Source organism: Lissotriton helveticus, chromosome 4_1 (assembly GCF_964261635.1).
Source record: "Lissotriton helveticus chromosome 4_1, aLisHel1.1, whole genome shotgun sequence".
NCBI lineage: Eukaryota > Metazoa > Chordata > Amphibia > Caudata > Salamandridae > Lissotriton > Lissotriton helveticus.
The window spans coordinates 34,071,387-34,143,475 of NC_136063.1; the positions used below are offsets into that span (position 1 = coordinate 34,071,387).

The window sequence follows — 72,089 nt, forward strand, 5'->3', positions numbered from 1 at the left end:
GCAGCGCACGGTGTTCCAATCTATTCACGAGGATTACTTCGAAGAAAGGGAAAATAATTCCAAAAGTTAAAGTTGAAGTCACCTTTGCTTACTCAATCAAAGGCGGTGATGCGGAGTCAATCTCCTACCAGGAGCGCTTGTACATCGGACTACCTCTATCTCTCATCTAAATCTAATCCAACCAACTTCAGTATTCTGATGTCAAGGGGAGGTGATCAAAAAACCTGGATTCCACTTGAAATGTTTTTGATATTTTATATAGAACTGACAGAGCATTTAGAAAAAACACTTTTAAGGGAAGATTAGAATCTGGAACAAGCTCAGGGTTCAGGCTTCCAAGGTCACTACCTGAGACCCTAAAGCACACATCATTGGTTGGCATGATTCAGACTCCATTGAAGCATTTAATTAGCGTGTGCAGGAACGGTCAACTAGCTGGGCCACCTGTAGAGTATGCTTGATGGGAGTTGTTGCCAACAAACAAGAGTCAGGACAAGGTGAGGCCTGGGCAGGTTTTATTTCATACTACAGAACACCAAAACTTTAAGGGTATGAATGAGCACACAATTATCCTGTACCTTGAAGATTCCATTTTTCCTAGAGATGCACATTGACATGCAAATGATAAGTGAGTGGCTAAAAACTCTACATAGGTTGTAAAGAATACATGACTTTGTCTTGTGACTGTGCAGCTTACAAGTTTAGATTCCTGTTAAGCAGTTCAGATCTTTTATTTTCACTGTTCACAGGTGAACCTTGACTTTCTTATTGAGAGGCCTCAGACTGGAAGGGCACTCCTTCCTTTCAAACCTGTTAATTCCGTTCATTGAGGAAAAGAAAGTAGGGTCCAAGATATTCCACAGTGAAAATAAATTGGAGGAGTCGGCAGCCCGTGGGCAGGGAGCTGCAGATTTATTTTGTAGCTTTCTCACTGTTTTCGGGTTTTTGTAACATCTTGCTCAGTGACGCTGCTATGCTAGCTAGCGTTTGCAGCACCTCTAGTGATGCCTTTATTGCATTCAGTATGTGTTCCATGACACCTTTCTTGGCCTCTTCGCGGGGAGTCGGCAGCTCTTCATCACTTCGCCCAGTTCTCTGCCTCTCATCCTTGATATCTCTTTCCCGTCTCCGGATCTCCTCCTCCGCCTTCTGAAACATGTCATTCGTGTAGTAATTGCCCCCATTCTTGCTTACCATCTTTTGGACCATTGCGATCAGCGCCTCCACCTGCTTCTCCCGCTCCTCCCCCTGAGCCCGGTTGTTGAAGCCCAGGTAGCGGCCCCCGCAGCCCTGGAGCACCCCTTTCATCTTAGAATCTGATGTTCGGATAAACTCTTCCAGTGTAGTTCCGTCAGCTTCCAGGTCATCCCTCCGTGTGAACAGGACCAGCATGTACCTTGAGGCCTCTTGGCCGAACAGAGCCTGGATGTCCCGGACAGCGCTGGCCTCCTCCGGGGTGAAACGACTGGCTTGAACCACCAGGACCAGGGCGTGGGGGCCGGGGGCCGCCATCACTACACATCCAGCGATCTTTTCTGCAATTACTGAATTTGCAATCTTGGTGTCAAACAGTCCAGGGGTGTCGACAACCACAATCTTTTGCCCGTTTCTGTCACAGGACCCTTCCTTGCTTTCACTTGTTATTGAATTCGAAGACACTCCAAAGTTGAACTCTTTCCTCCCGAGGATGGTGTTTCCTGTCGAACTTTTCCCCACTCCTGTCTTCCCGACCAGGACCATCCTCAGCTCACGGAACCCTGTAAAGAGAAGAGAATGCAGGTTACACAAAGGCCCACACAGGTTACACAGGTCACACAGGTTGCTGTTGTGTCGGGTACTGGCCCAGTACTAGGGCAAGCACCGACACTCTTGGGAATGATCAGGGGCACACGTAGGCGGCCTTAAAATGATTACACGGAGCCAGTTTGCATGTTCAGTGGTCTAGCAGCTGTAGCCCAACTGGCGTACGTGCGTGCAGGACCCTTTTATTAACTTGAGGTCACATGACTTGCTGCTGGTGATGCGATTCTTAAGCAACACGGCATCCCCTCTTGTGAGTTGGGGAGTTTTGGTCACAGTTTCTCTCCCTCAAGTGGCGATAACCCTGGTTCCTTTAACACTGACCACAATCCATGGGTCCTTTTCATATGGCAGCTGAAACTTGCCACTGGTGATGCGATTCTTGAGCAACACAGCATCCCCTCTTGTGAGTTGGGGAGTTTTGGCGCTCCGTCAACGACTGACCCGAGCATGTGCCTTGTGGCGTCTGGCGCCAATTTGAAAGTCATCGGGAGCCTCTGGCCGCCACTGGGGGTGGTGAGGTATTGACACCATGACCACTCGGCCGATGAGGAGGTGCACTGGGTCTATGCCCGTCGTGGTGTGAGGCGTTTTACAGTAGATTCTCATAAAAGTAAAGATGGCTACTTCTATCGACTTTCCTTTGTCATGGGCGATTCGAATCACCTTATTCAATGTTTGCATGAATCTCTCCACTTCGCTGTTTGCTTGTGGCCATCTGGGTGTGACTCGGCGATGATGAATGCCAAGAGCGCTCAGGTATGTAGTGGGTTCTTGCCCTTGGAATGGAGGTCCGTCATCAGTCCTCAGCTCACGCATGAGACCATGAGCCACCATAATCTTTTCAAGTTTAGGGATCACCTCCGTGGCACTCGGTGATGATATGATTTCCACCTCGGGGTATTTGGAGTGATCATCAATGAGGGTTCAGGGTTGTTCCCTGCAGGGTCTACAGAATGTTTGTCCTTTGTGCGCCCTGTGTTTTGCTTTCCGGGGAATATCTTCATTGGTATTTATATTTTGCCTTGTCTGTACCAATTCTTGTTGACTTTCCTTTTGGTTGTGGCAATGCTTGTTGATTTTCCAGTCCCTTGGCCAGCTCGTGGCTGAGGCCTGTGCACCTCTTGAAGGGGCAGGGTGGATGCTTTTTCTGTGTTGGGCTCTTCCACTCACTCCCTGTACACCACTAGGCCTGTGATGTAGGCCCCCCGTCCACCCACGGTATGGGGAACTGTGACCCCAGCAGAGCACTCAGACACGCTCTCTGGGGCCTCTTGAAGGGGCCAGCAGCGGGAGTTTGCGCGCCTCCCAGGGCAGGGCAGCACGTGGTCTGCAGGCCGAAAGTGAGCAGACGGTGGGGCAGGATTCCAACGCGCATCTCACCTTGCGTGCCTGCACTGATGTTGCGGGGCCTCCACAGCACTCCCGCTGGTCACCGGGCGCTCCAGCTGATCCGCCACAGGTACAGGGCGCAGCGTGCCACACGCCGGGACACGAGCGCCGCAAGCCGTTGGCAGTGCTCACGGCCGCTGCAGTTCCACACACGGCGAGGGCACGCCCACCCTCGTCGCCAGCTGTTGTGTCGGGTACTGGCCCCGGACTAGGGTAATCACCAACACTCTTGGGGATGATCAGGGGCACACAAGGGGGGCCTTAAAATAATTACATGGAGCCAGTTTGCATGTTCACTGGTCTAGCAGCTGTAGCCCAACTGGTACATGCGTGCAGGACCCTTTTATTAACTTGAGGTCACATGACCTTCACGTACTACACCTGTGACGACACAGGCAAAACACTACAGTTCCATGCAGGTTACACACAAGTCACACTGGATGCATTTCAGAAGTGCTAACTGCCAGGGGTTTCGCCTATGACTGTCCTCTGAAGCAAATGAACATTTATAGCACTGAAACTCATTACAGCCACACAGCTAACACAGAGCATCAGAAGGCAGATCAGATGTCTCAGAAGCACACAGAACCTCCACCTTGAGCGTAGACTTTTAAAAGGCTGATCACTTGCCCCAACTCCTCATAAATAGAACTGCCTCTCGCCCAAATCAAAAATGCATCTTCCTTTCAAAGCCCCATCGAAACTCTAAATCCCCAAGTGAGATGGGCTCTTAATTAAACCCCCGAAACTCTCTAAATAAAACACCTGTCCCAACACACATTCCTGGACTGATCATCTGTCTACACTGATTCATTCCTCTTAACAGTCATCAATGGTTGTGCTAACTTCAGAGATCTGAAAGAAATATCTTAATATTTTTTAGTGTTACTTAATATTTTGTATCTTGTTATGAAATGGAGGGTCCCATACGAACTCCAGGGTTTGGTTTTCTAACCCTTTGATGCAGTGGACCAACATCAAATTAGAAAGCCAATTGGGCTGCAGCCATAACACTAGCCCACTGAGCAGCCTCGGGCTTGCAGTGTATTCTGGTTACTATTAATCCTATTAGATGAATTGAGGGATACAGTGGAAATCCAATCAGTCTTTCATGTATGAATAACACTCAAATATATTACTAGGAATTGGGGACATGTAATTTCAATATTTAGGTTAAAATCCTAGTCTAGAGCATAAAACAGGAACGGCCACACAGAATGGGGAAATAAATGCAGCAAGACATGATGTGGTGAGCGAAAAGGAGTGAAAAGTTTTTACCATCTTAACATTCTAGCAACTTAAACTGTTTCTAAGTACGGATTTCTAAGTACTTTGATACATTTTAGTTAAAGCATTGAACAGCAAAATATCCTCTTGAGTTTCTTAAAATAATTCACACAGCATAACTTAGAATATCAAGCTTGGCTATTCTGTTACCAGAGCTCTGCTTAGGATGCACAAATATGCTCGAGTGTGAAGGACAACTTCTGCATGGCTTCTGAAATCAACCTACCAACTGAAGGTGCTATGCTCAGCAATACAGTGTGACCTCTACTGATAATTCAAGTGTGGCGAACTCTTCCAAATAAAGGTCCAAAACCTGGGTTTATATTGGATTCACCACTGATTTTGTCTCTGTTTTATAAAACGAAAGAAATCTCGGAGTCACTAAAGGATCTGTAAGTCTAAACTAACATGGTGCAAAGTATGTGATCTCTATCCACATATAGATCCTAAGCAGCCATTATAATAAACAATAAAAAAGCATTGCAGCAGTAAGGGGCTATAATGCAATCACAGGGTTCATTAACAAAAACAATAAACCATGTTAGCCTAGATAGTGGGGAGTCAGTCATTATGACATCAGCATTTCATGTATATCCAGGCACTACAGACATTCTACGAATGATTACAACAAAGCTGAAAAGAGGAAAATAATGAAAACTGGTAAGAAATGTTTAATGCAAACAGGAAAAGGAAAAGTATCTTTTTGAGAGTCCCCTTTTCTATTTCTGGAGTTCCTGGAGGCTAATTCGCATCAGCTCTCCAGGGGCTCTCTTTCTGTATCTCATTGTGACCAGTGGACCTGTGGATTTTCGCTGTGCCCCGCTGTGTGTTCCTGCCCTGGTGGGACTCGTGGTCCCAGGGTGAACCAGCCGCCCGAGCCACCTGAGAGGCCAAATTACAATCAGCTGTGCTGCTGGGGGAGGCACTGACATCCCGCTTAAAGCGCCGCCTTCCCCCACGCAGCGTGGGTCCCTCTTGCTGTTTCTCATTGTGACCCGTGGACCTGTGGATTTTCGCTGTGCCCCGCTGTTGTGCCGAGGTGCTGAAGTGCGGGAGGAGACACCGCTGCAACCCCCTGTGTGTTCCTGCCCTGGTGGGACTTGTGGTCCCAGGGTGCACCAGCCGCCTGAGCCACCTGAGAGGCCAAATTTCAATCAGCTGTGCTGCTGGGAAAGGCGCTGACATCGCGCTTAAAGCGCCGCCTTCCCCCACGCAACATGGGACGCGCGCGGGCGACGCCGGGAGAAGCCCGGGACCGTCTAAGGCCATCATAGGCCGGAGGAGGTCGGGTTGGGTCACCCCTCTTTCACCCATAACTGTTTGAGGACACCAAGACTTTGGTTAGTGACTTTTAAATTCCTTTGTATTCTTGTGTGGTCCTCATGGCGGTGAGAAGGAAAATTGGGCAGAGAGTGGGAGGGGGAGTGGTCGGAACATTGGACGCCTTATTAAACAGAGCTGAATCTGTTTTACAGCACGAAATATTCCTTACGGAGAAAAGATTATCCCTAGGCATACCTACAGGGCATAAAAGGTCATCACTAGGGGCTATTAGCAAAGTAAAATCCCCAGTATCAGCTTTACACCCTCTAGTCCATGCTAGTATAGAGGGTTAGGAGTTAGGGACGGGTAGTGTTGATACACTTGGTCTAAACAAAATAATTGATATAGCGGATGATACAAACTTATCTGCTCATAGTGACCAGACCCCTGTCCTGATAGCAAATTCTTTAGACATGCCCCAAATAGTTTCAATGAGCCCAACAGTAACTACTCCGAATGCTTCACGCCTATCTACTACGCCCACTGCTCCTTTGATATCTCCCCCTGAGGAGGATAACCCTGTAGTTAGCCCTGCCTTGTCTTCAAGGCTACGTAAACATAGAACAGCTCCGGGGACCAAGGGCCAAGACTTTTGGTAAAAAAAATAATAATAATAATCCACCCGCTTGGAATAATAACGCTAGAAAAACTGGGGGGGCATCACAAAAGAATACATCAAACTGCGAGATGGGGGAAAATAGTGCTAAGTAAATCAATAAGTACACAAACTGAGCACAATAATACAGCTCACACTTCCTGGCTAGAAGAAACATTTGGAAAGCTAGAAAACAGGTTAAAACTTACTTTGGAAACTGCGATTAACAAAAGAATGGATAAAATAGAAGATCGCATGACAGTAAGCCTTGCAAAGTTTGGTTGTAAGATTGAGCATCTATGTAAAAAAATGGGGAATGTTGGAAGGAACAATGTCCCCAATCCCCCATTTTTGTGTGTGAGTGGGGTACTGCGCCACCCCAAATTAAGCCAAAAGGGGATGTTGGTAGCCTCTCAGCCAAAAACACAAGGGAAAGGATGGATGCTAGACAGCGTGTCGAAAGTCTGGTAAAATCTAGAAAGCCCACGCAGCAGAATGATGGATCGACAGAGGAAAGGAAATAGGGCATGCAGGATATTGAGGGGAATAGTCCTAGAAGTTCACAATTACAACCAGTCCTGGAAAGTTTGAATATAAATTCAGATAGGACAGTAGTATATAGCCCGAAAGGAACTGATTTAATCCCTAATACCGATCTCCTGCAGCTACCACTGGCATCTTCAACATATGTGGTAGTACTAAAGGGTGTTCAGACCCTATAAAGAGAACAAAAGGAAACTTGGCAAAATCTACGTAACAAAACAGTGGATTGGCTTGCAAAATTTAAACGGTTTCATCCCGCAAATACTGGCGATATATTGATGGTTCATAGAATTGGGTGGTTGGGCGAATCATCAAAGAATATCAGAGGAGATTGTGTGGTGAATATTTTAGGGACCGCAACAAGTTAGGAGGATATTAGAATTTAGGGAAGAAACCTACGCCCAAAGTACATGCATCAGTACCCTTCCCTTGTACTATTTTTATAAACCAGAACATGATGGTAATCTAAGTCAGCTGGCTTCCTATGTCCCACTAGAAAACAGATTTGATGGTCTATCGCTGCTGGATGAGTTAGATTGACTAAATTGTATAAGCACCCCTGCAAATCCCATTGTAAAATATTGTAAGGGAATTCAACAATGCGAAAATGTACAGATTTTATCTATTGAACAAGGTATAAAAGAATCAGACAAAGGGGTTGTTTAGGGGCCATATTGCTCACACAAACATATAGCCCAGAATCGCAAGTGGGACTTAGGGAAGCTATCAATACCATAGTAAGCTCGCACACTTATATAAACTCCCAACTAACTGGAATAATTAGAAATTTGGAAGTAAAGCTTACCTCTTGGAATATAGCAGGGCTTAATAAGAATCTCCAGGATATGATCTGGAGTGATTACATAGATCAAAGTTATATAATCCTCTTACAGGAGACTTGGTCATTGGAAACTCCCAACAGATTGGGTTCTAAAACATTTTGTGTGAATGCCACCCCTTCTGTAAGAGGGAGACCGTCTGGGGGCTTGGTGATGTGGATAAGGATTACCATAGAAATTGATACTATTCCCCTCTATATTCAGTCTCAGGACTTGCTGGGTGTAAAAATAATTACAAGAGACAATAAGGTTCTATATTTAATTAATGTGTATAATAGACCAAATGCACTCAACAAAGAATCGCAGACAATAGAACAACTTGATTCCCTTCTTGATACTATAGGGCCCAGGACACAAATAATTGTTGCTGGAGATTTTAATTGCAAGTTCGAACCAATACTGGGCTTTGATAACATATTCGCAGAGCAGGATATGGCAAACAACATTCTGGCATTAGATAGCAGTGGGCAGGTAAGGTGCACTGTCGCGGCAGCACAAGTTCTACAACTTACTGTTGGACATGATTTAAGGGCATGCAATGGGCGTCTACAGTCAGATCGGCCCACGGCATCTACCTTTTGTAGAGGAAGCTCCCAGAGACAGATAGATTTTATATTGGTTTCAATTAGCTTGTGGCACATTGCCGCTGATTTTAAAGTTGACCCCAGGACGGAGAGTGATCATTTCCCCTTACAACTAACTTTAGAGCCTCAGCTTTTTAAACCTATTACAGTTGGGGAAGTAGGGAATGATCAAAGTGCCTGTGATCTCCAAATAAATAAAAATAGGCGAGCATTAAAATGGCCTTACATCCTAGCTAAAGATGCGACAATGACAAGCATTTATAATACCTTCGCTGATATTGTTACATCCTTTCAGGATCTCCCTACATGGGATCGCTGTGTGCTAGATATGCATTATAACTTGGTGGACGCACTGACCCCACTTCTATGTAACATCTACAAGGAAAAACAACGGAGGGAGAGATAATCAACTTGAGTCAGGAAACCCTTGGTACAATAAAGAGTGCAGATTAACTAAAACCACAGTAATACAGGCAATCAAAAATAAGAATATAGAAGAAATAAGAGACAGAAGGCGTACATATAATAGAATTCTTGTGGAAACTAAAAGAGCCTGGGATGACGAGATATGGTCTGACCTAATGATCGCAGTAAAGTCCAAAGGCCAGGCTACCTTTTGGAGTCTAATATCCAAGGGAAATAAGTCAGGAAGGACTGCCAAAGACGTTTTCCTAGATGAAAATACTTGGGTGGATCTCTTCTCCAAGATTTATTCGGACAATACTGGGGAATCACCTCTAATGGAAAGGGAAATAGAAATTGTACCAAAGGTAGCTGATTTGCATTTTAGCCTAGAAGAGACTATCACAGTGATACAGGCCATTAAAACTGGGAAAGCTCCAGGACCCGATAAAATCCCAGGAGACCTACTGAGGCACAATATCGAAGTCTGGGGACCATATATACATTTTTTATGTAATTCAATAGTAGCAGGTACACCAATCCCTGACACATGGAAAGGGGCAGAGATTGTGACAATTTTTAAAAAAGCTAATCGCTATGATCCGGCAAAGTATTGGCCAATTAGCTTAATCGATATTTTCCAAAAAGTTTTTGCTCGACATATTTTAAACAGACTTTTAGAATGGATGGAAGAGGTTCACATATTATCAAAGTATCAAGCAGGGTTCAGAATTAAAACAAGCACTACCGATCAAGTGTTTAGATTCACATGTATTTGTTGGAAATATATCACCCTAAGGAAGGGCAGCCTGTATATTGCCTTCATAAATTTGAGGGCGGCCTTCGATCTAGCTCCCCGAACCCTACTTTGAGATTTGTTGAAAGATATCGGGGTTCCAGGAGAATTGCTTGTGCAATTGATTAAGCTCCATGTAGGGAACTATGCAAAAGTGAGATGGGGGCAAAGGGGGGAATTATCTAAGGCAATACCAGTGAGAAGAGGTGTACGACTAGGATGCATGTTGGCACCCACACTCTTCCCGCTGTATGTAAACGATATCCCCATCACAGCATTACTATTTGCTGATGATACTATTTTAATTTCGCAGACCCCCAATGGATTACGATGCCTAGTGAACTCTTTTTATAATTATTGAACGATGAAGGGGCTTGAAATTAATTCAACCAAGACCAAATACATGTCTATAAACCCGCATAAATCATTTAAGAAGAACCTAGTTTTAAATAACCAAAAAATGGAATATGTGGAAAGTTTCAACTACTTAGGAATCACTTTTGACAGCAAATTGTCTTGGAAGGGACATTTAGAAAAGAATAGGATAACGTTCCTACAAAATTTGCTGCCAATAACGGAAAAACATGGAGACAGCCACTCTAAGGCTATTTCTCCTGCCCTGGAGGTTTTCAAATCCAAAGCCCAATCAGCGGTGCTTTACGAGGCTGAGATTTGGGGGCCATACTGTAAAAAGAACTTTGAACGGGAAGAAAATAATTTTATTCGGAAATTGTTAAAAATCCCGACCAGAACGCCCCTAATCCCAGTACTCCTAGATCTTAATATTAAACGCACTGATTATCATGCTATGTTAAGACCTTTATTATTTTGGGTCAGGATATTGACTACCACAGAGCTGATTATAGAGAAGGCCTGGTAGAGAAAATGAAGGTTGACGGATCCAAGAATATTCCCTGGCTAAAGCATGTTATATCCTGGACGAATAAGTTAGGCCTCTCTCACTATTGGGAAGAGCCTCTGAAGTTGACACCCTCTGTAAGAAGCTTATAAAGTCTACCTTTTGGTCCTATATGAATAACAATATGCTATATAGTTCGTCTGTGGGGTCATTAACTTTGAAGTTTTTATCTTTTAAAGATGTCGTTTCATTTGGACCTTTTTTGAATGAGCTAGGCCCCCCGTTAGCGAAATCCCTATTTTTACAATTCAGATATGGTGTTTTACAAACAAATGTAAATACGTCTAGATGGGGGGAGCTAAGGTAAATGACTTGTGTCTTCTCTGCACACAGGAGGTTAAAGAAAACGACACACATATACTCTTCTTTTGCCCAGCATACAAATTAGCCAGGGAACGATGGATCAGATCTCTGTGCAGGAACTTGGGTGTTAGGGTCAGTAGTGAAGCAGAACGTATATTGAAGACTGATACCTCACAAATTGTGGTCTTCTCTGTAAGCAGATTCCTATTCAATGTATACTTAATAAGGAAGAAGGCTGGATTAAAATTCTAGAGTTACAAATTATATTACCATGCCAAACCCTAAGCATAGGAGCTATTGCATTTGCACTTTATAAATTTGGTTGGCTTATTGTGATTAAACTTCCATCATACTCTTAACTCATTTATTTAGATTTAGTACATGCTATAGAATGTCTAGATTTTAAAGGTATTTTTAGAATGTATTTATGATATTATTAGATAGGTTTTATGGCATATTTGAACCCGATCATAAAAATTGTGTAACAATTATTGTCCTTTTCCCTTTTGTACCTGATCTCTTGGATTAATTGAAAATGTATAAATTGTATTTTAAATGTATCTTTTATGGTTATAATTAGCCGAAAATAAAGATTAATGAATGAATGCAAACTGGCAAGAATAGGAACTGTTATGGTGTTCCCAACAATAAGACATACATCTGGCCTTACCCAACTCCTAAAAGTGCATAAGCTTGGCATGGAGTATCAAATTCCACTTCATCTTCATTTATTAAACAAAAAAGTAAGCCAGAATTCAGAAACCTTATATGCCCTGAAACCCACGATTATTTATTTCACTGTTATAACGTGGTCTGCCTGTTTGCATTAAACATTACTTACCTAGCGCCCTATGTTCCTTTCCTGGGAGGTCCAGGCACATTTTTCAATAATTAAAACCCACATCAGTTAGGACAAAAAGATAGCTGTATGTCCTAGCTGATCTTAGTAGCTACGATACACAACAAGCAAGCTTAGCTTTGCAAAATTGGTTAGAGCATTTAAAAGTATCAAAGCAGTTAAAAAGTTTAAACCCCCACTTTAGGAAATGCACTTTTTCTGAGTGGCCTGTCATTGTAGCCCGACTTCTTCAATGCTACCTGTTAAAACAACCCTGTCTGACAGCTATAAACCTCACCTCTAAAAATGAGTAGGTTACACCTATGAAAGCCCTGTAGCCCTCAAGGTAGAGTGCAATATATTTAAAAGTAATGTTAACTTGTGTCTACAGTGACAGGGCTCACACATATATTTTCACTCTAGCAGGCCTACCTGCCCTCTGTTGAAAATCAGAGTTGAGATTAAAATACCAATACTGCTAACTTGGGAAGGGAACCAGCTAGAAAAATAATTAAACAGCTATTCTTAATGGTTATCAAAAGTCAAATTCAACTGTGAAGTCATATGTTGAATACATATCAAGGAAAAGTATCTTTTTGAGAGTCCCCTTTTCTATTTCTGGAGTTCCGGGAGGCTAATTCGCATCAGCTCTCCAGTTTCTCTCAGCCTGTGCTCCGCCTTGAACAGGTTGAATGTAGTATGAAATTCTTCCCAGCAAACAATATTCTCACCTGAATGGGCAGAGATGACTCCTCTGAGTTCACCAGAATATACGGCCTAGGGGTCTCGTTTTGACAGGAAACTGTCAAATCATGATTAACAGCTCTTTTGAGTCTTATTCAAAACTGTGGGTGCACTTGAAAGTGAAAGAACAGGATGCCATGACACTTCTTTTCTGAAAGACCCTTCTTTTGTCCTATCAGATTTCTGTTTCTGGGGTTTGTTGTGAGCAGTGTGACTGCTTCAAACTGGAATTGAGTTTTAATTGTGAGAGATCATGACAATCACCATATCATACTCCCCATGCACAACGTCAGCCTCAGAGCCTAATTTGAATGTGTGGATAGACTTTATCTATCCTGGATTTTCCCCAAAACATTCCATGTTGGGCCTGTTTGCAGAAAGGCAAACTGGAACTATTCCAACAGCAGGAAGGTCAGAGCCTAGAAACCTTTCATTCATTGGTCTGAGAGGAATATGGAGTGTTATAAGTTTGTCCTTCACCACCAGGCTGATGACAACTTCAAAGCAGGACCCTCACCCAGCCTTCCTCAGAATACTTTCTAGACCTGCAGAAGAACAGAAGAGGACTGGAAATGTTATGTGTATGACCTAAGCGGAGCTTTGGCAAACCTGGCCGGTTCCTCTTTTACTCAAAGCAAGAAAGTGGACTCCAGGGGCGAGTTACCTGTCTGCTATATGGCTAAAGGGAGAAATCAAGCTGCATTAGGTTTTTTTTCTTGAGGCAACAAACTATCCAGTGGTGAATGGATCTGGACTGTACCTTACTGTTGGCCTCTGCCTGATATACTGTGAGTCTCTGGGTACCTCCACTAAGTTCCAGTGGGCCTTAGAAGTGTTCTCCTATGGTTGATTGGGAATAAAGGACTGATTTAGATCTCTGCGAATGGGTTATTCCATCACAACAGTGATGGATATCTTTTATGCTGAAATATGAATCACCTAGTATATAATGGGATTTATATGTTTGCAGACACCATTGTCTCAGTAGGTAAAATCATTGACAAGTGTTAGATTTGGGGGTCTCTAGTTGGCAGAGGTAGGTACCTTTGACCATCTAGGGACCCTTGCGTCTAGTCAGGGTAAGCGGCTACAGTTCTAAAATAAATCCTGCTCACCCCCAGGGTGGCTTGGCACGAGCAGGCAGGCTTAACCCAAAGGCAGTGTGTAAAGCATTTGTGAACAAATACAGAAATACAGTGACAACACTACAGATGGACACCACACAGGTTGTATTATAAAAAATAAGTATTTTTATACAGGCTTAAAACGAGACCAAATGACAAAAATCCACAATACTGTACTCAAAAATAGACTTTAAAATAGTATAAAATAGCTCAGTTCTCTCAAGTTGTAAATGCGACACTTTACTCTCAATGTACCTTGAATGCGTAATGCAAAGAAAACAAAAGGGTCGCAGGGAAGGTGATGCATTGGTTCCTTACACTCAGGGGAGTGGATGCGTCAGTTCCTTACTGCTGCGCAAGGGAGTTGATGCTTGCTTCCTTACTGTGTGGGGAGGTGAAGCGTTGCTTTTTTACTGCTCTACCGGTATGATGCGACAAGATGGCACCTTCTCTGGTGCGATGCAACAAAATGCTGTCATGGTTGCGATGCTACAACGTTGATGGGATGCATGCATGCCCGACGGCCGTGCAGTGACTCGATGATCTTTGGAGCCACGACAGGCCGTGCGACACGCTTCTCCGGTGATGCGACAGCAACCTCTGCGGCACGCTTCTCCGGTGATGCGACAGCAACCTCTGCGGCTTGCTTCTCCGGTGATGCTTCTGTCGAGACAGTTGCTCTTCTGTGTCCCTCCACATATTGTAGACTGGATAAGCCTAGCGAATCCTGCTGGTCTGGAAACCCTGCAGCGAAATCACTGCATCTTGGTCCTCATTGAATCCTACCTAAGAACACATACTACTTGGTACGGTGGTGCCTCGTTCCCTCCACTCTGCAACCCTCTCACAGCGCTCTCTGTATGGGTCATATGGACCAGAAACAAAGCAGGATTCTATTGGAGCACGCTGGAGTTCGGGAGGAGGCTGAATCTCCACTTCGGATGGCGGAGGCATCAGTGGCCCACTGGACTTGGCTCCACATGCCATCATCAAGGCCCTGATGCCTGAAATCTAGGTGGATTTGAGGGCTAAGGATGCCAAATGTGATGCCCTGTCGTGCAGACTAGATGCTGTGGTCGAGCAATTGGATCATCAGCAGACCCAGATTGAGGGAGCTGAGAAGTGCATTTTGTCGCTGAAGGATGAAACTAAATGGCTAAACGTGTGGACACATTTGAATGCCAGGTGAAGAACATAGCACTTAAGAGTGAGGATTTAGAAGCTAGGTCACATCAAAATAACCTTTCTATCACTGGAATTGCAGAGTCCACGGCCACTGGTAAAAAGGACACATTTGTGCCACAACTGCTGGTGGAGCTGTTTGGTCATGAGGCCTTTTCCACAGCTTTTCTGGTTGTACGTGCACATAGATCCCAGGGGCCCCAGCCTCCAGCCGGAGCAACACTGCACCCCATAATTGCCAGACTATTGAACTTCAGAGACAGAGATACTGCATTATGTCTGGCACGTGAGCAGACCACGTTCACTGCCAAGGGTCCTTCATTTCGTTATACCGTGACTTTGCCCTGCTGATCCAAGAAGCTTGTCTAAAGTACACTCCCTCGTAGAGCTGGGTCTGTGCTACAGTATGTTATATTAGGCGCTATTTTGTATGGATATGCACAGGAAGTCCTGCATATTCGACACTCTTGTGGATGTTCTAGCCTTCTGCAAGAAATACACCAAAGAACATAAGATAGCTTGTGGATCTCCGGGACGATCCCCTCCTAATTCACAGGACACAACTAGTTTGGATCTGTTCACAATGGAATAGCCAATGCAATTGCCTACTGCTGCTCCAAATGCCACGACTGTAACCTGCAACTTTCTCTTTTTATGCTATTGATCGGGGGCGTCTTTTTCAGGGGAAGGTGTTGTATTCCTGAGTTAAGCCCATGTAGCAAGGCAGCTTATTCCTTACATTTTCCTAGAAAATAAAGTTTGAGTGGTGACCTTTTGCACTCATTTGCATCCACAACAATGTTGGAATTGTTTCACTGAAACTACTTTGTATATATATCCTGCTTTGCACAACCTTGTAAAACTGGGGTTGGTCTTCCCTTGGGGGGATTCTTGTCACTACACCTACACACACCCTAGTTACACTTATAATAGGGTCCACATCTTAGGAGTATGTTAGATTACCGCTTTACATATTCATTGCTTTGGTAGAAATGTGTTTATGATTTACTCTCTTGGTGCTTGTAATCTCCTTTATTTGCTTCTGTCTCCTAATCATGCAGCACACATATTGCATGCAGGAATAATGCTGGTTCAATAAATATTATTGAAAACATCCCACTGAGTGTTCTATGTACATTTCTCTGAGACCAAAAGAGCACAAAGTGACTGAGCAAAAGATTCTGCACTGTTTCCATTACTCCTGAGTATTCAGGGGTGATATATTCAGTGATGGCTAGAAACTGTTTGCTCCCTGGTAGGTTATAGTGGCACTGTGAGCTAGCTGGTCTGTAGGCCAACATATCCTGTGGAGGTGTCCGGAATCAGTCTTGACACCAATCCCTTCGTTTATGTTGTCCAAATAATGCACAGATCCTACGGATTAGTAGGAACTACACGACATGGCGCCCCCAATGTTGGATAGGCACTAACTTAGCGCTTCAGTCGTGCTTTCTCAGAGACCCCCACTCACATTAAACTGGAGACGTCCATAGTGGGAATAGGGAATCCGCTTTGGCTGAGTAGGTACGTACTATATATTGGCTGAAGGTTTTTATCAGGCTTGAAGGATGAAAAGAATATTCCCACTTGTACAAACCAAATCTCAATAAGATTAATCTTTGTAAAATACTTTTCATTTTCTAGCAATAACCAAACATGGAGAAGACGTTGAAGTACAAGCAGATACTCTAAATATTTCAGAAAATTGCAGTCAGGCAGTAACTATGAAATTATTACAACATGGCCTACCGCCAATGGATGGTGATGTTACTTTTGTGGTTGAGGCACAAAAACCTTTCAGAACGGAGGTTTTCTATTCTTGCGTTACGTTCCTAGATGCGATCAGACACCACATGAATACTGTCCATACGAGGATATAGAAGTCCCGATAAATTACCAAGAGCATTTAAATTGGTTGAAAGTCTCCCTCCCCCACACCGTAGAAAATGTGATACTCGGTCCGCTTAGTAAAAAAGAAGCAACCTGGCCAGTCTTAGATTCATATACAACACACCCTGAAATACATAGGTTAGGAGCTACAGAAATGAGCACACTATACGAATATTTAGAGACAATCTAGAGGAATCCTACACAATACATAATGCGAACACTTATAGTTCAACCTGTGAGGGCTGCTCAGGCTGTACAACCTCAATTGGTTAGCACGAGCATCAGCCCTCAAACATTGAATGCCATAATGGGAAGAATTCCCACCAGTCAGGAACAAGTACCGTTCTGAATAACACAAAAACATAGCACAAGTTTTCCCCCATTTGGGCCCACAGGAAAACCACAGAATTTTAACAATGTACATGCCAATGGGGATAGTTATCCCGATAGAAGATTGTACCACTTGAGATACATTCTTTGCAGACATTTGTAGGACATGGTGGAGTGGTGTGGCTCACTGGTTAGAGGCGGAAGACCCGTAAGCAGAGAACGGCCCGGGACCAGGGTTCAATTCCCGACGTGGCAGGGTCGTGGACCAGGGTCAAAACGGACTCGATAATTCTCACCTCGGTGCCTACTCTAACCAGGGAACACACTCGGCAACTCTGGGCATTAAGCTTGCCTCATCTCTACAACGGCCCCCCACAGATGCCGGGGATGCCTGGTTTCACCTTGGAGATACCCAGAAAGGGACCATCTCACAGGGAAAACCAGGACGGGTTCCCCAGCGGTCTTCAGTGCCAGGATACTCCATGGAGTCACAGTTTGCTTTACAAGTACAAGTACACCCACATTTACACTAGAACTCATGGTACCCCTTCAATAGTGGTAATAAAAGATGCATTGAAATGCATACAGAATTAATACTGGGCAGGACCTGCCCTGGACTTAGGGATGAAACTAATTGGTTACTTTGCCAAGGTTTCTGCAAAGATGTTAAGCAACATAAAAGGGGAGGCAGCGGCAATGGCTATAAGCAAACGCCTAAGATAACTCTCTCCTACACAACAGGATAGGGAGTTAACTGAGTTGATAGCAGAAACATAAGCTTCCTTGGGAAGAGTTAATCTGGGAGCCAGACCAGGAAAAACTGAGGGTAAGAGTAATTCTGAAAAAGATAACTCTAAGTACATGTTCCTCTTGTTCATTTCAGGGTCAATCTGATAAACGCTTGGAGAGAGAAGGAGGGTCGGAGCAAAGATCAGAAGAGCGAATTAAACCAAAGAGGGATACACTTCGGACTTCAGACTACATCATCAAACATGAAGATAAACAAAAATCTATGAAACCTCAGTTTAACAATAAAAAAGTAGCAGGGATTATGATTAGAAATTGCCAGGCGACTGAGGACTCTGCTTCTATACAAGGAATGGGCAGTGATGATGCTGTACAGCGCATGAGAAGTCACAATAGCTTGCCAGAACATGTTGAATTTTCTGGAAGTAGTAGTGCAGAGTGAGTATATCATGGTGGAAACACCTGATACGAGAGTGCGTGTCCCAAGTTGTTTACACAGGGTAACGCTTCAGATAGAAGGGGACATTCAGAGGGAAGTGAAGGGTCACTTTTGGGAGGAGCTGACACATGGTTATGACATTATTTTGGCTGAAAAAGATTGGCCACCTGAGTTTGTAATAGATTGCCCAAAGGAGGAAGAAGTAGAATCAGTTAAAAAGTTATTTACGCAGGAGTGGGCGTCAGCTTAAGTGCCTGCTGTGTACGACAATCATGTTGGGTGGTATGATAAGTCTCCTTATCACAGGATCCCATTAAAAACGATCCCTCAACTGAATAGACAGTAACCAATTAAACATGAAGCAAAGAAACAAGTCAGTGAAATAATAAATCAACATGAGTACCAGGGTGTAATATAGACGTGCACCTCATCTATGAATAATCCTTTGATTCCCGCATTGAAGCCCAATTTATATTGTTTAGTCTTAGATTACAGATATTTGAATGCATCTACATGCACATTTGCAGTACAGAATGCACACAGTGCCACACTAATGAATACAACTGTGCAGAAGAAATACAAAGCAACAATAGACATCTCAAATTGTTGTCTTCTGCCAGAATATGGCGCCTAGAAGTAGATATTTGACTGCATTTAATAGGGCCTTAGTGTCAATTTTGATGTTTACCACAAGGGTATAAGAATAGCCCTGGGCTGTTTTCAGACAGAGTAACAGAGTTACTTCAAAGTATTGATGAGGAGGCAGTGTCCTGTGTAGATGATAATTATCTGAAAGATGACAAATTAATGGAACATATGGCTACAGTGAACAACATAATAGTGGTATTTGCTTGCCTGGGCTACAAATGTAATTCCAAGGAATAAAAAATAGCCAACCTCTGTGTGCTGTTTTTGGGATGCAAAGAATCAAGTGAAGACAAAAGCCTGGTGACACATATTTTACAAAAATGTGCATTGCTCCAACCTCCAACAACTCTGAAGAGACTACAATCCATTTGGGATTTTCAAATTTTGGCAGAATTTACATCTTGAATTACGCAGAAGGGCAAAACCATTCTACGACTTAAATATACCTGATTTTTTAGTACAACACTGGACACAGAACACACTGACATATTACGTTCCATACAAGCTGTCATGCTAGCTTTAAGGAATTTACATGCATGTGTCAACGCAACAAACCTGGTAATCCGTGTTGTCGCTGACCAACCAGATATACCTACTTACTTTCAATAAAGGTGATACGGGACCTATACCATACTAGTCACATCTGTCCACAGGCATTGAAATTTGTTTTGCATCTAGTGAGAAAATGTTCATAGCTGTACAGACTGCTGTAATGATAGAGAGAGCCCTGGCCCAGGGAAAATGCATAATTGTCATTACTTGAGTACCAACCCTAGAGGCGTTCACTAAAGCAAGCATTCCGCAGGCAAAGGATCTACATCCAAGATAGATTCAGTGGGCTAACTCTCTCACTGCAAAAGATGTAGACTACAGATGTGATGCTACATTACAAACACAAACATTCCTGCAGTACGAACAAAAATATCCTCTGTGAAAGAAATAATTCCTCTAGATAGATATGAATGTATAATTTATACTGATGCATCTGCACAACCCGCCATAGGATTGAAACTGCAATATTCTGCAGCATGCTCAATTGTAAAAGGACGAATGAGAGACAGAGAGTTTCCTCCCGGTATAACACACACGGTCCCTAGGGGAATGGACAGCGTAGTTGGCAGAACTAAAGGCCCTAATACTGGCACTACAAAATACAGATCATAAATTACCACACTTATTGTGTGTGATTCATTTTACTGTGTCCAGTCTTATAATGAATATCTTCACTATTAGGGCCAAAATGGATTTTGAGATTTGAGGGGTTTTAAAATCAAGCACAAGATGCTTTGGGAACAAGTGGTGAAGCTGAAAGAAGGCCTGCAACAAGCTCAAGCGTGTTAGCATTCATGATGAAGAGAATTTGATATCGGATGGAGCCGCCAAGGCAACAGTGCAAACTGCTGCTGTTGCTGCAATTACTTGCTTTACCACAAGAATAGATGGAACAACTATAATATCTGTCAATGCTACACACGAAAGCTAAGCACCACTCAAGTGCTCCTACAAGTTAGATGCAAAAAATGTTCTGTATGCTCAAATTCCTGGAGTGGGGGATACAGTAATACTAAACACAGATTGCAGATTAGGATTAATACTAGCTACACATGAGGGTCTAGGTTCAGCACATGCTGGGCTTACTGCTATAGTTTCATTACTGAAGCAGCTGTACTGGTGGCCGGGTCTCACTTAACAAGTCAAAGACATTGTCCTTAAATGCGACATCTGCCAGCAGGTGAAGGCTCCACTGTAGCACCTCCACAGCAAGCACCTTTATTGATCTCAGACAAACCTCTTGCTTGTGGCTATTTGGATCACTATGGCCCTTACACTCAGACAGGGATTACAAGTATATCTTGGTAGCACAGGATTCATGCTCTAGTTTCCTATAGGTTGGGCCCCAGCGCTCAGCTGACGCCCAACTGTTATAAAGGATTTGAACGTCTTTATCAGGACATATGCAATTGGCACACTACATTCTGACCAGAGTCTGGGGTTTAGCTCTTAGGCTTACAAAGAAGCCATGGGAAGTATGGGTATGGGTGTGGCCTTGCGGTACACCTGCCCCTACCATCCCAGGGAAATTTGGTAGTTGAGAGGAAGAACTGGGATCTAAAGCAAACCTTAAGAGCTAGGGTATATGGCATGGGTAGCAGTTGAGTTAATCACCTATACTGGAAACCCCTGGGGGGTCATACACCCTGTACAATCCTGTTTGGGGTGTGAATGTGGGTACCAGCTGAAACTCCATTTGACCTTAATGATCTCAGGGGCTCGTTCCTATTTGCGGTTTTTAGCCACATCACCTACCTGTGGTTCCTGGCAGCCTCTCTTGCAGCGCAACGCTCCCTGACCCTAACGCTGGTCTCCCCCCCCCCGCCACCGCAGCCGATTGAAGACCTCAGCGCGGCCGCAGGGAGGGGGAGAACTACATCTCCCAGCATCACCCGTGGCAGGAAGCCGCACTTGCCTGGTCGTCAAATGGGTAGAAAACCAAAAGTTTCAAAAATATCAGATAAACCTGCAAAATCGGTGCCTACTAAAGTGATCATTACATCTAATACTCCCACCACATATTTGCCTGCCCCAACAAGACTCCAACATAACATGGGTCCCCAGCCTCTAATTAACATTCAAGCTGCACCTGGCGACGTGGGACTCACTCTACCTCATATAGAACAGTTGTTTAAATCGTTTACGCTCCCTCTCATCGAGAGACTAAAGGTAATAAATGATAAATTGGACATTCTGTATGAGGCTACTGCAGAGAATACTCTTAAACTGGCGAATCTTACACTTAATGGCCAAAACAGGGGTACCCCTGTAGATTTAAGTAATCAGGCCGAAACACCATCATTTACCACTTGCCTGACACCAAAGATTGTAGTCGATGATTTGAGGCAATCTAAAAATAAGGAGGTGCTGACGAAAGAAGGCCAAGGGAACAAAGCTATTGTTGAAGAAAAAAATAAAAAAAATAGACTGAACATCCCTTTACCAACTTCATCATCAAAGCAGGGTAAGGGTCTTAGAGACCGGGCCGATTCTATTAAAAATGTGCTCACTCTTCCTGTTATTGACTTACCGCCCCAATCCGTACCCCTGGTATTGGTGTTAGGAAATGTTCCATCACTTAGTGAGGCAGTAAAGAAGGATTATAGCCAGTGAAAAATAAGGTGGCCCACTGGCTATCCTGTAACACTTCAGAAGGCAGCAGGGTAGGGTATAGTGTCATAATGGCCTGACGGATGTCTTGGTTGGGTAGGAAGAGGAAATCTGAAAGTGGCGACTGTATTGTAATCAATTTTAACAGTCCAGCACCAGTAGAAAGGGTACTAAGAGATGTCATGTATGGTGAGGGGCTAAGGGGTCAGGGTATTGAGATCTTTCCTCTAGAGTTTTTTTATGGGGAAGAGAAACATCCAATATCTGATAAATGGAATGTGTGGAAATACACCCGGATGCCGTATTATCAAGCACAACAGGGTCAGGGTCAATTAAGGATGAGGCCACCAAGTGAAATAGGCTGGGGTGGTGAGGGGTTTTCTTCCTTTTTCGAAGGGCAAAATAGATTCGCAGCACTCTCGGGTCTTAATGACTGCGACTGACTGCGTGGTAATACTGTAGTAGCCAATGATTATAACTGCAGATACGGCCCGTTCTTAAATCAGATGCTAGCACATAAAGTGAATAAAGAAGGAGGAGTCCAGGTAGAAAAGGTCCCATTGGAAGCCCAAAATGTGTCTGATTTGGTATGGCAGAAAGCTCCTATGCCTACTAATAACGCACTAGATTATGACATAAATAGGAATGCTGATATAATTTTGATAAATTGTTGTAATATACTAGCCAGCCCTGAAGCAGATGTCAGGAAGGATGCACAATATATGGATACTGTTGTTAATGTGGAGACTTTCATGCTACCTATTGATAATGTTTGCTCAATACCAATTACCCCCCCCCACCTTCTCGAGGGCAAGTAAGGATTGTCTCATGGAACATTTGTGGCCTGGAGAGCAAAGAGTCTAATAGTGTTTGGGGGGGAGTTTATGAAAAATGTTGATATACTATGCGTTCAGGAAACCTGGCTTCTAACTGAAAGGCATCTGGATGGTTATACGACCTTTCACATCCCAGCAGTATGCTCTGTGCACGGCAGACACAAAGGGGTATCTGTGTATATGTATCCAATCTGTTGAAGTTCCAGAGAATCGAAAGGAAAAATTGCTCATCCTATTATCAAATGGTATCTGTTATACTATACTCAGGTCTAGAGTTAGTGGTGGTAAACTTCTACAATAACATTAAAAACGCTGATTTTATTGAAGTGTTAAATAACCTATACGCGGATTTAAACTACCTAAACTCAGCCAAAGGAAGAGATGTAATTTTGGTTTGGGTGGGTGATTTCAACATAAATGTATGTAATTTGGCTGTATGTGGATCCCGGGAAAATGTCGGGGAAGAAATTGATGGTATGAATCATTTCATACACAATGATAGAGGGGAAAAAATAAATGACATCATGGCCACTTTTGATCTTGGCTTTGCTAATATGATGTGTTCCCCCGAGGCCAAATCAAGGTCCACCTTTATGGCTAGCGGTTTTCAATCTGTTATTGACTTTATTATTCTCCCCACCAGATATTCTAAATCGGTAGAAAAATTTGTGATCCATCCAAATGGCCAGAGCGACCATTTGCCCCTTAGCGTGTATCTAAATTTACCTGACTGTAACAATTCTGCCACCATTGAGTCCCTGGCTTGGTCAGAAGATATAGTATTGGCACGCCAGAATGGGTTCGCATTAAAATGGAGTAGAATGAACCCAGTGAAAACTACTGATGATATTATATCTAAGGCTCTGACACCGATCCTGGTTTGCTTAGATGAGGAATCCACCAACAATGAAATCTTGGATGCCTTTGGGCATGTTACCACTGTCATTCAGGATTTACTTACCTAAACAAATACTAATAGATGCAATAAGAGTAATGGTTGGTTTGATTCCCGATGTACCAAAGCATACATTCCCCTTAAAGCTGCACTAAGCACTAAACCGAGGGATCACAAATTAATCAGAGTCCGTAGAAAGGCTTATAATCTAGCCCGGATCCGTCGGAAAAAAAAGAAATTAAAGATCTGGCTTGGCTAAACCTGTTGAAGGCTTCTCAATGTAGAGACCCTAAATTGTTCTGGCAGACAGTAAATGCTCCCTACTTTACTAAAAAAGACATCGCGAGAATTGAGATCGCTATAGATGAAAATACGTGGATAGATTTCTTCTCTAATGTATATAAAAATGTAGGTGGGGAAACGGGGACGCCCTTAGCGGTAAATGGGATGTCTATACAAGAGCATGATCATCTCCCAATAGCCATAGACATTTCATATGAGGAAGTCCTACTTGCAATAAATAGTAGCAAAAATAGCAAAGCCCCGGGCCCAGACGGGATCCCAAATGATATTTATAAGATGACTACTGATCTTTGGGCCCCAATCTGCACACGTGTCCTAGTGGCTAGTTGTGCTAAAGGTTTTATTAAAGCATGGTCTTAATCGGTAATTATACCGATTTACAAAAAAGGGTATAGGGAGAGTCCAGTAAAATTTAGGCCCATATCCCTATTGGACTCCCTTATGAAGATTGCGGGCAGGGTGGTTCTAAAGAAATTACAAATTTGGGCTGATGAAAACAATATTCTAAGTCCTGTCCAGTATGGCTTCAGGGAGGGGATGGGTACCGTGGAGCAAGTCCTTAACTTTGTGATGCTACAAGGGAAATATACCCGGGCAAAAGGAGGATGTCTTTATGCCATTTTTGTCGACCTTTCAGCCGCTTTCGACTGCGCAGATCACGTAAAGTTGTGGCAAATACTGAATAAAATGAAGGTGGAGCCTGCTATAGTGCACTTCCTTCGACAACTGTATTTAGGTACAACTGCTAAGGTGAGACACGGATTGAGGGGAGAATGTACTGGGTCTTTCCGCATAGAGAAGGGTGTCAGACAAGGCTGCGTGCTGGCTCCTTTCCTCTTCTCCCTATATACGAACGACCTGGAGGTGGAATTGGAGGCCAGCACAGTCGATTCCCCGATGTATGGTAAAAAGCAGGTTGTCTCACTTCTCTATGCGGACGACGCAGTGCTAATGGCCAGAACTAGGATGGGTGCCCAGAAGTCACTCTCAAAATATGTAGAATTCATGGAAGCAAGGGGTTTAAAAATTAACGCTAAAAAATCCTTTGTGATGCTGTGTGGGTAAGGTCGGGCCAAATGTAAGCCCATTAAGGTGGATGGCCTTACAATTGAACATACTAGTACCTTTCTATATTTGGGGGTACTATTGGATGGCTCTGGCTCATGGGGTCTGGAGGTTAGGAGTAGGACCTTACTGTTTAAACGCTCTATTGCGGCATTGATGAATTTTGCAAAAAAACTAGGAAAAAGACCCCCCGAAATTCTGCTAAAAATATATGTTGCAAAATGTAGAAGTATTGCACTTTATGGGGCGGGCATTTGGGGCTTCCAGAATGTAGTGTCCTTACAAATAGCAGAAAATCGTTTTTTAAGATACTTGTTAGCGTTCCCTCAGGGCATGTCTGTTTTTAACTGTCATGCAGAACTAGGTATGGACTTTATTTCCGACCTTATAAAATTACAACCAATTTTGCTCTGGCAGAGAATATGGGCCTCAGAAGCTTTGGGCCTTAACCGGGAAATCATTAAGGATGTTATGGCCCTAGATAATGCAAAACAAATTTTATGGCTTGAGTATGTCAGAAAAACGTTAACTGACCTGCAAAGGCCGGAATTATTTAGTAACCCGGAATTGGTGTATGGGTTATCTAGGAAAGAACTAAAAAGCTTATGCATGAACCATTTTGAGATGTTAAGATGTACGGGTGAATTCTCGAAAAAAACTGTAATTCAACATCAAATGTCTTTGGCCTGCTATGCAATTCAACCCTATTTATCTGTTTGTACTAAGGGCTTTGAGCGTTTCTTTTTGACTAGGTTTAGATTCGATTTATTCCATCGCCTGGTAACTTTTCCAACAAAAAACGATTGGTCCAGAAATTTGGAATTATGCCCATGTGACAATCTATCATTGCAATCCCATTTCATGTGTTTTTATTTTGTAAATTTTATGAGAATGAACGCAGAAGATGGATTAAACAATATTTGAGACAGGGTTTTTGGCGGCGATGTCAGCCTGCGTATCTAAGCCTACAGCAATTGGAAAATGTAAAATGTATTATGACCATGACTGGTTTTTTAAAAAATGTCCTGAGGAAACGGAATTCTATGATTTGCTAACTTTTCGAAATGCCATAGATTAACAATCACGTCAAGTTGGGGCGTGGCCAGCAGCATGGCCGGTTAGGGAGTGAGACTGCGGAGCTCCTGGGCGACAGCCGCTTGATCCGACATTATAACTGACCGCAACTGCCCTGCTACGTCTTGACCGATGGCTGAAAGGGTCCTGCACCCGCTGTGAGGAGCCGACAGAAGAACGGTGGTGTTGGCGCCGAGAACCTGGCTGCGAAGTCCCGAGTTCGTGCGCTGCCTACACCAAGATGGCGGCCAGAGGTTAAGGGCACCGAGCGCTGTGGGGTCCGTCAACAGACTCGTGCCGCTGCCCTGTGTGCGGCCCTGCCGGGGTGGAGGCTCTCCCTGTTGGAGGTGCACCCGCATGCACTACCCGGTGAATGCGCGGTCGTCCGCCGCCAGCTGAAGACCTGGGAGGCGACGGACTAGCCTACACAAAGATGGCGCCCGCGGAGACGGAGTAGTCCCCGCGGTCCGGTGCGAAGTGAGGAGAGGCTTGTGCCGCCCGGCAAACGGAGACCAACGGAGCAGATTGCTGGCGAGCGGACCGGCGGGACACGTGAGGGGGTGCCCCCTTGCCACTGTCTGGACGGAGGGGACCCGGCCCTGCGTGGAGGCGAACACTCGGATCCTACCGCCTGGCAGTGGGGATCCGGCAGAGGCAGAGGTGAGAGCGGACGTCTGGCCCCCCAGTCCGAGGACACTCAGCAGTGCCAGACCCATCAGCGCCCAGAGTCCCAAGCTGTGAGGGGAGATCACACATACCCAGCCACGCACCAGTACCACACCCGTCCGCACCCCCTAGGATACCATACATTGAGGGAGGACAAGCGGGAAGAACCGCCTGGTGGCATTTGGAAGGGCGCTGGAACGTACCCCCCCCCCCCACCAACACACTACTGGCTAGTCAGGACCACCGTCGCAGGTCTGGCGGGGGCCATTGCGCTGAAGGGTAGACGCGGCCCAGTGCTGCAGGGAGACGCTAGCCCTGTGGGCCGAAGATACTAACAGGGGTTGGGGTGTGGGCCACGCCATCTGGAGAGCAGGGGTCCGCCTGCCTGCGCCACCTGCCACCTGCGGGGAGAGGTTTCTCCAACGCCCGGACTGTTGGGGTAGCGGACGCACGAGGAGGCCATGGGAAGGGGAAATGTCCCGCCGAAAGGCGCAAAACAGGGCCCGATGGACAACTACGCGGCCCCACGTCGGGGGGCAGACGGGCTCCCAACAGTCCCTACCATGGACACCGACACGGACCGGCTCTTGGCGGCCATCCAGGCTTCACGTACAGACATACAAGAGTCAAGAGCTGCACTAGAGGTCAAAATTGGTGAGGTGGGCTCGGAGGTGACGCTCCTGCGACAGGATTTCCGCAACCTCTCAGATAGGGTCACTGCGGTGGAATCGCGAGTGGGGGAAGCGGAAGACACCATCACGACATTACGTAAGGATGTGGCGGAGCTCCAGGCATCGCATCGCCAACTCGCGTGGAAAGTGGATGACGCCGAAAATAGGGCGCGGCGCAACAATCTGCGCTTTGTGGGATTTAGGGAAGGAATTGAGAAGAATGACATGGTATCCTTCCTGCAAACATGGCTACGAGACACATTCCCACTGGCGCCATTTTCGCAGTGCTTCATTATAGAGAGGGCACACAGGGCGCTCCTTGCGAAACCGCCGGAGGGGGCCCGGCCACGACCGGTAATTGCAAGATTTCTGAACTTTGCTGACAGGGACCTGATACTGAGAGAGGCGAGAAAACTAGGCGAGATCCGGATTGAAAACTCCCACATCATGATCTTTCCTGATTACAGCCAGGAAGTGCAAAAGCAGAGGCGGTCCTTTGATTCAGTAAAAGCCAAGCTCAGAGACATGAAACTTCCGTACATGCTACTGTTCCCTGCGAAACTTAAAGTACTGTTTAACAACCAAACACTCTTCTTCACCCACCCGGAAGACGCATGGCAGTGGTTGGAGGAACGGCCAATCCTGAACAGTAGGGAGGTGGCAACACGGGAGGAGCTAGACAAGGCAATGAAAAACAGGTCGCAGTGGGAACTTCCAAAGCCGCGGCGACCGCAATCTAGACGAGGCAGGAGACGAACGCCACTGACGCCGTACCATAGCCGCGACCTGGGGCAGGCGAGGAGGGGGCGGTCGGCTTCTCCGGGAGGGGCAGTGGCCGAGGCTTCACGATACGAAGTGCTACGCACCACGGCGAGATCTGAAGGTGAAGAGGAGGACGCGCTCGAAGGCCCCACTTCGGGTAGAGGTGAGGGGGACGATGTTGACATGCAATCGGATCATCCATTGGTACAAGTGATTAGGGTAATGGAGCGGGACGGAGCAGAACCTCACAGTGCACCGGAATCTGACTCGCAAGACTCGAAATCCTGAAGTGGAGCGACATATGGCGAACGCAGCATCATCCACCCAGAGACGTTCCGATGACAGACTACAGACTCTTACGAGGGCAGGCGGAGACACTTGTGGAGTGGCAGTCAGCTGAAGGGACGCACGCAAGTTGACACTCTCCCCCTTTTTCCTGTGTTGTGTTTGACAAGTTTGTAAGGTTGTTGGAGTTTTGTTAGGGAGGGGGGATTGGGTGGGCGACAGGCCTACTCCTTCGGAAAGAGATGCCCGTCCCAAGGGCACACCTGGATGGGGAGGGAGGTGGGGTGGGGGGGGGAGAAGTTCACGTTTGTTGGGGTACAAGAGAGGCGACACTGCGCTCACACACTTTGACACACCTGTGCTTAAGTCCGAGGCGGACTACACTGGCAGAAGAGCGACAAGCTTCGCGATGGCAGATACACTAGATTCACCACATAGGGAAGACAGGGGAGTTTCCATCCTCACCTGGAACGTAAATGGCCTGGGCTCTAAAATTAAACGGGGGTTGGTATCGGCTTATCTTAAGAGACTGGCACCTGACGTAATTCTACTGCAAGAAACACACCTGCGAGGGAATAACTGTGCGTTCATTGCGAGGGGGGGGTATGAGGTCCTAGCACATGCAGGGTACACGCAGGATTCCCGGGGGGTGGCAATACTTCTCAAAAAGTCTACACCGTTTTGTATTACTCGTACATGGAGTGACTCACAGGGAACCTATGTTGGAGTGCAAGGAACGTGGAGGCGGCTTAGGTACACCATACTCTCGGTATATGCACCACCGAAGCTCCAAAAGCGTACACTCACAGCAGTTGCGTCCATTCTTCTAGACACAGCTGACACAATCCAAATAGTGGGAGGGGATTTTAACGATGTCATGTCTGAAGAGCACGACAGAACTGGCCACAGCCAGAAAGTGACCACCCAGACAGCGTTGTTCCAGCAGATTGACACACTTGGCCTCACTGACATCTGGCGCTGGCGTCACCCTACGGAGACAGCATTCTCCTTTTACTCAGGGGCTCATAAGGTCTTCTCTAGGCTTGATTATATATTTATAGCACGACAACACATCACAGCAGAGGACGTAGTAGAATACAAAGCCCGAGGAATCTCGGACCACTCGCCCCTGTTTGCGAAGGTGGGTGGGGTGCGAAAGGGAAGGGGTGCGGAATGGAGACTGGCGGCATGGGAGCTCCAGAAACCAGAGATTGCGCGCGGCGTCAGGGCAGATATTAAGGTGTACGTGGCTGAGAATGAAGGGTCGGTGGCCTCAGGGGTCACATTCTGGGAGGCAATGAAACCGGTCATGCGGGATAATATACGGAGGAGGCTGGGGGAGGAGCATCGGAAACAGCTGGTGGTTGTGGCAGACTTGGAGGCGAAGATCTTAAGTTTAGAGGAGAATTATTTGCAGCGCAAAGAGGAGGTGGCGCTGAGACGCCTGCTAGACACACAGAATGAATATAGGGAGGTGGTATCCAATGAGGCACGGACTCAATCCCTGGCAACGCTCCATCGTCTGTACGATGTCGGAGATAAATCAGGTAGGCTGCTGGCATGGCTGGGTAGGAGGGAAAGAATGGCTAGGTGGGTGGAATGCATCCGACAGGAAGACGGACCCATAGTGAGCAATGACGGTGGGATAGCGGAAGCCTTCGCGTCCCACTACGAGCGTTTCTACGAGGCCAGGGACTTAGGGGACGAGGCGGAGGCGCGGCAATATATGGATTTGACGGAGGTACCGGTACTGTCCTTAGAGGAATGCACGGTATTGGATGCGGATGTCACGGCAGATGAGATCTCGGACGCTATAACTAAACTGAAACCAGGGAAAACGCCGGGACCGAATGGATTCCCTGCAGAATTCTTTAAACGAGCGCCTGATCTTTTGACGCGACACCTTAAAGTCCTATTCACCGAGTCCTACAAAGAGGGGGCCCTTCCACCGGACCTCCAGCTAGCTACCATAGTGCCTGTATATAAGGAGGGCAAACCGAAGGAGGAGTGCGCCTCATACCGTCCCATATCCCTCCTTAATATGGAGGTGAAAATCATAGCGACCATACTGGCACAGCGCCTTAGAATAGTGCTCCCAAACCTAATCCACATGGACCAGTCGGGCTTCCTGCCGGACAGAGCGACTAAACTAAACCTCAGGCGGACCCACAACTGGCTTCAGGAGGTACGGGGGAGAAGTGAACCACATTGGTTCCTCTCCCTCGATGCAGAGAAGGCGTTTGACGCGGTACACTGGCCCTTCCTTATGGCGGCGCTTCAGAAATTTGGCATGGGCCCCAAGTTCCAGGGATGGATACGCCTACTATACTCGGCCCCGAGAGCGCGAGTACGGGTTAATGGGAGACTGTCTCGTGAATTTAAGATCGAAAGGGGTACGCGCCAGGGGTGCCCGCTCTCGCCGCTCCTATTTACGCTGACGATCGAAATCCTGGCTGCTAGGATTCGACAGAACCCAGCGATTCATGGCTTCCTTAGGGGACCCGCAGATGTCGTGCAGGAAAAAATATCCCTGTATGCTGACGACGTGCTGCTGTACATAACTCAACCTGACACTACTGTACCGGCGCTCTTTGCGGAACTAGACGGTTATGGGGCAAGAGCAGGGCATAGGATCAACTGGCATAAATCGGTGCTGTATGACCCGCGCGGAACAGGGGACTGGGGGACACTGCCTGCTGCATTGGTAACTACCACAGTAGGATTTCAATACTTAGGCATCTACATCACCCTAGACGAGGCGATATCATTCAATAGGAACGTAGCACGGATCATGGGGGAGGCGGTGGCGGATATGACCAGATGGCAACAGCTGCCGCTTACTCTTCTGGGCCGGGCGGCCATGTATAAAATGATCGTGCTCCCAAAATTCCTCTATGTACTCCAAAATGAGTATTACCCACTCCAGAAGGCCACAATACCAAAAATACATGCAGACCTGCGCTCCTTCCTGTGGTTGGGAAAGCAGCCACGGATAGCGCTACAGACACTCCAACGACACCAATATAGCGGAGGGATCTCGCTACCCAACATCGAAGCATATTACTGGGCGGAGCACTTGACCCCTATAAATGACTGGATCCATGCCCCGGCAGACCATCCGACTTATGCACTCGAAAGGCACACGATGGCGCCCAAAAACATACTATACTACCTGTACGGTGGGGGGTTACGTAAGTCGCTGCTGCCGGCGACGAAACTCACGTTGAGGGCCTGGTCCAACGCCACGAAACGCATGGGCTGGGAGGGAAAACCCACTAAACAGACACCGTTGTGGCAGTGCCAATGGCTGACCGAACTTTGTAAGTTAAGGGGATTCCAGAGATGGGATGCCATTGGTATTTCTACCATAGGTGATGTGGTATCACGGGGAGAACTGAAAACATTTCAGGTACTACAGACGGAATTTGGACTGCACCACACACAGATGTTTAAATACACACAGCTCAAACACGCATGGAAGGCCCAAAACATCGAGCTTACAGAAATGCCGGAATATGCGCCTCTGGAGGGCAGACTCCTCCAGGAGCAGATATGTAATCAGGCAGTTTCCCTAACATATAAATCCCTCACTAACAACATGCTGGGTGACCTGACCAAATTGAGGGGCATATGGGAGACTGAGCTGGGAGAGATGGAAGAGCTGGATTGGGAGTTGGTCCTCATGCACCCCCGGGAAGTTGCAATAAAGTCAAGGCTACGCCTCATACAGCTGAATGTGCTTCATAGGACTTACTATGATAGAACACGGCTTCTTAAAATGGGGAAGATAAACGACCCGACATGCCTGCGCTGCCGCCAACAACAGGGGGACTTCTTTCACACTATATGGGCTTGTGTACACATACGCATCTATTGGCAACGCATTTTTACTGAACTGAGGGCGATATTGGAAACGGAACTGCCACTGGACCCTAAGTTGGCCCTACTTGGCATGACAACCGAAGTGGACCTACCACGACCGCAACTCATTTTCCTAGTGTTAGCGTTGGTGGTAGCTAAGAGGGACATTGCTAAGCACTGGGGAGCCGCAGAGACACCGGATATCGAGGAATGGAGGAGGGGGATGGACCTCTACATGGCGGCCGAGAGGGTGACATATAAAGCCAGGGGCTGCCCCAAAAAGTTCCGCAGAGTGTGGGCCAAATGGAGGCAATACCACGGGCTGGAGGGTGGAGTGCGAGTGGAGACACCTAATGGAGAAGGGAGGGGTGAAACTGCAAGCTTGCCTTGACTAATGTGAGGCTGTTGACACGGAGTCATGAGTGTGGATACGGAGGGTTGTTGGGGCGCAGAGTGGGGGGTTTGAGTGGTGTGACATGCTGCCGCGTGCTGGGGGGTGGTGGGGTGGGGAGGTTCCGTACTGTCTTGCTAAAGTCTTCAAACTGCCATCTGAAATTACTGATAGAACTTTGTGAACGGTCCGCTTCGAAAACACAGGCACAGGGATGTGATGACAGTGTACAGTTGGGGGGGGGAGTGTTGGGGCTAAAAGTTTGGAACCAAAACGGGATAACACATATATGTTGACTGGGGGGGAGAAAAGAACAGCAGAAAATGTCGAGTTTATTGCCGTTATACATGTTATACTGTGAAATTGCCATCTGGCTGGACATGGGAATTGCCGCCCGACCCCAGGGTTGCGGGCTGAAGGGCCGTGTAATAACTGTACCTTAGGCAATGCTTTCCTGCATGGGAAGTCACAGAGCTCCCCAATATGATGTACAGTTTTGTGTTTCTGCACTAAAATAATAAAAATGTTTTAAAAAAAAAAAACAAAAAAAAAAAACAATCACGTCAAGTTAATACTATTTTTAATGTTATTTATTACGAAATGATGTATATATGTACTTGTTGCTTTTATGATTTTATATATTGTGAAAATCGAATAAATCAAATCTTGAATACCCTAATGATCGTTTGGATGTTTTACAGGACCTAAACAATACAGGGCTTTACGAAGCAACATCTAAGTGAAAAGCACTGCCACTGGAGAAATGAAAGCAGTATCGGCAAGACCTGACTGGGTCCCAATGATTGCGGTTCTGGTCAGAGAAAGAATACAGGATAAAAGCTAATTTGGGCCATCCTTTACCTGTCCTGGCTGTTGAAGGTACCAGAACTTTGTCTCAATTGATCTGATCAAACCATACTATGTGGCCAGTTCTCAACAGTAGGCCATGTGGGCTCCTAGGTAGCAGTCAAACTCCTCTTGCTACTGTGCAGGAATTTCAGATGGAAGCTGCAATATCAAATGAAGCCTCCACTTTCCAGAGAGAAGCAGTACATAACAATGAAATAATGCTTCTCCCTATTGAAACAACTACAAGTGTACAGTCAACTAGTACAGGAGTTTCAATTCGACAAATTGACGACATCTATGTCAATGTTCCTACAGATTGAGTCATCTCCCAGTTCTACAAAATCTGCTAAGCTGCCAACAATAGACCGGACGGCGTCTGGCTACTTTCTGATTGGATCCAAGTGAACCTGAACTGCCAACACTGACACTCCCTTTCAAGTTATGAGTTTATTTTCTCTATCTTTGGCTGAAAAAGACATACCTTGTTGCTACCTGGATACATCTCTGGATTACAACTGGATAACTTTTTATGGTACTATGGATTGGTTTAGTGATTGTCTTTTATTTTACTTCTGAATGGATATTAGCTCCCAGAATGATCTGCAGTCCAAAAGGTGAACATGGTAATGAAACTACATGCATCATCAAACCATGAAATAAGGGACCTGTCCCTGGCGAACATTACAGCGGTTCCAGTTCCTGATGGAATAGTTTGGGACAGGGTATTATATGATGTATATGGTTGTACTGTACTTTTGCAAATACAATATTTGTTTAAGATTTCTTTAAATTATATCATCACCTCTAGTACATTCTCTGATGATTGGTACATTGAAACTGTGCATAATTTGCTTTCATATTTAGAGCATTCAGCTGCATTTTCTAATGATGAATTGTATGATGGCACAAGTAACTTTGGTGATATGTTCTGCTATCAACATTATGGTCACAATTGTTTACACAAAGCTAGTATCCCATGTACTGTTTATAATTACACCCAATGAGAACACTGTGCAACACCACCAAAAGGTAGTTCAAAACATTTACACAAAGGTTTACTTCTTGCACTGAATATACAAGGAGCTATGGAAGATTTCTTAGCAGGGAGCTGAGGAGAGATAGCGCAAGATCACCAGGATAAATATGGAAAAGGCTCTGGCTGTGGTCGACAATGGTATGACAATGGTATAGCCACTTTGTCATCCAGAATTTATTCACTGGGCAACATTGTATCTTCTGCAATTGACATACTACTGCAGGACATGTCTATATTACAATATGACATTCCTGTTCCCGTGGAGACCGTAGTAGGTGTAGATGCGTGTGAGCTCCTAATAACAAAGATACCAGAGTTGCATTGTGTTTTCATAAACAAACATACTCTTACAGATGTGGACGCGAATTACGGTCAATCCACAGAGCATAATTTAACACACCTTACCTGATATTCCCCAGCTGGGACAAGGTCAAGTCCTCAGCCGAAACCTTACTGATATGATACCTGTTTCTACTATTATGTCCTCTACAATGGATGTCATTTATAATGATCCACCATTGGCAAGTTCTTTCAAGTTGGATTTGTCGAGCCCTACTGCTGAGTCACAGGATCCTGTTTTCCAGATGAGTACCTCCTGATACTATATGGATCAAGGTGATTTTTCCTCAGACATTCTTCTGTTTTGCATCTTCCTCCAGCACAGATTTGAATTTTTAGTTCAGGGTTAAAGCATACTTATCTAGTGCCACCTTGCATAAATGTCTGCCTCAATCAATCAGGATTCATACTTTCCTTTGTTATTCTGTTCATGTGGATTGGATTTGTTAAAGTTTTTTTTTCCTTCTAATCAATGGCCATTACTTTCCTGAACATTCTGTTAAAGGACCCCATTCCTCATTGCATAAACTAAAGAGGTTTGTCCCTTGTCAACATTTCAACCGTTCCAGTGACCAATGGGATTTTTGGGGCTAAAGTTCCTTTCGATATATTTGGCCCAACAGAGATTCTGCAGACCCCCTATGTGATCAAAGTTTCTATGGGTGATGTGATAATACCTGGGTTATATTCAGATGAATGGGATGCTGACACTGTAAATGCTATAGTTTCTGAATGAGATTATAATACTTTTTGGGAATCTATATTTTACTTCTGATAATTATGCTGAAATGTTATGTTATCATTAGTATGGACATATTTTTCTACACAGAACCAGTGGACAGTGTCTCCATTCTAATTATACACAGTGGGAACAAGGTCTAACTCCCCGACAAGAGATTTCTAAAAAACAAAAAGACAAGTATGCATATTTCACAGGATATGACACTTCAGATCACACATCATATTATTTAAATTGGTCAACACCCCACCCAATAAATATAGGCTTACTCCGTGTAAGCTTATTTATACTGCTAAGTTTGTCAATCAGTTAGCCCTTAAAGGTTAGGATTACTTAACAGACACCATCAATTTGAAATCAATTTGGGGAATGAAATCCTGGCAGCCACAGGAAACATATACCTTATTTCATGTCAGTTTAATTCCCCCACAAATGATTTTCTTGAATGCAACAATCCAACACACTAGTTTCTTGGATTGGCAAAAATTAAGGAAATAATCAACCGACTATTCCATCTGTGCCCTATTTGAAACAATTAAATAGCATACTGCAAAATGGTACATTTAACTCCTCATTTTCAAGTACTGGTGGGTGGTTGTTGTGGCCAGTGGACTCAAATGGTTGTCATGGTTGTTTTCTTAATTCCACACCTGGGTTTAAATCAAATAGACCTGATCCCCAATACCAATAGTCAACACCATCAAGTATTATTACCACCTACTTAGTGGGAAAGTTATGTAAACAATGGTTGGAGCAATCAACTTTGTCGGCAGTGAAACAACATTGTCCTTTCCTGTCTGAAGACATGAATCTATCGGATTTTCCTTTTAGGTCCTAAATCCCCATGATGTAAAAGATTTATTAATGCTACCTATAAAGAAATTTGGAAATAATCCCAAATGGAAGCTGCTGCACGATATTTCATTGCCGATCTTGTTGCTTCAATTCACAGTTTGCATGAAACATTTTCCTATAAGTAGTTATGAACTCCTTGGGAGCAGCTCTATACATGAATTATGTTCACTTCCCCTTACTTATCGTAGTGTACATACATATAAGGAAATTTCTATTACTGGAAAAGATGCAACTCTACCGTCAGACATTCAACACGTTAAGACCCAAGGTGCCTGTAATACTTCAGCACCTAATTTAGTTTGTTATTTAAAAGGAATTCTGGTTCCCACATATAGGAAAGTAGAATCTGATATCATGGTTGCCCGCACTTTTTGCTTGGTGTTAGTATGTTTTTGACTAGTCTGACTGGGATCATGCTTATCAGGACCCCAGTCACTGTGCTCTCTCCCTAAATTGACCATAGTAAGTACTTGTGTACAACCCCAATTGGCTACTGGTATACCCTTGTAAATGAAAGTATATGGTATGGAGGTACCAGGGTAGATACATCAGAGGTCTACCATGCGCTGTAGCATGTATTGTGAAACCCCTGGGAGTCCACATAAACTGTGACAACAGGCCGGCCATTGCAGCCTGTATGAGTTGCTGCTTGTACCTTTCATGACAGGTATGTGTCCTTATATCTGAGGTCACTACACTTAAAGTCTATAAGTCACCCCTATGGCTGGATTTTCATTCCTGAGGGCAGAGCACTTGGTTATAAGTATGAGGGTGCCCCTGAATGAGCAGGGCACCCCTACAAACCCCAGAGTCCATTCCCTAGGATTTGTAGGTACGGTCAGCCATTTTAATACATATAGTGGACATCAGGCATTACGAGATGTATAACTACATATTGGCTGCACCAAAACCGGTCATGTTTGGAATAAAAAATGTTGGAATCATACCCCAACAGTGATTCCAGTGCTGGAATTATGATCCCATGTACTGGGGGGCTCCATTGGGGAACCCCCTGTACACCCAGTAACAGTATTTCAGGGTCTGACAGCAAGCTAGTGCTACAGCCGACCACAGGCACAATTCTGCCCTCCTGCTGCTGAGCTAAGCTTGAGCAGAGGATGGTAGAACTATAGGTTGCCTGTCACAGGGAGATGGCAAACCACCTCCCAGACAGGACTAAGATTATCGGGCTGGTGTGGGGTGCTTGCCAGAACCGACAGACTTTTTTTAATGGCACATTTGGGTCCTCCTTGGATACTCCAGATTGAGCCAATTCAGGGAGCCCTTGTCTCCAGTTCTGGTGTGAAACTGGACAAAGGACATGGGAGTATCCTCCCTTCTGTCCTGCCTCTCATCTGGGAGGGACACTTGAGTCATTCCAAACCTTTCCTAAGGAAAGTAAATGTAAATGTAAATGTATTTCGACTTATATAGCGCACGAATCACCCAGAGGTCTCAAGGCGCTTGCTTAGGGAACCCGTCCTGGTATTCCCCTGTGAGATACCCCGGCAGGGTATCCACAAGGTGAAAGCCAGGCATCCCGCCGCGAGGGGCCGTAGTGGAGATTAAGCAAGCTATTGCCCAGAGTCGCAGAGTGTGACCCCGTGAGTCGAGTAGGCACCGGAGCGAGAATTGTCGAGTCTGTGGAATTTTGAGCCCGAGACCCGCCGAGGCGGGGAATCGAACCCTGGTCCACGGCCGATCTCAGCTTCCGGGTCTGCCGCCTCTAACCACTGAGCCACGCTTCTCCACTTAGGGTACTTAAGGGCATACCTGTGGGTAGTTCCTTAGATTCATCATGGGAAAAGACTTAAGCCTGAAACCACATCACTCTTTGACAATCTGGACACTTGGACATCGCTGGTCTTCACAAGGAAATGAAGCTGAATCAAGGAAGACTCCTGCTGCTCCTGGTTTTGACATTCTGCAAGACTACTTCATCATCATCTGTGCTTGTGCTTCTTCCAGGAACTTTACCAGACCTGTGGGCATCAAGGATACCCAAAGTAATCTCCCTTGGAGTGAATGAGTCATTCCCCTGCATCTGCATGCACTGCAATGAAGCCGACCAGTCTGCTGCTCCTGAGGTCCAACAAACTTCAAAAGGCTCAGCAACACAAGTGGTGGTCCTGCAACTTTCTTGAGGCCTAACCTGACATCTTTGAAATTTTGAGGGCAGTATCCCTCGCCGAAAACCCTAGGACCGAACTCCTGTGCACCATGTCGACATGCCATTGCCAAGGCTTGTTAAATCTGAACATCCACTCTTCCTACCCATTCCTAATGCAGCTTATGGGACTCTGGGCAGGAGAGATGAGTTTCCTGTAAACGAGCAATGGCCACCCATTTTGACTGCAGGAAGGATAGCACTTTATACAGTGTGTTAGCTTGTTGACATTTTATGAGACTGTGTGCAGGGAGGGGGATGATGAGGCCACAGGCGTGGCCATCAGGGCAGCATGTGGGCCAGACAGTTACCTAGGGCAGCGGAGACCCTAAGGGTAGGGCAGAAGAGGCAAAGGGAAACCTGGATGTAGAAAGGAGGGGAGAGGTGGGAGGAGAGGTGGTAATGGGGAGGGAGGAGGAAGAGGAGAGGGGGCAGTAGTACCGGGCCCATCAGATAAAACACAGGATGGAGTGCCAAATACGAAGGGGGTAAAGAGGTGGGGATTGGTAAATAAACAAAAAGGACCAGCACTGAGCCAAGGGCAGGCCTCAGGGAAGTCCATAGCCTATTGACCGCAGGTCTAGGTTTGGGGTGCCTGCTGCTGGGACCTGAAGACAGGGGCATGGCAGAAAGTAGGTAGTGGAAAACCATAAATCAGACCAAACAGTTGAGGAAGGCAGGGTGGCATTGGGCCAGGACATACCCCCAGGGACTGCACCAGCGGTAGGGATGGCTATGGGGTAGGGGCAAGGGTTGGAGGGGGACCATCAGACAGGTAGGCAGTATGCATCAGGCAAGCAAATACCAGAGGCAGTGGGAAGGGGTCCTTGAGGTAGGCCAAGGAAGGGTGGTGTGACTGGATGGGCTCTGGACTCAATGACATGCTAGGGATCCTAGCGGTGGGGAGCCTGCAGTAGCAGCCCACAAGCCAGGGGTATCCTCCCCATCGGGGACACAGCACCCACAACTAAGCAAGCAGTCCTAACAATATGAAACTTAAAAATACATCACAGTATAGAGCGATACAAGGGCATATGCACACACAACAAAAAATGCATAGCAATGGAAAGCAGAACAAAGTACAGCCATCCAGAAACAATCGGCAGATAACTGGGCAATGCAAACAGCACTGAGTAAAAAAACAGGCATGCAACAAGATACTCATCCATCCTGCTGATGGAAGATCAACGTCGCCAACACTCAGCCTCCAGGGTAGGGAGGCATCACACCATGCAGCCAGAAGAATGTTTAAGCCATTAGAGTGGGAGGGCTTCTGTTGAGACCAGGATTTGCCACTGCTCTGGCCTTGAATGAGGGCAGCAGCCAACTTAAGGGTCTCATCTGTCATTGAGGGATCGAGTACGCCTCTCTAGATCTCTACCTCAGGCTCGGTTCCTGCCAGTTCCCCAGCGACTGCTGGAGAAGGAGGCATGGGATGCATGGTGGTGGAGTGGGGGATAGACTGTGAGTCCAACAGAGCAAAATCCATAACATGGACAGAGAGTCCTTCCAGAAAAAGACATAGGGCTTCTGGATCAAATAAATATTTGGACCTGCCGTCTTTCGTGATCCACATACGGGCAGGTTCAAACAGTTCATACTTGATGTCCATTTGGCAGAGCTGGGCTTGGAGGGCCAGAAACACATTCCTGCGGTCATTGGTCTCCTGCGAAAAGTCAGCCGTTATGTGTATTTCTCCCCCCTCATAATCATATGGACCATGTGAGCTTGCCATGGTTAGATGCTGCTGCACCGGTTTGTTTGGTGCGATAGCTGGCGGTGAGCTGTGTGTAGCCGGGGGCAGGGCGGGGGCCAATGGTAGGCCATCACCGGAACGTGAAAGGAGTGCAAAGTATCACCGTAAGTCAACAACAGGCAACGGCGAGTCCCTGCGGCCCATCCCAAGATGGCGGTGAGTGTCCCCAGGCAGATCGGGCCAGTCTGGGTAGGTCCACATGCATGCTGCTGGAGTGAGGCCACATGGTAATGTGGGCAGATGATCCAGTTATCAATGTGCTGGCGGACAATCCTGGCCAAGGGGCCTCAGACTGGGGCTCTCAGGCAAGAGCGCCCGGACAGGCAGGAAGCAACTGAAAGCATAGAGCGTACAAGCACTGCCAGCCTACACTCAAGGGTAGAGTTCCATGACCCCTACAGGCTCCAGCCAAGGTAACGGGACCGCCAGTAGTTCTGGAGTGACAGCAATAACAAGCCTCCCCAGCTGAAGCACTTTTTATGATTTTACAGAGCGTTACCACCCTCTTTTCTTATATTTTAATTGTAGATAAGGCTCCTCCTATAAATGTAAGTTTTCACATTGTGAGTTTTTAATAACTGTACAATAAACAATTCTGACTCTGAATCTGAATCCCCAGCTGAAGCACAAGGCAGGGGAGAGGTGCAGGTCCTGTTTGTGGAGTGACAGTAACTTTTAGTTCTCTGCTGGTACCCTGCAGGGCCCACTGGCGCATAGATCTTAGGAGTCAAGAGGCCATCACCCTCCGTGGCTAGACCAAGCCCCCCAGGCCGGTGGTTCTTGCTGTCACCGGAACCCCATTTTGGCAATTTTGAGTTGTCTTATAGTTACTGGATATGTAATCACAGAATAGTTTGTAAATGTCCATAGAATCTTGAGAGGGCACTATCGGACCACATTGCATATCACTTGTTACTATTGTCATATCACATGTTTATTTGGAATTGTTAGCTTGAAAAATCTGATTTAATCACATTGAGGTTCGCAATGGGAACTGACTGGGATTAGAATGTTTAGCTTTATCCTTCATGAAGAAATATTTAATAAAACAGAAGAGTGGGGAGGGTCAGTAGATGTATGTGAGTCTGTGGGGTGTAATACACACACAAGTGTGGATTTATCACATTTACCATGTTTTTCAAATTTCCCCCCAAAAATGTCCAGCTCAAATAGACGCAGATAATACGACAGAAGAAAATGCTGACTAATCTGTCTTCTTTGCATAATCAATATCACAATATTGGAAATATTATTAGACCTCTAATGGATTTCATTATGATGCTGAAACCTGTAATTGGCAGGGAACCATGAACCAAATTTAGCATTTCTTTTTAAAAGATAGGTTTTTATAATTCATTGGATGCAATAAAAACATGAAAACAGGGTTTGCGTTTAGTCGCTTCACCGCGGCAGACATTCCACTGGGCTGCGGCCGAATCTGACGCGTGCGCAGATTGGACGGCCCCTGGTCGTCCTCTGGACACGCCCACCATGACGTCGTACGGGTGGGGGCCGTCCAACGCATTGAAAAGGATAGATGCCTTCCATTCAAAAGCCTGGTAATCGCAATACAAGATTATTTAGATTTTGTTTTTCTGTATTTTGTACAATGTCACCACTCCATATTTCTGTTACTTACTGCATTCATGACATATGACTGTTAGTGTTTCAGTTCATTTTTCATACAAAATTACAGAACCTTTAGTTCATACAATACCTGCAGCCATTTTTTCTCTGATTTGATTGTGCTTCTTCTTTCTTGTATGTAGCTTTTCCCTTCTCTTTTCCAGTAACTCTATAAATTAATTTGAAAATGTCATTGCAAATAATACAAACAGGTGTTGAATTACATTGTAAAGGAAGTATATGAGGTATTTTTTTTATTTCACACACTTATATAATTGGCCTCTGCAGAGCATAAGCAGGCAGCTCAAATCTCATTCATCAAACTACACAATCTGAAAAAGTGGCCATGGTTTTTGGAACTGTACATCTCATGGACAGCACAGACTGGACAAAGAAAGCTGTCAAGAAGCTAAATAGTCCTGTGTTTTTCATTTGATCCTTGGGTGCTACCATGTTGTATTTGCAAACAGTTCCCCTGTTGATAAATAGTAAATAAAAAACAAAATGCCTGTGTCAGGCTATCAGGTAATCGAATTAAATTCATACCGACCTTAATTACACCAAATTGGTATCGGATTTCATTCACCTATAGTAACACTATTGAAAGCTAGCATATTTATGTAACTTTTTAAACTGCCAATGCCATCATTTAAAACTTTTAAAAAAATGTTTTTCATTCTTACGATTTAGAAACTCACTGTTACTCTTGCACACTTTTATTACCAATTGAAAATTACATTTGTAACTAACACAAATAATACAAATGGCAATAGCGCTATGCAAATATCATAACTCCACTGCAAAACAAAAGTAAAAAACATTGTCATTTTCAATGCCTAGAGCTCCAACTTACACAAATTCGAGACTGATTGAATTGAAAATGCTTGTTTCCTTTAGTGGATAGGATTTTTAAAGCTTACACTGCATTTTCGAAGCATGTTTATCTTTTCCTGCTATGCAGACAATTGTTGTCATCTGTTTTTATCATAATATTTTAATTGTCACTTGATCATTCCTTAACCGCATGCGCGCTAGCGGTTTTCCCGCTGCGCGCTGCGTTTTTCAAAAAGCCGCGTTACATGACGAGCTGAGCTCGTCATGAGCGTGCGAGCGGCACAACTCATGACGAGCTCAGCTCGTCATGAGCGCGGAAGGGGTTAAGCACGGTACCTGGGGAGCTACCGGGAGACTTTGTTATAATTTGGAAGCTGATTTTAATAGTAGACTCTGTACACGCTCAAGGAATGATGTCAGTGGTGCACTGAGGCATGATAATGTGGATTATTGGCATTTTGAACACATCTCCTCTGGCTTATATTACCCTGATCTCCGGCAATAGCCCAGAAGCAACTCACCTTTACTGGGAAGGGCCCTGGTAGTATTATTGATTCTATTGTTATCACAAATCAGTAGAGTCAAAAGATTTCTAATTTTACAGTTTCATGGCAAGGCACAGAGGCCAATATTATGCATATCCTCTTAACCCCTCGCATGCTGGTGACGGCTCCCGTCCGTCATGGCACACAGTGCTCGTGTGCTGATGACGTCCGGGAGCCGTCACGACCACGCCCGCGATCGGAATGTCCAGCACAGGTGCGGAATTCCGGCCGCAGCCAAGGGGTTAATTGCCAACTCACTGCAGCAATCAAACTAACAATAGAACATTACAATTCAATATAATTCATTGTCAGGCAGCCATCTTCCTTCCTTTGTTGCTGCTCACTCTCAAGATAAGCACCTGTGTTATTTTCCTTGAATTGGTTGTGTGAAATGTGTTGTTTTCTGGATAGGACACTGTCAGAACAAATGATTTCGGTTAATGAATGGCATTAGGGAATGGTTCGGTTGATATATGATTGGGGGTAGTTTTTTATTTAACTGAGACGAGGGCCTTAAATTCCTTGGAGGGCATTCAGGTAGGCCATTTTATTGGTACCACTTTGATGGTAGAAAGTTTAACAGCCATTTCTGTGCGTGATCTTCGACAGGATATGCGCTTGTTTGTATTTGGCATTTTTTTGCAACGGTTAATGTGCTGGATGGGTTAATCAGTTGTGCAGCACTAGTATGATCTCAGCCGTCCAGCGCATTTCAGACGGTTGCACATTGTATTTTTTCCAAAAAAGAGTGAATGGGCTCATGGTTATTGCACACTAAGGGGGTGATTAGCATGGCGGGCGGACTTTGCCCGCCCGCCTTCCTCGTGATAATAGGGACCGGCCGCCGTAAGGGCGGGGGTCCCATCACCAGCAATAGGAAGCGCCGACCACAGAGGCGGGTGCAACCCGCATTCCTACCATTGTGGCGGGCGGTGCACTCAGCACTGCCCGCCACAATGGCAGGAAAGCATGCTGTGCACTTCCATGCACAGCATGGCAGGCACCGTGCGGTGCCTGCCATGTTGTGCATGGAACTGCTGGGGGGTAATAGGTACCCCCCATGCTAACCCCCACTTCCCGGAGTGCCAGGGGGCCCGCAAAGGGCCCCCGTAAGGATTCTCCGCATGCCAATGCCGCCACGGAAAGGCATTGAAAAATGCCCATCATAATATGGCTGGCGGTGTCTGATAGACACCGCCACCATATTATTCCTTTTCCACCCCGGCCGCAAGGTGACCGCTGCGGAAAAGCAGCGGACGGTCTTTCCATCCGCCGAGGTCCCCCCCACCATACTAATCTGGCGGGGGGGAAACTAGTGTGGATGTCGGGCGGATTCCCTCCGCCAGGCCGGCGGTGACTACCGCCAGCCTGGTGGAGGCAATCCGCCAGACATCGTAATGGGCCCCTATGTCTCTTTAGCGACGCCATACTTGCGTGCGGTGAGGGCTGTCATTAGAACTGAAAAAGATGATGGATGGAATGCAGAACAAATCAAACATTCACCCCCAGTCAAGAGATCTTGATTACCAAGCCACCCCAGTTTAGACCTAGCCATATGCAAATTAGTCTTGACCCTGTTCCTCATGGGAACAGTCCAGCCCGAACTGACAAGCCAGGTCCTCCTTGGACCGGAACAAGCATCCTACAACATAAAGGCAGGTGACCCCCTTGCAAGAGCAGTTCGTTTTGTGATTGATCATTTTGATGCCTCCACAATACATTATGGGCCTTAACCTGTTGCAGGCATTTGGCCCAGCCACACCATTGAGGTGTTTTTTATTATTGGGAGACCTGGGAAAACGCTGTGTGGTAGTAACGTTGTACCGGCAAGGGGATTCCACAACTTTCCCACACAGAAATGTTAGGGAAATGTGGCTAAATGATAGGTTTGCAGGGGATTCTGGGTAAGAAAACATTGGGTAATCCACATAAGTCATACCTCCTTGGACTCCATTGTGTCGGGTTTTCAGTAATATCTGGGTCGTGGAGGTTTCCCCACATGGAGACTGAGCCCGGGACCGAAATCACAGTTTACCCCCTAGGAAAATCTGGTTGTTTTGTGATAGCTAATTGTGATGTCTCCACAATATGGTTTGAGCCTTTTCCTGTGGTGGGCACTAGGCTGACCCACATAAGGGAGGTACCATTATCATTGGGAGACTTGGGGAAAGGCTGGGTGGGTGGACGTTTGTGGCTCCCTACATATTCCAGAACTTTCCGTCCCAGAAATGTAAGGAAAATATGTTATTTTAGACACATTTTGAAGTTTGCAAGAGACTCTGTGTAACAGACCCTAGTGTGAGCCACAGAAGTCCCCCCATCTTGGATTCTCCTGGTTGTCTAGTTTTCATAAATGTACAGGTTTGCTAGTTTTCCCATGGTGTCGGCTGAGCTGGGGCCCAAAATCCACAGCTAGAAAAAATTTGATGTGTCCACGTTGAATTTTGGGTTGTTTTCTGTCGTGGGCATCAGACCTACCCACGCAAGTGAAGCACCAATGTTATTGGGAGACCAGAGGGAATTTCTGGGCTCCCCACAGATTACAGAGCTTTCCAGCACATACATTTGAGGAAAAGTGCTTTTAGATACATTTTGAGTTTTGAAAGGGATTCTCAGTACCAGAACCTGATAAGAGCTAGACAAGTCACCCCATCCTGTATTTCCATGGGAGTCTAGTTTTAAAAAATGTACGGGTTTGCTAGGTTTCCCTACGTGCCGGCTGAGCTGGGGCCCATAATGCAGAGCAAGGCACATTGTAAAAAAGGGCCACTGTTCAGTGTAAAATTGTGATGTGTTCACGTTACGTTTTGGGGCACTACCTGTCGTGGGTACAAGGCCTGCCCACACAAGTGAGGTACCATTTTTATTGGGAGACTTAGAAAATTACGCACTAGTAGAGAAAATGTTATTACCATTTGTGTTGCTATGAATTTCTGCCTTCCAAATGTAAGACACTGTGTAAAAAAAAGTCATTTTAAAAAATGACCTCTAATTCAGATGCTATTATGGGTACCCACAAATTCAGAGATGAACACATGACCACTATTTCTAAACTCCATATCTTGTTCCCATTGCTAAAATGCACAGGTTTCCTTGATACATATTTTTCACTCTTTATATTTTACCAAATAAATTGCTATATACCCGGTACACTGTGACAAACCCTTTGCAAGGAGCAGCTCAGTTATTGGCTCTGGGTTCCTCGGGTTCTTGGTGAACCTACAAGCCCTATATATCTCTGCAACCAAAAGTGTCCGGCGGACATAACGGTACATTGCTTTAAAATATCTGCCATAGTCAGAAGAAGTTACAGGTGAAAGTGTAGGCACGAATTGCTGTTTTTTGTCACTACATTTCAATATTTTAATATTTCAACTGTTACTTTTTATAAGAAAACCTTGAAGGAAAATGTTGTTAGAACACCACACAATTGTCCATTGCCAAGATACCTGGTTGATAGACTCCCCTCATGTAGACGGATATGCCTCTTATTATGTACCGGCAACTCCATCAAGAACAGGTCGAGCTAAACGGGGCCTAGTTACTTTTATAACAGTGACTCTGACAGACAGTACGATTAGAGAACAGTGAATATCCCTGTATTTTTAGCTGCTTATAAACATCCTGCCTAAATTATTTGATTTGCTTTTATTTAATCATTATTACATTGTCAGTCAGTCAGTCAATCAACTTTATTCGGATACAATCGTAACCATAAAAGCACATGATATAGAACAGTACAATGATTAAAAAGATAAAATTCCATATACATATATTCTAAATAGCTAGAAAAAGGTAATATTTGAGCAATACAATACCAATATACACATATCAAAAGTGACTGGTGCATGGGCGGTCAACATATCAGTAACTACAATTAATGAAATAAAACAACTGTCAGAAAGGATGGGGCTCAAAGACCCGACATTGACCTACGTGCCCTTATAGCAGTTTTGAAAAAAGTACCTGTGCGAAAAATCAAGTCGGCGTTGTCTAAATCTAACATGTGGCGATATGCGGACTCTAGGCTGATTGGTCTTTGCCTATTGAAATATGGATAAAGCAGCTGTTTTGAGTAAATACGGTAATATTTACAGAGAAATATGAAGTGCATGGTGGTGTGCTTGCTCCTCTCATCACACGGGCACAACATTTGATTAGCACTTTTGTTGTGACCCAAAGGGAAACAAAGTGCAAATCGAATTGCGCCTGCTCTGAATCGTAGCAGGATACTCCGTTCCCTGCGGCTCATCGGGAGGGTCAAATACAGGTGGAGCGGCGACTATACTGTTCCATGGCCAGGTAGTTACGCACAAAGGTTTTCCTGGACTACACCACTAGCCGTTCCTTGTTATATAGTTGGTAGAGGACGTCCCGAATTTCCTTTTTTGGGACCGGTACAACTAGCGTGGGATCCAGGAAAAGACTTTCTCTGTTTATGCCGCGCAGACTAGAAGTGACACCACTTAGCCATGGAATTACGAGACCTTTATAGCACTGAAGACAATCCTTTATGATCTGTTGTGTCAGAAGTGCTGCCGCGTTCTTCCACACACATACCCACATAAGTGCTGGTCGTGCTCGAATAAAATCAGTTATGAACGTAATATTGAGCTCCTGGTGGCATATATATTGGGGAGTACATTATTACAATGTTTTTTATTCAACTGTGACTAAGTTTATAGATGAATAGAAAATGTAATAACCTAAGCCCAGAACGATTACTTAAAGAATCTTCAAATAATGTGGGCTGGGGATATTAATATAGGAACTTGTGACCCTAGAGTTCAGGCGTTGTGTGGTATCTGTGATGAGAGGGATCAGCCCCTTATGCATTTTAAACACACGCCTTATGGCGACTCATTGAATGGAATATGAACTTTGCTGAAGATCTGGCTATGGCTATCTCTCCCCAGATTCCAACATATGTGCGCCCCACATCAAACTCTACCATTGATCACATTTTAACCACTGAAGATTGAACACAGTTTTTTAAGTGATGTGTGGTGATGACTAGCAGTATAAGAAACCACAATCCATTGTATCTAAGTGTAGCTGTAATAGTAAGAGGAATAAGAAACTACAACATAGGGCAGCATACAATAAAAATAAGGGCCTGAATATTAAATTGGAAAACATTGATACGGTGGCCTTTCTTACAGACCTTACAGCAAATATTCAGGATCAAATTGAGATATCCCTCTCGGATTCTGCCTCCCCGGATGACGTCATGGAGGCATTCATAAATCGTAATGGGCTCATGGCGGACAGGATGTATGACATTACAACGCATGCTTTTACAACGCATGCTTTTACAACGCGAGTTGTACAACGCATACCATGACAACGCATAGTGCTTTGGGGCGCTGGGTAGTGAATAGTTTAATTTACTGTTCCAACTCCAGTCCCCGTGGATAGTAGGGAAGGTGTTGGACAGTAAATTAAACCTATTCCCTATCCTAGAGCGCCCCCCAGCGCAATGCGTTGTAATGGTTTGCGTTGTAAAAGTTGCGTCGTAAAGGCACTGCGTGGTAAAAGTTGCGTTGTAAAGGTTGTATACCCTATAGGATACTATGGCGTGCTCTCAGAGATTCCGAGTATATTTGGAAAATGTAATCATTTTTTTCCAAACATCAAAACATTAACTTGTTCGTTCGTGGAAACACCTCTTTCTGATGGTGTCCTACATAAAATTATCTCACATTACACCGCTCTAGGTTTACTCGCACATGTCTTAAGTGTGTGTTAAAGTGCCTTATGTTGAGACACACCATTGACAACTATAGTTTTGCATAACAAGCTTTCTTTAAAGTTGTAATACCCAAGTCGAGCAACAAAGAGCAAACGTAGAACTTTAGGAACGCATGACGCAATGTGCTAAGCATTCGTTTTAAAGTGTAATGACCTTGTCATGTTATGTATTTCATTCTAGGCGCTATAGCTCGATCTGACTGTAAGTAAACTTACAGAAACGGAATTATCAACACAAGCTTGTACATGTCCCTCCCGTGTGATGCTGTTCAAAGTTGTTTCTGCCCTGCGTGACGACACTTACACGTGGCCTTTGTGTATCTTTTCACTGTTTCTTTACAAAGCGACTCCAAGTGCACAGTTTATCCTTCGTATCCATGGCAACCCATATAATAAGATCAGGGCGCCGCTCCAGGGGGGTGTTTGGGGTGTGGGACCCCCAGTAAATGCTTGCGGTTGGGTCTGGGGGCTCCGGTGTGTCCGTGGTCAGAAGCGGCTGCAGAATTGGGGCCCTTTGGCAATAAGGGGGCCGCCTCACGAGACCTCTCTTCGGCAGGGCCACCAACCTATCAATAATCAATCTGGAATCGATGCGCACAGTCAGCCTGGCATGACGCTCGAGCAATGTTATTATCCACCACTGTTAAAAGCCTGGCAGAGGGGAGCTCCCACTGGGAACTGCCGCATGATTACTTAGTTTTTGATGGCTGCACTCCCCTCAAAAGCCGTAGCGTGAACTTTGGGCACATTTTACAAACTCTCTCCAACCCTTGAAATGCTGAAACAAACTAGAGAGCGCTCTGAAAGGAAGGAATGCGTTATGTATTTTGCATCACGGCGTCTATTTCCCTGTACACGAAAGAGTCACACCTCAGCAGGGGCTGCTGAAAGGCAGAGCCCGCACGGAGCGCCCCACGGATGCTGAAAGGCAGAGTCCGCACGGAGCGCCCCATGGGGGCTGAAAGGCAGAGCCCGCACGGAGCGCGCCATGGATGCTGAAAGGCAGAGCCCGCACGGAGCGCCCCATGGGGGCTGAAAGGCAGAGCCCGCACGAAGCGCACCATGGAGGCTGAAAGGCAGAGCCCGCACGAAGCGCCCCATGGAGGCTGAAAGGCAGACCCCGCACAGAGCGCCCCATGGAGGCTGAAAGGCAGAGCCCGCACGGAGCGCCCCGTGGGGGCTGAAAGGCAGAGCCCGCACGGAGCGCCCCGTGGGGGCTGAAAGGCAGAGCCAGCACGGAGCGCCCCATGGAGGCTGAAAGGATGCTGAAAGGCAGAGCTCGCACGGAGCGCCCCATGGAGGCTGAAAGGCAGAGCCCGCACGGAGTGCCCCATGGAGGCTGAAAGGCAGACGCCGCACGGAGCGCCCCATGGAGGCTGAAAGGCAGAGCCCGCACGGAGCGCCCCATGGGGGCTGAAAGGCAGAGCCCGCACGGAGCGCCCCATGGAGGCTGAAAGGATGCTGAAAGGCAGAGCTCGCACGGAGCGCCCCATGGAGGCTGAAAGGCAGAGCTCGCACGGAGCGCCCCATGGAGGCTGAAAGGCAGAGCCCGCACGGAGCGCCCCATGGGGGCTGAAAGGCAGAGCCAGCACCGAGCGCCCCATGGAGGCTGAAAGGCAGAGCCCGCAGGGAGCGCCCCACGGATGATGAAAGGCAGAGCCCGCACGGAGCGCCCAATGGAGGCTGAAAGGCAAAGCCCGCACGGAGCGCCCAATGCAGGCTGAAAGGCAGAGCCCGCACGAAGCGCACCATGGAGGCTGAAAGGCAGACCCCGCAGGAGCGCCCCATGGAGGCTGAAAGGCAGACCCCGCAGGAGCGCCCCATGGATGCTGAAAGGCAGAGCCCGCACGGAGCGCTCCATGGATGGTGAAAGGCAGAGCCCGCAGGAGCGCCCCATGGAGGATGAAAGACAGAGCCCGCACGGAGCGCCCCATGGAGGATGAAAGGCAGAGCCCGCACGGAGCGCTCCATGAAGGCTGCTGAAAGGCAGAGCCCGCACGGAGCGCCCCACCATGGATGGTGAAAGGCAGAGCGCGCACGGAGCGCCCCATGGAGGCTGAAAGGCAGAGCCCGCACGGAGCGCCCCAAGGATGCTGAAAGGCAGAGCCCGCACGGAGCGCCCCATGGAGGCTGAAAGGCAGAGCCCCATGGAGGCTGAAAGGCAGAGTCCGCACGGAGCGCCCCATGCTGAAAGGCAGAGCCCGCACGGAGCGCCCCATGGAGGCTGAAAGGCAGAGCCCGCACGGAGCGCCCCATGGATGGTGAAAGGCAGAGCCTGCACGGAGCGCCCCATGGACTAGAAGCCAGAATGTACGAGTGAAGGCAGACCTGTGCAGGGTAAAGACTCGTGCGGCTTCAAATGTCAGTAACCTGCCTCGACCCCCCGCAGCTGGATGCAAGAAGAAGGGTGCGAAGGGTACTCACGCGCCAGGGGTGCGGGGGGCCTGTCCTCGCCTCTGCCTCGGCTCCGCTCTCGGATGGCTGTGGCTTTACTTGCGCCGGTTTGACTCAGAAACACCCCCGCAGTGAGCCCCGCCCACAGGGCGGGCACTGGGAGCACTGCTCACTCCCTGCACTTTACACCCTCGAGGAATCCTCATAACCAGGACCCGTCACAGCCTGTCCTGGGAGGGAGAGGGGCGGCACAGAGAGCACTGCTCCCTCCCTGCAATTTGCACCCTTCAGGAATCCTAATAACCAGGACCCGTCACAGCCTGTCCTGGAAGGGAGAGGGGCGGCACAGAGAGCACTGCTCCCTCCCTGCACTTTACACCCTCGAAGAATCCTCATAACCAGGACCCGTCACAGCCTGTCCTGGGAGAGAGAGGAGCGGCACTGAGAGCACTGCTCATTCCCTGCACTTTGCACCCTTCAGGAATCCTCATAACCAGGACCCGTCACAGCCTGTCCTGAGAGGGAGAGGGGCGGGCACTGAGAGCACTGCTCCCTCCCTGCACTTTTCACCCTCGAGGAATCCTCATAACCAGGACCCGTCACAGCCTGTCCTGGGAGGGAGAGGGGCGGCACAGAGAGCACTGCTCCCTCCCTGCACTTTACACCCTCGAAGAATCCTCATAACCAGGACCCGTCACAGCCTGTCCTGGGAGAGAGAGGAGCGGCACTGAGAGCACTGCTCATTCCCTGCACTTTGCATCCTCGAGGAATCCTCATAACCAGGACCCGTCATAGACTGTCCTGGGAGGTAGAGGGGTGGACACTGAGAGCACTGCTCCCACCCTGCACTTTACACCCTCGAGGAATCCTCACAACCAGGACCCGTCACAGCCTGTCCTGGGAGGGAGAGGGGCGGCACTGAGAGCACTGCTCATTCCCTGCACTTTGCATCCTCGAGGAATCCTCATAACCAGGACCCGTCATAGACTGTCCTGGGAGGTAGAGGGGTGGACACTGAGAGCACTGCTCCCACCCTGCACTTTACACCCTCGAGGAATCCTCATAACCAGGACCGGTCACAGCCTGTCCTGGGAGGGAGAGGGACGGGCACTGAGAGCACTGCTCCCTCCCTGCACTTTACACCTTCGAGGAATCCTCATAACTAGGACCCGTCACAGCCTGTCCTGGGAGGGAGAGGAGAGGACATTGAGAGCACTGCTCCCTCCCTGCACTTTACACCCTCGAGGAATACTCATAACCAGGACCTGTCACAGGGAGCCCTGGGAGGGAGAGGGGCGGCACTGAGAGCACTGCTCCCTCCCTGCACTTTACACCCTCGAGGAATCCTCATAACCAGGACCCGTCACAGCCTGTCCTGGGAGGGAGAGGGGCGGCACTGAGAGCACTGCCCCCTCCCTGCACTTTGCATCCTCGAGGAATCCTCATAACCAGGACCCGTCATAGACTGTCCTGGGAGGGAGAGGGGCGGCACTGAGAGCACTGTTCATTCCCTGCACTTTACACCCTCAAGGAATCCTCATAACCAGGACCCCTCACAGCCTGTCCTGGGAGGGAGAGGGGCGGCACTGAGAGCACTGCTCATTCCCTGCACTTTGCATCCTCGAGGAATCCTCATAACCAGGACCCGTCATAGACTGTCCTGGGAGGTAGAGGGGTGGACACTGAGAGCACTGCTCCCACCCTGCACTTTACACCCTCGAGGAACCCTCATAACCAGGACCCGTCACAGGCTGTCCTGGGAGGGAGAGGGGAGGGCACTGAAAGCACTGCTCCCTCCCTGCACTTTACACCCTCGAGGAATCCCCATAACCAGGACCCGTCACAGCCTGTCCTGGGAGGGAGAGGGGTGGACACTGAGAGCACTGCTCACTCCCTGCACTTTACACCCTCGAGGAATCCCCATAACCAGGACCCGTCACAGCCTGTCCTGGGAGGGAGAGGGGTGGACACTGAGAGCACTGCTCCCTCCCTGCACTTTACACCCTCGAGGAATCCTCATAACCAGGACCCGTCACAGGCTGTCCTGGGAGGGAGAGGGGAGGGCACTGAAAGCACTGCTCCCTCTCTGCACTTTACACCCTCGAGGAATCCTCATAACCAGGACCCGTCACAGCCTGTCCTGGGAGGGAGAGGGGCGGCACTGAGAGCACGGCTCCCTCCCGGCACTTTACACCCTCGAGGAATCCTCATAACCAGGACCCGTCACAGCCTGTCCTGGGAGGGAGAGGGCCGGCACTGAGAGCACTGCTCACTCCCTGCACTTTGCACCCTTCAGGAACCCTCATAACCAGGACCCGTCACAGGCTGTCCTGGGAGGGAGAGGGGAGGGCACTGAAAGCACTGCTCCCTCCCTGCACTTTACACCCTCGAGGAATCCCCATAACCAGGACCCGTCACAGCCTGTCCTGGGAGGGAGAGGGGTGGACACTGAGAGCACTGCTCACTCCCTGCACTTTACACCCTCGAGGAATCCCCATAACCAGGACCCGTCACAGCCTGTCCTGGGAGGGAGAGGGGTGGACACTGAGAGCACTGCTCCCTCCCTGCACTTTACACCCTCGAGGAATCCTCATAACCAGGACCCGTCACAGGCTGTCCTGGGAGGGAGAGGGGAGGGCACTGAAAGCACTGCTCCCTCTCTGCACTTTACACCCTCGAGGAATCCTCATAACCAGGACCCGTCACAGCCTGTCCTGGGAGGGAGAGGGGCGGCACTGAGAGCACGGCTCCCTCCCGGCACTTTACACCCTCGAGGAATCCTCATAACCAGGACCCGTCACAGCCTGTCCTGGGAGGGAGAGGGCCGGCACTGAGAGCACTGCTCACTCCCTGCACTTTGCACCCTTCAGGAATCCTCATAACCAGGACCCGTCACAGCCTGTCCTGGGAGCGAGAGGGGCGGCACTGAGAGCACTGCTCCCTCCCTGCACTTTACACCCTCGAGGAATCCTCATAACCAGGACCCGTCACAGCCTGTCCTGGGAGGGAGAGGGGCGGGCACTGAGAGCACTGCTCCCTCCCTGCACTTTTCACCCTCGAGGAATCCTCATAACCAGGACCTGTCACAGCCTGTCCTGGGAGGGAGAGGGGCGGGCACTGAGAGCACTGCTCACTCCCTGCACTTTACACCCTCGAGGAATCCTCATAACCAGGACCAGGCACAGGGAGCTCTTGCCTGTCCTTGGAGGGAGAGGGGCGGCACTGAGAGCACTGCTCCCTCCCTGCACTTTTCACCCTCGAGGAATCCTCATAACCAGGACCTGTCACAGCCTGTCCTGGGAGGGAGAGGGGCGGGCACTGAGAGCACTGCTCCCTCCCTGCACTTTACACCCTCGAGGAATCCTCATAACCAGGACCCGTCACAGCCTGTCCTGGGAGGGAGAGGGGCGGGCACTGAGAGCACTGCTCACTCCCTGCACTTTACACCCTCGAGGAATCCTCATAACCAGGACCAGGCACAGGGAGCTCTTGCCTGTCCTTGGAGGGAGAGGGGCGGCACTGAGAGCACTGCTCCCTCCCTGCACTTTACACCCTGCAGGATCCTCATAACCAGGACCCGTCACAGGGAGCTCTGGCCTGTCCTGGGAGGGAGAGGGGCGGCTCTAGAGGTGGCACCTTTCACCCTCGCGCAGGGACACTCACTGCCAGATCAGAGCTTCCTTGTTTCACTCCCTCTTTGCCGTGTGTGCACGAGTCTCCCAGAGGTTCCTGCATGTATGTGGGGGCTTATTTACAAGATCCTTGCGCCACTTTTGCGTCATTTGTAACATAGGAAAAATGACGTAAAAGTGGCGCAAGGGCCTTGTAAATTAGCCCCGTGGTGTGTACCTTTGACTGTCTCTTCTGACGTGTTGCATATATATGTATGAGGGGTTTGAGCAGCGCGATGCTGGCTGGAAGGCCCTGGCGCTGCACAGGGAGCAGGGCGAGCACACGGTGAGTCTGTGGTGGTCGCGAGCACTGCGCAGGGAGGAGGGCGAGCACACGGTGAGTCTGTGGTGGTCGCGAGCACTGCGCAGGGAGCAGGGGGAGCACACGGTGAGCACACGGTGTGCACACAGTGAGCACACGGTGAGTCTGTGGGGGTCGCTGGGAGGTACCTGTGCTGGGTGCCAGTGTGAGTCTGTGTGAGCGCGTGCGCGCGCGTCTGCCTGGAATAACTCACCTCACATGCAGATCATCACCCTGATTTTGCCTTAGAAAGGCTTCACCCCCACCCTGCTGCTCACCAGAGCCGGCCCGTGCTTCCTGCAGCGGGAGGTTCTCTCCGGGACCCTGGAGTACATTTCATGGATCGACACACAGTCGTGAAGAGCATCTCAGTGAGGAGGTGGAGCTGTTCTAGGGTCTCTCAGGCACTACAAGGAACCACGTGCAAGGTATCCTGGATAAGGTATAAAGGCCGTCCTCACGAGCACAAGCGTCTTTACTTGTATCTTTATTTTCTAACAAACAACATTATCCAAAGATGGTTTGCAAGTGAATGCTCCTCGTGTGAAAAGACATCCTCCGAGTTATAGCAGCCTTACAGCAACAAAGTGCACACATTTTTATACTTATGAGCCCAGTTGCACCTCTTTTCACCCCACACGGTGCAAAACCGATGCAACTCGGAAATTCGAATTATGAAGCCACGCAAGGCCACTTTGAGTGACCCTGAGGGCTTCATAAAGCTGGAGCTGTAATCTCGGTGTTGAGTTACTCTGCACCTGGGAGTTGCTAAACGGGCATTTGAGTGAGTGTTCCCACGCAAAGCCATGATTTTTGATGCATTCCCACATTTACCAGAACTGGTCAACTGGGAATGAGCCAAAAAGATACTCCTTCCCAGATGAGGGCTAGTGAGAATCAATATCTTTATTTTGTCCTTGTTGCTTCCTCTTTCCATGTGTGCTGCATTCTTCGGAATGCATAGAAAGAGGGATTGCCTCTCTGTTATTGTCTTTGGTCAGGAAGGGGCCCCTTCCTGCATGCAACACAGGCATGGGTGCCTGCATTGGTGCCAGGCAGCCAGAATGGCGCCAGCACAGGGACAACGGCAGGAATGCCCCACATTCTTTTTTCCCTGTAACAACACAGTGCAGAACAGCAGAATTGTGCATGTGCTTGCTTGTGGTTGACATTGACACCACGCTCACTTGATGACTGGTGTGGTGTCTATGTCTGTGTTAGCCGATTTGTCCCATTGATCACAGTTGGTGTTTATGATTGTAATTTGATAATGCAATGTTTGGTTGGGTTGGGGTATGGTGTCTGTGCATTTGTCCAGACTGAAATTGTTGTGTATTCCTGTTCTGTCTACTGTCACATTGCCTATCCACTGTTTGCCTGCACATGACTGAGCTGGTTTGTCTATTGCTTTTTGTTCAGCATTGGTTCAGACACTCCCTGAGTGGGTGTCTGACATTTGTAGAAATACACCAGGGTGTGTGATTGTCTGTCTGCACATGGCTGAGCTAGTTGGACTTCTTTGGATATTATTTGTGAAATTTGTGTTTGTTTATAAGTTTTTGATCAGCATTGGTTCAGACATCCCTGAGTGGCTGTCTGATATTTGTAGGTACACACCAGGGTGTGTGATTGGTTGTCAGGAAACACACAAAACCTCATGTGCACCTTGATATGTGTTCTCACAGGTGTTGAGTGTTGCTGGTGTGAGATGGGTAGATGAGAGCTATGTGTGAAGGTCCTACTCGGGTTTGACAGTCAGGGAGCGTGACAATGAGCCATGTGTGTTGTGCTGGTGGCATACACATGTCAAGGTGGTTGACACAGATGTGTGACTGGTCACTGTATGGCTTCTGACACATCCTATCATTCATGTGCCAATGCATAGCTTGCATTGCTATATCCCAGAGATATTGCGCAGATGTTACTTTATTTTAATTTCAATCACTGGGCCACCCATGTCTGATTTGATGGGCTAAGGGTAGTGTGATATGTTCCTCCTCTTCCATGCCATGTACAGATGCTACGTGGTTTGCTCCATGGTTTTCCTGCAGTGTGCACTCAACTTTGGGCTAGTCTATTTATTATCATACATTTCTGCTGACTTATGGTTTGTGTCTGTGGCAGAGTTTCAGGGTAGGATCTGCCTGAGGGACTTGACATGCAGGGTAAACAGTTCCATGGTTGTTAATATGCAGAGTGACTCTTCATTTCCTAATTTATTCACTTTGAGTCACATGAGTGTAAGGCAGGTGTGAGGAGGAGGGTTGCCCTGCCCCTGACCTTCTGTGCAGGGAGTTAATCTACACCCAACCTTTCCAGTGAATCTACCTTGCCCTTTGAAGTGTGAATTGCGAGGTTGAGCCACACCCGGCTGCTAAATAGTGCATGGGGGGGGGCACAAGAGGAGCACACATCATGTGCAGAAATAGATGTGGGAAGTGTGCTGTTAGCTGTGACCAACTGATGTGGGTAGGGTGGAGGTGGGGCCCTGGACAGCTGCCCACACTTCCCATGCCTGGCGCTGGTCCTGCCTACTACAATGTGTGCAGGTTTTCCTGCGTCTTCACCGCTGCGGTGACATGACCGGATATTGCAGTGATTTCTAGGTTGATGGGTGACCCCGATGCGGAGGTGTCAATTTCTAGGACGCAGGACATGTACCAGTATACTTGGGGATATGTACCAGTCTCCACCCGGGTGTCTGAAGTGGACAGGAAATATATTTCAGCACAACAGTTGTGTGTTGTGGTTGTATCCGGAGATGTGTAATTTGCTTACCTGCGGCGTTGACCGCAACAGCATCTTATCTGCTGGTAGTGGATCAGGTACAGCAGCGGAAGGGCTTGTAGAGCTGGATCCATTGTGGCCAGGAACTTGTGGAGGTGACTCTGATTTGAGTTTCTATCTCCGCTGTTGTGCTTCCACCGTGTCTGGGTGGCTGGTTTCTCCGCTGCGTCGTGATGGGCTGTTTGAGGCATCGTGATTTGTCAGTGGTCGTAACATCATTCCGCATGGCAGTCTTTCACTATTAGCTCCCTCAACCACTGTTGTGGAATGAAAATATTGGCAAATATAGAAACTTCTCGACGGAAGGGAAATGGGCTATCGTTCCCATTTGTAATATGGCGGATGTGAGGACCAGGGCAGGAGTAAGTAAAAGGACGTTTTCTGCCAGCACCGTGGATGTGCCAAATACCACCATCCTATTGAGCCCCTAAGTTAATTCCACATAGAGTCTGCACGGATATGCTTCTGATTCATATAGGTGAAAATTAATCAGTCTGAGTTTCAGGACTTTCCTTACTCCAACACATTCAGAGGGGTCTGGAGGCAATCAAAAGGAACTTTTCAGGAACATGTGTGCTATGTACTGAGCTACTGACACACAGGATTTAAAGAGGGCCGTTGAAGATGACATTAAGGTGATTATGCATAGTGGGCTCAAAGAGGAGGAGCCGAGTCTTTTCAGCCAAGATGGGGTGGACCTTTCACACCTGGGAAATGCTTCCTACTTGATGGAAATGATGGATGCGATCAGCGCTCTATGGAATGAGTGCATTTGGTGCTGCAGATGGTGCTGCAGATTGTACTGTTGAGAGGCAAAAGGTACACGTGTTTTCTAGCGGGGCAGGAAACCACACCACAGGATTTTCCTTGTTGGCAGTATTTTGGGGAGTGGTGAGTCACATGCGGGCAGATCCAACCCTTGGGGCGGAAGGAGGGAGCATTGGTGACTGAAGGAGGTACGCGGGATGCGACGATTTAGGAAAGGGCTTCAAGGGAGGATGTTGTAGGGCAAGTAAAGGAACAACTGGGTATATGGAACAAGGTCAGTGCATTAAAGGGAAGTAATGAAGGTAAGTATACGGACTATATGGTCAATTGAAAGCGGGTTAGTGTGAACGGTGCGGGAAGAATGGAAATGTTTGGCTATGTGTCAAAAGGTAACCCAGTGATAGTCATTGGGGGAGATAGCCTCACAGCAGTGAAAAACTACATTAGGCATTTTTTACTGTCAAGACATGTAAAACTTATATGCACATGTCATTCTTTGTACCCTGCCCAATGAGCCTTTACGCCTTACCTTAAGGATGACACATACCTACTAAAAAGAAAGGTTTAGGCCTGGCAACAGGTTCATTTTGCCAGATCAGACTGTCAGTTTGAAACTGCACTAAAGGCTGCAGTGCAGGCCTGGGACATGGTTTAAAGGCCACTGCAACAGGGAGCACATTGAGCGCTGCTGCCCAATCATAGCAGGCCATTTACAGACCTTGGATATAGGTAGTATCATTTTCTAGGACTTAGAAGTGAATTAACTGTACCAATCGGGTGTAGGGCAGTCTTTTCATGTTTAAAGTGCTGGCTAGCAAGAGGAAAGTGCAGAGACCTAATGCTACAGAAAGAGTACGACAAAATGGGACTGATGACAAGAAGTCAAGGGAGAACCATGGCAAGGATTTCAGCTATAACATATCTGCTGAGTAAAATATACATGTTAACTCAGAGTGCCTGTTTTTTGTGCAGCATTGCACAATTTGTTGTTGATCTGTCCTCAGCATCGCCCTTGATACAATTTCACTAAAGATGCAGCTCTGTTCGTTACACGAGTGCAGCAAATTCACGTTCATCAAAAGGGGTCTGTGACTTGGGGTGTTGACTCTCACAATAAAACCATAAATATAAAGTGGAAGCAGCATCTTTATCTTGCTGAGTTAATGTTCAGAGCAGCACAGGGGTGTGTACAGGGCACGGCTACCACCTGGTGCTGATAACACTGCAATAAACACATGAACACAACGAAACGGTTTTCTAGATAAGATGCAGTTGCTTAGTTCCAGGCAGTCAGGTGCTCTAGTAACTGGGAGACAAATGCAAAAACAACAATTGATGGACAGAATGCAGAACAATGTCATACATTCACCCCAGTACAGAGATCTGGGCCTAAATCCATCGTGTTTTTGCTCACCACACCACCCCAATTCAGACATGGCCATATGCAAATCACCCTTGACCCTGTGCCTCATGGGAACAGTCCAGCCCGAACTGCCAAGCCATGTCTTCCTTGGACCGGAATCAAGTATCCTAGGACCGGTTTCTGGCTATCAGCCGTCTTCAGCCAGGATAGCTTGCCTCCAGTGGTGTGGAGAGCACGGGACTCACGCCTGAGCATACCCGTCCCACTCGGGGTGACAAATGCAAAAACAACAATTGATGGACAGAATGCAGAACAATGTCATACATTCACCCCAGTACAGAGAACTGGGCCTAAATACATCTTTTTTTGCTCACCACACCACCCCAATTCAGACATGGCCATATGCAAAGCAGCCTTGACCCTGTGCCTCATGGGAACAGCCCAGCTCGAACTGCCAAGCCATGTCTTCCTTGGACCGGAATCAAGCATCCTAGGACTGGTTTCTGACTTTCAGCCGTCTTCAGCCAGGATAGCTTGACTCCAGTGGTGTGGAGAGCACGGGACTCACGTCTGAGCATACCAGTCCCACTGATTTGCATATAGCCATGTTTGAACTGGGGTGGCAGAGTGGGCTAAAGAATGGTGATGGATCAAACCCAGATCTTTTTACTGGGTGTGAGTGTTTGATTGGTTCAGATACTCCGTCCATCTCCACCCCCTTTTGTACCACTTTGGCCGCCATAAGTGTGGCAGGGTATGCTCAGACGTGAGTCCCTTGCTCACTTTGCCACTGGATTCAAGCAAGCCGGGCTGAAGATGGCTGTAATGCCAGAAACCGGTCCCCAGAAGCTTGTTTCCGGTCCAGGGAAGGCATGGCTTGGCAGTTCGGGCTGGACTGTTCCCATGAGGCACAGGGTCAGACTGATTTGCATATAGCCATGTCTGAACTGGGGTGGCAGAGTGGGCTAAAGAACGGTGATGGATCAAACCCAGATCGTTTGACTGGGTGCGAGTGTTTGATTGGTTCAGATGCTCCGTCCATCACCACCCCCTTTTGTACCACTTTGGCCACCATAAGTGTGGCAAGGTATGCTCAGACGTGAGTCCCTTGCTCACTTTGCCACTGGATTCAAGCAAGCCGGGCTGAAGATGGCTGTAATGCCAGAAACCGGTCCTCGAAAGCTTGTTTCTGGTCCAGGGAAGGCATGGCTTGGCAGTTCGGGCTGGACTGTTCCCATGAGGCACAGGGTCAGACTCATTTGCATATAGCCATGTCTGAACTGGGGTGGCAGAGTGGGCTAAAGAACGGTGATGGATCAAACCCAGATCTTTTGACTGGGTGTGAGTGTTTGATTGGTTCAGATTCTCCGTCCATCACCACCCCCTTTTGTACCTAGTAATTGGGAGAGGTCTGTGAACCCCTGAGGGGCAGCGGTTGCCAAAGCCAGCTTGACCTGCTGTGTTTAGGCGCTAGCTGGCTCCTTACATAGTAACAGGGCAGGGTAGAGCCGGAAGTACAGCCCCCGCTTACCCAGACCTCACTCTTTGGTACAGTGTGTGAGGGTGCACAGCTGTCAAAACACAGACAGCAAAAAGGGAGAAGAAAACACAGCTTCCCTGTGAGAGGAATAAAGAGGTAGAAGAGATGAGAGAAAAGACACGCAGAAGGGGAGAAGGAAAGAAAAGCCTCACTCAATGGTACAGTGTGTGAGGGTACACATCTGTCAAAACATAGACAGCATCAAAGGAAAAGAAAACACAGCTTCCCTATGAGAGGGTATAAAGGTGTTGAGGAGATTAAATAAAAGACATGCAGAAGGGGGGAAGGAAAGGAAATCCGCACTCAATGGTACAGTGTGTGAGGGTACACAGCTGTCGAAACACTGACAACATCAAAGGAAAAGAAAACACAGCTACCCAGGGGGAGGGAATAAAGAGGTTGACAAGATGAGAGGAAAGACATGCAGAAGGGGGGAAGGAAAGAAAGTTATAATGAGGAAGAAGAGTGTGAGATGTGCAGATGAAGGGACTTTCAGAAAGATGTGTGCAGCTAAAGGGCGTAAGAGAGAGCTCCAGTTTGGGAGATTGTAATGTTCAGTGGCGTAATGAAACTTGAGGGGGCCCCCCTGTAAAACACATGGAGGCCCCACACCCCCGGTGGACCAGCCCACCACCTACCACCTTGCCAAACTGCCCAAAAATCTGGCATATTTCGATTTGAAACCTCCAACATTTAAATGAAATACCTCTATATTGTCTTTCTCAAAGTTCTAATAAGAAAGTGGGAAACCCTCTTAACACATAAGCTACGCAATTTGTAATAATAATGTCAAAAGCAGATTATTTTACTGAGGCAGCAATCAGAACAATGCCAATGAGTGATCCTATTGTCTCAGGAACAGCAGCAATAAGAACAAGGCAAAGGAGCGATCCTATTGTCTCAGAAATGGCAGCAATCAGAACAATGCCAAACAGCGGTCCTATTGTCTCAGGAACTGCCTATGGCTGAAGATTAACTATGAAGGGTCTGAATTAGAATTGATATTTATGGACAATAACATGAGACTTTGAAAGCCTAAGCCAAACTCGTAATCCATAAAAACTGGACTGACAAGCAGTGGTGGCTGGTGACATTTGAAAATGATGAGGCATAAATGTTGTGTCTAAGAGCACCATGGCGAGCGAGCGCAGCGAGTGAACCTGAGCCATTAAAAAGGGGTTTGGAGGGGGGGTTCTGCCCCTGAGAAAATTTTGAAAAAAGAGTGTGTAAATGGTGCATTTTCAAGCAAATGTGAGAAGCAGAAGGTTAATAAAGCAATTGTGAAAGTGCAGTTATTATATTAATAAAGGGATGTCATATAACAACAACATGGTATCTGCTTATTCAGTATAACCACAGAGCTTCATAACAGACTTCAAGATACAATGCAGAGAACCTCACAGATTTTTTAAATTTAAACTGCAAACAACTAAACAAACAACTAAACAGAAACATTCAAGAAGAAATATTATGATTAAAGTATTGCTCACTTTCTGTAGACAAAATCTAGAGAAGTAGCCAAAAGTGTTAACCTTTATATAGTGGGAACGCGACCCGAAAGTATTAGCGTGGTTGGCTTTACATGAGCAACCCAGTCAGTACACACGGGGGACACAATCGGTATCAGTCAGTTTCCTCTCTCCAGTCCTCATACACACAAAGTCAAGAACTAACTGGTGCGCTCATTTAAAGCCAGCTGCGATAATACTTTTGGGTCGCGTTCCAGCTATATAAACATTAACACTTTTTGAAGCACTTCAAAGAGAGTGTTAACAAAATAGTATTTACTTCATTTCATAATGGACTTTGCGAAATCATTAACCATGTTAATAGTGAGTTTGCAAAGTCCACGATGGAACGAAATACACAGGGACTCAATGGAAACTACATACTTTTTTGTTAGGCACGCACGGGGAGATTAATGATTTTTCCCCATTCCCCAGTATCACAGGATGTTGAGCCAATGACTCCAGGCCAACCTGCTCTAACCACACATCATAAATATTGAAAAAAAGTGAAGGAAAGCTGTATTTAAAAAAATCTGTTTAAGAATCATTTAATGCCATCAGGGCAGGACTCTACAGAACAGAAGCTGGTTTTATTAGGGGCCCCCTGAAAGTCTGGGGCCCTGGGCCAGAGCCCACTTTGCCCATGCCTCAAAAAGTCTCTGGATGGCATCTGACAGTCCTTTTGGCGCACCCCACGAATTCCCTCACTACCACTCACCAACAATGCACCACATCTCTCTATAGCACCTTTCTGACAAACATTTCATTTTTTATATCTCTACTCAGTTCCGTGATCTGCATGGTAAATGTTCTTTGAAGCAGGCATATTAACCCTATGTGCTTGTGGGTAGTTGGAGTGCCTATGTGAGTGCACGGTGAGTGATGCGACAGTGTGAGAGTAGGGTAAGAGGAGTGACTGCAGGGTGAGTGAGGTGACCATATGAATTTGGGTGTGGATGTAAGTGCAGATTGGGATGAAAGAATGCATGGTTACTGATGGGCTTGTTTAAGTGAGTTTGCAGATTGAGCAGTGAGTGGGACAGCTGAGTGAAGTGTGACATGAGTGCAGGGTGGGTAGTGTGCTTGTGAGACTGCAGGGTGAGGCACAGGCAGGGTAAACAGCGCAAGTGCATTGTGAGAGTCATCACTGTGAGTGCAGGGTGAGCGGGTGAATGGTGGGAGTACATGGTGATCAGTGAGTGCATTGTGATTGCAGGTGAGTGCAGGGTGAGTGTAAAAGTGAAGGGCGAGAATGAGGAGTGAGTTGTCTGAATGCAGGGTGCATTCCCAGACACTTGTAGTAACTCAGCATGTTATTGACGGCGGCGTAGGGTTTTCAGATATAAGTTAAACTATTGCTATTATGGCGTTAATCAGGGATCGATGGTTGAGGAAATAAATCATGCGCTGATCCTCCAACAAACTTCCTGACTGATCATTAAAGTAAACGAAGACAGGAAAGTCATATTACAAATCAATACATACTTTATTTATAACCCTATTTAGTGTCAAGACGAGGTATTTCCAAGCTCTTTAAACAACACATTGCTGGCCTTTTTCTTTTGACAACCTTACTTTATATTCCTTTTCATGAAATGCATTCTCACACTATGGCAATACATGTAAAATATAAATGTAAGGAATAGGCAAAGTGCGGGCCTAGTGGTTACTGGAACCAGAAAAAACTAAGCCTTGGTAACCAGTTTACAAAGGTATGTAAATATGCAAATGGTCTCTGGCCTCGAGACAGTTGCCTTCATTTACCCTTGCTTCTGGGCCTGGAAGCGGAGGTCACCTGCACCGACCACCCAAGGCACGCACCATTTAATTTATGAGGAAGGACTGGTATGAGGCAACCCACTGGTGCAACCAACTCCAGCGAGAGAGTGTAGTGCTGCCTGCCTGCGCTACAGTGCTGATGGGGACCCTGGAGACTGGAAAACGGGGGCTGCTTGGGCATAGCTGCCAAGGTTTCAGATTGCTTATGTGTGACATTTTCATAATTTCAGTGTAATTATTAGTGACATTTCAACGACTAGGAGTGACACTTTCTAGTGTGCCAAATCAAGCAATGAAGACGAGGGACACATATAAATATCAGAAATGACGCCCATTGAAACAACAAATAACTCTAAGAAGATCTTAAAACTGCTACAAAGCACCAGAAATGTAAGGGCACAAACCTAGTGCCCTTACATAGGAGTGCTACATGGAGGCTGTGCTTTGCTGCAGCCAGGCCCCCCAATATCATTTACAAAAAACAAACAGATATGAGGTAGAAGAAACTATGGCTATGAGGGGGTGCCTAAATATATATGTTCAAACGCATGTGCAATTAGCATTAAAAGGTAAGTGAGGCTTAGCTTATATCCATGTCCATATGGACAAATAAGGTGAGGTAGAGGTTATATAGTTTTGGCTTTAAAAACAGTTATAAGTTCACATAGGACTGCGGTAGCGATAAGGACCCAGTCAAGGCTTGTGTGAGGAGTCAGTCACTTATCAGTGAAAATATTCTTGAAAAGGGCCACCCTTCAGCTGACTTAAATATTCGAACCAGCGATCCGTCAGCTTCCCTATGCAAGGTATTTACTCAACATAAGGCTCTTCAATTCCCGTTTGAATGTTACAATATTTTGAATCTTCCTAACGCTTGGATGGAGTGAATTCCAGACTCTGGGGGCAGCTCCAGAGAATGTTCGGTCATAAGACTTTTTCTTTCGGAAGATGATGGCTGGCCGCAACAGCAGCTCCTTGGCACTTCTAGTTGGTCTGTTTCCTCCCGATAGCTTGATTTTCTTGGCTAGGTATCTTGGCGTGTTATAATGCACCGCTTTGTGGGTAATACATGCTATCTTCATTTGAATTCTGGCCTCATAAGGTAGCCACTTTAGTGCTTTCAAGTGAGGAGATATATGATCAAATTTCCTAGATCCAGTGATGAGTCTTGCCGCTGCGTTGAGACAAGCTTTTAGTGGTGCTGTGGATGTTTTAGGTAGGCCGGCTAATGTGGAGCAACCATATTCAATCCTCGATATAATTAGGGATTGTATAGCCAGTTTTAGATCTGCCTCTGAGATGAATGGTTTTAATTTTCTTAAGTAGCTCAAGTGGAAGCGGGCACTTTTCGCCATTGAATTGATGTGGGCTTTCATGTCGAGGTTCTCATCTAATGTGATTCCTAGTGTTTTAGCTGAGTTGACTAAGGTTGGGGTGCAGTTTAGCGCAGTCACCAATTTGGTCCATTCCTTTACTTCAGAATGGCTCCTAGGAGGTGAAATTAGCAAGAATTCTGTTTTATGGGCGTTTAGTTTCAGATGATTAGTAGTTAACCCTTGCAAAGCCATCTTTAGTGTCTCAATCATTAGATCCATGTCATCAAGGGAGGCGATCTTCAAGTATATTTGCGTGTCGTCTGCATACATGTGGTAGGATATCTGAGATTTCCGAAGAATGTCTGTAAGAGGTTCGACATACAGGTTGAATAGATCTGGGGATAGCGTTGAGCCTTGCGGGACCCCAATTGTGTTAGGACAAGGGGGTGAGATTGCTTGGTTAACCAGGAATTGTTGTGTTCTGTTCCGAAGGAAAGAATTGAACCATTTCAGCACATTTTCGGACTATCCCATCCTGTCCTGTAGCCTGGACAATAATGCTTCATGATTTACCGTGTCAAATGACGATGATAGGTCTAGTAGAATCAATAGGCATGCTTGATTTTGGTCAAGGGCTTGTAGCGCGTCATCGACAATATGCAGGATCGCTGTTTCGGTGCTGTGCCCTGCTCTGAATCCTGATTGGCATTCGTCTAGTAAGGAGAATTTGGTGATGTGTTGATTCAATTGGCTCTGCAAGCATTTCTCAATTAGTTTGGCCAGTAAAGGGATGTTGGTTACTGGTCGATATGTTTTTTGAATCTGTTGTATCCGCTGTCGGTTTTTTGATTATTGGCACTACTTGTCCTGTTTTTAGGCAGTCAGGGAGGATCCCTTGTGCAAGTGACGCGTTTATTATTTTGGTCCAGATTGGGACCACGATGTGGCTGATTTCTCTTACACACTTTGCAGGTAAAGGGTCATGATAGTGGTTGTTCGGTCTGATTTCCGACAGCGTTTTGGCGATCTTGTCCTGATCATATAATTCAAATGTGTCCCAATTTGCTTTATTTTTTGTCTTAATACTCTCTGTTGTCATGGAAGCCTCGCTCGTCGGCAATGGTTGGGTCGGGAGGATAGCCGCGGCGTTTGAGAGCTCTACCTCTAGCGATTTGGTCTTCTCCGTGAAAAATGTGGAGAATTCCTCACAGCTTAAGGGAGTTTTCATGTTCTCTTGAGCCGATTTGGCTAGTTTATCTGATTGTTGCTTTAAGATCTCGAAGAGTTTTCGTGGTCTGTTTTTGGCATTGTCAAGTTCTGCTCTTATAAATTCTTTTTTGGAATTGATTATCTTTTTGTTATATTGGTTTCTGATTTTTCTGAGGGCTTTCAGCTTTGGGGAGGAAGGGTGTTGTCTCCATTTTCTTTCGGCCATTCTCAGTTTGCGCCTGTCCTCATTCAGAGACCCACTAAACCAAGGATTTTTTGGCTTTTCTGTGACTCTTTTCAGTTTTAGTAGCATGGTGTCATTGACGATATTTCCAATTGAGGTTATGTAGTGATCGGTCAGCTCGTTTACATTCTGCATGTCGTTAGGTGGCTTTAAGTCTCTTTCGCAGCTTTCAACCAATAGCTCAATATTTGCCTCTTTTGTATCTCGGATCGATTTTTTGGACTTGAGGGGTTGCACAGTCCTACCCTTTTTCACTGTGGGAATCACGAATGTTATGGCGTGCTGGTCAGACCAATCACACGGATCTATAGCGCGGATTGATGTCCCTTTCTTTTTTGAAATAGTGCAGTCTAAGGTCGCTCCTTGCGCATGTGTAGGTTGGGTGCATGCTTGTGTGAGGTTTAGTTCGGCGAGGAACTCTTTGAGCGAGTTAACCATTTTGTCATTACCGTCTTCCCAGTGTAAGTTAAAGTCTCCCAGGAAAATGTTGTTGGCATCGGAATTGGAGTTGGCCGTTATGATCTCTATTAGTTGCTCTGTGAACATTGCGTTATCTCCTGGTGGATGGTAAAACGCATGCAGGTTGCATTTTTGGTTACTTGATGATCTTATATTCAGACCAAGGTATTCACAAGATACTAGGGGGTCGGCTTGGATTTGGTAGACCTCAATCTCTGATCGGTGGATGCAGGCTATACCTCCTCCTACTTTTCTTAGCCTAGCTAATCTCACAATGTTATATTGAGGTGGTACTAAGAGATCAATGGTGGGCGATGATGATTCATTGAGCCATGTTTCCGTAAGGATTGCCAGGTCAATTTCCTTATTGATGATGAGGGCTGCTATGTCTGATGCATGTTTGGTTGCCGAACGACAATTGAGTAGAAGGCAATTCAAGGGTTTTTCTGAGTTAATGAGGTTCCCATTTTCGGATTCAGTTGCTGTTAACTGGATATGTTGTAAGTTGAGGTGGATTGCTTTCCTGTCGTTCTTTCTGGATGTTCTATTAGAATCAATTGGTACTGTTTTGATTCTCTCCTCTCTCTCCCGGGCAGGTTGTTCATATGTTCGGAGTAAGGCTAGGGTTTCTTCATTTGACAAGGGATTAGTCCTGTCTGGTCTATTGAGCCTGTTTTTTTTAGACAAGGCCATCTCGTCATTCCTTCTTTGTGCGGAGAGTACTAGATTCTGAATATGCGCGACCTTGGAGTACGTGCTTACCGTCATCTCCCACATTTTTTCGATTGCTTGTGAAATTTTCATCGAGCCTTGTGCCAGGTTGCCTACTAATTTCAGGAGCTCCTTCATTTCTTTCTGGTTTCGAGGTGATTTCTTAGGGAGGATTGACCTGTCAGTCCGGGCTTTGCATTTTGCTCTTCTCCGTAATTGATCTGTTCTCGATCCCACAGTTCTTTCTTTTGTATCCTTGGTTAGGTTGTCATTTCCGATTCTATTTGAGATGTCACGAGTATTATTTATGTTGTGTGATGCTATGCATGAATTTGTGGGTGAGGATCTATAAGACTCTGGTATCGAATTTGAGAGCGGTAGCGGGTCAAAGGATGACTCGCTTGGTCCTGAGGTACCCTCTTCAGGTAAATTTGCACCGAATGGTGGCGGCATCGGCTCTTCCCTTTGGACCTGGTCCTGCTCTTCGTTTGCAAGATTAGTAGACCTCTCTATCCTTTCTGTCTCATTCTCTGGGGTTGCCATCTCCCTTTCCGTTATATCTCCAGAGCTGGGCGTTTGAGTGTTATGTCCCCCAGTTCGGTTGGCGTCACTAGTAGTAGTATCATTGTTGTCCGGAGTGGCATCAGGTGGGGTCGTGGGTAGTTGGTATCTTGGTCCCTCCAGAGTTTCTTTTAATATTATGAAAGTCTTTTCAAATTCCTCAAGGTCCCTATTGGCTGCTTGTATCAGCACTATTCCCGTTTTATATAAAGTGATACATAGTTCTGCATTGCATCTTTTTGATGGTGAAGTCAGTATTTTTGTGCCGTGAGGGATGTTTTTCATAACTTTTATGCGCAGCATTTCTGTGAGGGCATTGCGCCATTTAGCTGTTTTATGTGTGTAGAAAATCAGGTCATTCATTATGGTCCCTTCCACTCTATCATAATAAGGGTCAGCGAACAGTATGTCCGGGTTTTTTCTCATGGTGTTATGTTTGAACTTTTTGGCAGCATTTTTGGATAAAGTAGAAGGATATTTTATACTCTGTGCTTTGAAGCCAGTCGTCGCTCGGTGTCTTTCATCCATTTTCCCTTAAATACTGACGTATCTGTAACTCCTTGCGCCATGATGCGTCATACTGTAAATATGACACATCATCGGTGCCGCAAGGAGTGCGCAGTGAAAAGTGACGCATCGCTGTTTTTACGCAGCGATGCGTCACTTTTCATAAATGAGGCCCCCTCAGTTCTTAGGGAGCCTTCCCAATCGAAACATGACTCCAGTCATGTACACACCCATGGAACAATAACAGAGACAGACAGTCCATTATATTCTTGACAAACACAGCTCTGCATCGGAAAGTGGCAAATAATGCATGCAGCCCTTCCCTTTCTATACCTGTCTTGGCTGGCCACCCAGAAGGAGAAGGGTGCCTCATTGTTCGCCGTGCAGGGTGAGTTTGGGGCAGTTCTTTCCTGTCACGTCCTTGCTGCCTCAGACGGTGCTGGACTATAGCTGGCAGTGCCGTGGACGCCTCGGGTGCGCAGACACCTGGCACTGCCCCTCTTTATAATGATGCTGTGCGTTCATGACGTCTTCCAGCACCCACCGCCAATCTACTGCCCCAAACTGTCCTTTCACTTGCTAAGGTGTCTCTGGCGCTCCCCAAAACTGGGCGATCTTGTGCTAGCAAAGGTTTTGGTTAATCAGAAGTCCCTTACTTCGATCAACTTCGATCAATCTGGACTACGCCAATGGCCTGTACATTGGACTGACTTCTGGTCTTTGCCACCGACTCCAGGCAGTCCAGAATGCTGCAGTACGGTTGGTGGCTGGCATCCCCCTACGTGAGCACATTTTGTCACACCGCCGTAGACTACACTGGCTGCCTATACACAAAAGGGCAGAATTTAAAGCACTTATTCTGGCCCACCGCGCAGTGAGGGGAAAGGGCTCTGCCTACCTCTCCACCTGCCTCTCCCCCTACAGTAATGCCAGGCACCTTCGCTCTTCCTCAAAAATTCTCCTCACTACCCCTAGATTCAAAAAAGCACGCTCCAGCGGTAAAACCTTCCAAGTATGCGCTTCTGCCCTCTGGAACAAGCTACCAATTTCCATCCGGATGATCCAGGAAGAGCTCCCCTTTCGGAAAGCTTTAAAAACCTTTCTCTTTTGTTAAAATTCCGTCTAAAAAATCTAGCTCAGCGCACGAACACACAGGAGCGCCGGGACACCCCGTTGGGGTAGCTGTGTACTATATAAAACACACTAAATAAATAAATACCTTGTTTAGGACGATATGTGGTTGGAAATGGACCGAGGCGCTTATTATCTGGGCATCTGCTTCTGTGCTTTCCTGGACTTCACATTCTTCTGCTAATTTCCTGAGATTTCAGTTTCCCACCCAAGATTCAAGCTGTCTCTTAGATGGGATATTTCAAAAGCAAATATACACCTGTCCTAGTCCCTTCTTACAGTCTAGCCAGACCTCGAGGCGCTATTAGCCCATGGTAAGGAGAGCATAATCCAGCCTCGCGCTTTAGATCTATCTCTCGGTCATATATATATTACGTCATATACTCGGTGTACACTCAGCCAGCAACCATGTGTTTCCAGAGGCGGAGTAGAGCAATAGAGGGATCCCCAGGATTGAGTCTGTCCTTAAAGGCCTGCATTTGAAGTTTACCATAACCTATGTAAACCATGCGCCTGTGACGTACAATTGTGCAGAGGTTTATATTTTGTAAAGGCCAAGTAGAAGAAGGCTGGGTTTGCAGCCTGCTAGCAGGTGGCGGCCAGGAGCTGATCTCGGTCTCCAGTGGTTTTTGTGAGCCCGAGAAAAT

At 46.7% G+C, this 72,089-nt stretch overlaps 1 protein-coding gene across 1 annotated transcript; it reads right to left on the minus strand.

Annotated features, from left to right (window-relative positions):
* Positions 1 to 498: 498 nt before the first annotated feature.
* Positions 499 to 51,771, minus strand: LOC144828307 (GTPase IMAP family member 9-like). The gene is made up of 3 exons (XM_078686390.1): positions 51,618 to 51,771; positions 42,155 to 42,232; positions 499 to 1,757 (listed from the first exon to the last, which is right to left on the minus strand). The coding sequence occupies exons 2-3, from the start codon at positions 42,162 to 42,164 to the stop codon at positions 913 to 915; spliced, it is 855 nt and encodes a 284-aa protein (XP_078542516.1). The 5' UTR covers positions 42,165 to 42,232; positions 51,618 to 51,771; the 3' UTR covers positions 499 to 912.
* Between the last annotated feature and the right edge of the window lie 20,318 nt (positions 51,772 to 72,089).